Here is a 71,551-nt window from a genome sequence, read left to right on the forward strand (position 1 = left end):
CAGGGCCAGAAATGCACCCACACTTTCCTCCTCCTCTGCCTGAGGAACCCCTGGGTGCCCTGCCCAAGCCCACTCAGGCTGCCCTTCGGGGAAGCCCTCCCCGACCCCCGAGTCTCCAGGGCGAGGCTCCTGAGGCTCTGTGGACCTCAGGCTCTTCTACCACAGTGGACACTGATCCTGGGAATCGCCTTGCAGATTAGGCGAGAAAACTATTATAAAGCTCATTCTGCGTCCCTCACACGCAGAAAGGGCCCAACACATAGAAGTTCTAAAACCATAGTTCAGGTGGATTCCGATATATCTCAGAAACCAAGTCTTTCGCAGGCAGCAGCTGTGTCCAGCTTCTCTTTGGCTCCCCTCCTGATTCAGGTCCAGTCCTGAGGGAAGGGGACTAGTGGGTGGATGGATGGATGGAAAATGGGACGAATAAATGGACACAAGATTTAATGGGAGAGAGGAGGAGGGGAGATGGAGAGAAGGTAGAGGTGGGAGGTGGTCCAGCTCCGTTAACCCCACAGGCTCTGGAGCCAGATGAAGCTCACATCCCAGCTCTGTGACTGGTTGGGGATATCACCTCCCTGCGTCTCATTTTTATTATTTTCATCCAGAAAAGGGAACATAACTGTACCCACCCCGGCGCGCTGTTGTGAAGAGTAAACAAAACGAGCATGCAGGGACCTATCTTCATACATGACACTCGGAAAGTGACACTCAAGTTTCCTTCCTCCCGGACACCCCAGCTCCAGTTCCCAGCGAGGCCAGGTACCTGCCCGGCCATTCCTGCGCTGGGTGTGCCCCGCGTCCTCCCACCCCTGTTAAAATCCCCTGGATCAGCGCCTTTCCCAGGTATGTCCTGGTTATGTAATCACCGCGGAGCAGCTACACACTGGCCAGCTCTTCCCTGGCTCCTGTTTATTCTTTGGCTCAGGGAAGAGCTCCATTCAGAAGAAATTGCGATTGTTTCTCAGCCTTCCCATGGGAAAGCGGCATAGGGGAGGAGCTCAGTGAACCGGCAGGAGAGGTGGGAGTGGTGGCAGAGGAGGAGGAGAGAATGAAGCAGGCCCTGGCACAGCCCAGGGCTTTCTTGATACACACACAGGACTTACCATTCACTTTATCTCTTTAAAAACAAAAGCCTCAAAGAATTTTTTGCAAGACCTGATTTTTTGATAAACCTGAAAAATGGTTAAGAAAAAGGCAGACCATTATTTCACCCACTTCGTTAGTCATGACCTTTTACTTCACTTCTTACCATGTTTTGTTGACTTTACATTCATTCATGAGTGTATGCATGAATCCATCCACACGTCCATCCATCTATCCACACATCCACCAATTCATCCATCCATCCATCCATCTACACACCCACCCCCCATCCATCATCCATCTATCCATTGTCCGTCCATCCATCCATCCATCCGTCCATCCATCCATCCATCCATCCATCCACTTATCCACCCATCCATCATCCATCCATCCATCCTTCCATCCATCCACCCATCCATCATCCATCCATCCATCCATCCATCCATCCATCCATCATCCATCCATCCATCCATCCTTCCATCCATCAATCCATCCACCCATCCACCCACCCACCCACACACCCATCCACCCATCTACCCACTCACCCATCCACCCATCCACCCATCTATCCACCCATCCATCCATCCATCCACGCATCCATCCATCCATGCATCCATCCATCCATCCATCCACGCATCCATCCATCCATCCATCCACCCATCCATCCACCCATTGATCCATCCATCCACCCATCCACCCATCCATCCATCGTCCATCCATCCATCATCCATCTACCCATCCATGCATACATCCCTTCTTTCACCTACCATGTATTGAGTTAGTAGTGGAAGAAATAGTGGACTGGAGTCTTGTGACCTGGCTTCCAGTCTTAGCACGGCCACAGTGTTGAAGCTGAGTGCTCTGTGCAGAAAGCAAGGTATGAGAGTGACACCTACCAAGGTTTGGGTCTTACATCTGCCATTTTCACTCCTGTCTTTGGCTAAACCCTTCCCCTCTTTGAGCGTCAGCTTCCTCATCTATGAAACAGAGCAGTAATGGTACTTGTCTTATTATTTTGAGGGCACGGTAAGAAAATTTACATGGGAGTTCCTGGAATCACGTGAGCTTTCCAGTAGGAGGTACTCAGGTCCTGTGCTTTGGGTTGGGGGGGCTGCCAAGATGGGACAAGAGCTAGCCCTGGTCTTCAGGGCTTTCTGGGCAGTGGAGCAGAAAAAGACCCAGCCAGCATCAGAGGGCTGGAAACGAAGAAGAATGAAAAGATACAAAACCAGAGAGGCATGGTAAGGAAAGGTCTTGATGGCCGTGGTGATCACGGGTTTTGAGCAGGGTAGAACATGGTTGGATTAGTATTTTGGAAGGACCCTTCTGGCTGCTGTGTAGAGAATGGCTTAGAAATGGGGTCCCACAGGGAGGGAAACCAGTTAGGAGACTGGCAGTTGCCTCATGAAAGTAAAGATCATGGTGGGGGGTGGGGAATGTGGCACTAAACTTCACAGATATTTTTTCTTCTAAATGTGAAAACCGTGCAGGCACCAGAATCAATGACCTGGGCCTCGGGTGACCTGGGTCACACCAGTTCCCTTGGTCATTTGGCAACGTAGCACTCGTATCTTCCCTTACCATCCCGCGTCTCTGGTAGACATTGCTAATCAATTGCAGCTCTCCTTCCCCTAGAGCCTAAAACCATGCCGCCCAATATGGTAGCCACCAGCCATCATTTTAAAAATGGTTATTTAAATCTAAATCAAATCAAATGAAATCAAATGAATAATTCTGTTGCTGAAACGCAATAGTCACATTTCAAGGGCTCTACACCTACATGGGGATAGCAGCTTCCTGTTGGCCGGAGCAGATAACAGAACATTTCTGTCATCACAGATGTTCTCTTGGACTGTGCTGCCCTCATTGCTGGGAAGGACAGCAAACCCTCTGCCGTTTGGGGCCAAGAAGGCGTGAATTCTACCAAACACCAGACTTGCCCGGGGGTCACATCTCACTGCAGGTTCTGTTTCCATCTGAATTTTACATATGGCAAGGTCATCCTTGAAAGAGCAAGGTCCTTCTGGGCTGACCCTTCTCAAGTTCACTTTCTTGTCTCTAAGGACAAAAAAAAAAAAAAAAAAAAAAAAGGAAAACCCTTGCCATGCGGCCACACACGTAATCAGTGAGTGTTGTTTCTGCCCTCAGCTCACTTTATTTCTTCAGCCTCCAGAGACCTGATGCTTCTGTTCTGCATCTATTTTTAGCGCCTCTGGGTGAATGTCATTGCTGCCAGAGGCTGACATTTCATACTCTGGGAACCTTGACCTGCTGCTTTCCGGTTGTGAGCTAAACCTGCTTTTTCATGCCCCAGAAGGAAAGAACAATGATCATTAATAATCAGCATCTTCTGGAAAATAGGAAATGGAGCCTCTGTGATCTGAGGCTGCCCTTAACCCCAGCTGTGCTGCCTGCAGCGGCCACCGCATGGCTGATCTAGCGAAGTTTCCGTGGCTGCCAGGCTTACACCCTGAGGTCACCAGCCATGCCAAAGCACGGACAGTGGGCAGCAGGCAGTGGCCTGGCCACGTAACTAGGGGAAGGAGGAGCCTGAGGCAGAGTCATAGAAACTTGATGGAGAAAGCGTTTCCAGCTTGTGTTGGAAACACAAGTTGGTGGGTCTCTGGCCCACCTCCAGAGACCAGCACTGGGAAACCCCCCAGGGCAGGGGGCGTGGAGGCAGGAGTGGGGGGGGGGGAATGCCTTGCTCTAGGTGGGCGGGGGTGTCTTTCTGGGCTGGGGAGGTTGACTGATCCAAAATGCCAGAGCCTCTGACCCTGGGCTGGGTCCTATGCTGGGTCCTGGTGGGGCACAGAGAAATGAAGACCAGGTAAGTGGTGGCAGGATATTGGGATAGGGAAGGAGCACCGGCCAGCTGCTGGCTCAGGGATGGGGGCAGAGGGGCACAGGGCCTCGCACCCGCCGGCAGGAACGAGGGTATAGGTTCCCCTAGCGCCCCTCCTCCCCAGGTGCACAGGTGGTCCCTTCAGCCCCTGTGGCAGTGGGAACCGAAGCTGGCCTGGCCTTTAGGGAAGAGGGGCGGGACTTGCCGAAATCACCTTTGACAAGGAAAGCAAAGGTCACGGGAACAATTCCTCCCTTTCACGCTGGGCGATCCGGCAGGAGCGTGCTGGAGCTGACAGAGGGTGGCAGCCCCTCCCAAGCAGCCCAAGACAAACAGGGTGGCAGGAAGTTCCCACGCTCCCAGGGCTGGCGCCCCGGAGCCTCTGCAGTCACCTGCTGGGGGTTGGGACTGCCAGGAGGGTGGGACCTCAGCTACGCACAGGTGAGCCTGGAGCCCCGCAGCCTGGGGGCGGGGTCAGCTGAGCACATGCGCTGGGCACCCACTCCGTGCCTTGCGCTTTGCAAACACCACCTCCCTGAGTCCCTACAACAATCCTGCTAGGTTAACATTATGGTCTTCAGTTCACAGAATAGGAACCTGAGACCCAGAGAGGTTAAGTGACTTCCCTTGGGTCACACAGCCCCAAAAGGGAAGAGTCAGGATTTGGGCTCAGGCTCCTCTGGTTTCGAAGTCTGTGCTCTTTAGTCATGTATTCACTCAGCAAACCTTTGCTGACCCCCTCCTGTGTTCCCGGCTCTTAGCCAGGGGCCAGGATGGAAATGTAATCAGGGCCATGGTCCCGTGGGCAACCTCATGTCTCATTTCACAGCAGAAGTCCACATGAGCAGTGACCTAGGGTTCCATCTGCAAAGGGTGAGTGGGTCTCTAAACCGACCTCAGTGGAATATGCTAGGTGATAGGACAGCAGACCCAGCTGTGGGGAGAAGGCCCTGGAGGAACACAACAGCCTCAGCTCCTAGATTTTTGTTTCAGTGCTATTTCTGCTGATCTCTGGGCTGGGCTGGGTGGCCTGGGGCGGGCGTCCCCCTACCTTGAAATTGGGGTGACCGAGAGCTAGCTCCTCTAACCCCATGAACATCTGCTTCCAAAGGAGTAGATGAACTGACCAGGGATCCCGGGCCACGGCCACACATGGGTCACCTCTCCCAAGCCACTCAGAGATGCTCCCGGGCTGGAGATCTTGGAGGGCAGGGCTGCTTGAGTGACATTGACCCAGGGCCTGCTGTGTGCAGGCTCGGGGCCCCGAGAGGTGCAGGAGTCCCCGCCTCCTCAGCACCCAGCACAGACCTGGCGTGGAGTCGGTGCACAGGAAGAGCCAGCTGAATGACTGTGGCCACTGCTGGCTCACCAGCTGTCGCTCCTGCCCCTGTGGACAAAGGCTTCCAAGGGTCCCTGGGGCTTTGAGGGTCTTCGGGTCTCAGAGGACCCCACACAGCTGCCTCACAGGGGCCACACAGCTGCCGGTCCTCCCAAACAGGGCACCATCATGCCACCTCAGAGCCCATGTTTATGACGAGGTTAAGTTGGGTCAAGGGGCACCTCTCAGGCTGGAGTTTGGGACAGCAGCAGCTCCCGGAGCCCAGATGAGGGTGGGAGCCGAGAGCCTTGGATGGAGGGTGAAGCGAGGCCCTCCCCACTGTGGGCCCCCAGCCAGGAGACCAGTGGGACCGTATGGCCCCTCTCACCTCTCAGATTCCAGACTCTCAAGGTCAGGAACCATTGACGCTGTGGCCGGACAGCAGGTGCTCGAGAATGACCCGTCCTCTGAGGGCCGGCTTTCCCTTCCCTGCAGGAGTGGGGAGTCAGGCCTGGAGTCAGGGGACAGTCCTGCCCACTCCCCTGCTGCCCATCCACTTAGCCACCATCCTAACAGACACTTACCACCATCCGTCCAAAGGTACGCAGCTATCCCAGCAGGTTACCCACCAGCCAACCAGCCGTTCACACAGGCGTCCATCCCGTCATCTGACCACTGGTCCACCTGTTGACTCACCAGCGTCCTCCACTGACTGTCCATCTACCCACTTAGCCTTCACCTGCCCATTGAGCTGTCCCTCTGCTCACATTTTGATGCACCTGCACGTCCATCCACTCCCTCAAGTGCCTAGTGCCAGGCCTGAGGCCATCAGTGAGCACAGAGCAAGGTTGGCTGGCATTAATTCTGGGTGATGTAGCCAAAAGCAAGTTGGTTCAAAGCAAACACTTTGTCACTGGCTCTGCAGCTTTCCCTCCGGCCACACCTGCCCTTCCTCTCCTGGGAAGAAGTCAAAAGGCATGGCGGGTGGGGAAGCGTGGGCTTCGGGTCCGCCATTTATTAGCTGCATGACCTTGGACTTGGTAACTTGTCCACGTTGTCTGATGTGAAGATTCACACCAGCACGTCTTTGCTGAGCCGCTGTAACAGCGAAATGCCCACAATAAGTAATCTGCATTATTGCCATAATTAATTATCACAGACAGAGGCTGCACTGTCCAGTTTCACCGGATGGTACTAGAAGGAAAGGTTGCTGTGATTCCCGAACGCCAGGTTAATGAAAAAACATCTCTTTCTGCAGCTTTTCCTTCACCCAGGCCTTCCTTTTTCTAGCTGGCCTGGTCTCGTTTTCAATTGCACATTTCTTTTTTATTTAAGCAGCACTGATAACACCTTTTTGATAAAAGGAAAACAAAACTTCCAGTGGAGATAAAGGAATGTCCATGTTCTTTGTCAGCTGTCCTGGGAAGGAGCGTTCCACAGCCCGTGTTATTTTCCCACTGGAATGTGACAAAGGAGGTGTGAAATATTTGTCCAGATCATTTCTCATCAATGGGACATTCCAATAACCACGAGCAGTGTTGGCCCTTTTCTCCTAAGCACTGCCCGGAGGGAGCCACTAGTCTGGCTAATCTGGATTTGCGGGCATAAGAGTCCTGGCTCACTGGCTGCACTGGAGGGACGGGGACTCTTCGTGTTCCATCGGGGCAGTGTGTCTGAGTCAGCTGCTGGCCTGCTGCTGGGTCTGGGCTGTGTCAGAGGCTGAACCTGAGGCTCTGGTATGTGCCACACCCCTGGGCCCATGCAGCTTTATTCTCTTTCCTGCCTGGGAGAAATGATTAATTATGCTATTTTAGAGGAGGAGACTGAGGGTCAGAGTGCACATGGGAGACTTACTCAAGGTCACACCCTTCAGATCTGAAACCAGCATCTAGCTCTGGCTGCCGCAGCCAGAGGTGCTGCCGTTCACCTGATCATCCTCTCCCCAAGGGCCTTCCAAGGAGGCTTGGGTTTGAGAGGGGTGCCTCCTGGGACCAACCATCCATCGTGTTTCCCCCCAAACTGATGACAGCCTGGTGTGGGCTTCTCGCCTCAGCTGAGACACAGGCCCACAACTGCCTCTATGGTACAGGTCCTGTCTCCAATCAGTATGGTACCCGCCCCCGGCACGCCCGCCTCCTCCCAAGCATCCCAAATCCCAGCTGTCTCTGAAACTCCTCTGCCACCAGATACCACCGTACCACTGATCGCTGGTGTTATAGCAGAATGCAGGAGCCCGGCGGGAGAGTCAGACGGGCCTGGGGTGGCAGCCAGTTCACGACAGCCCCTGACGATCCTCGGTCCTGGCCTGGTGGTATTCTCCCCCTGTGTAGCTCCCTCCCACCTTGAGCAGGGCTCACCTGGTAACCAATAGGATGCGGTGGGATGCTGGAGCGTGACTCCCAAGGCCACGTCATAGAAGGCATTGTGGCTTCTGCCTTGTTCTCTTCAACCGCTCACTCTGGGGTAAGAGGTACCCCACGTTGAGAGGACACTCAAGCATCCCTGTAGAGAGGCCCCCGTGGCAGGGTCCTGAGGCGTCCTGCCAGCAGCCAGGTGAGAGAGCTGTCTCGGAGGTGAATCCTCCAGCCTCAGTCAAGCCTTCAGATAACTGCAGCCCCGGCTGCCATCTCGACTGTAGTCTCCTAAGAGATTCTGATCCAGAGCCACCCAGTCTAGCGGCTCCCAGATCCCTGACCCAGAGAAACAGTGGAAGATAATAAATATCTGTGGTTTCCAGCCACTACGTTTTGGGGTAATCTGTGACCCAGCAAGAGATAATTAATACCTGAACTTTGAATTGTGTGGTTCTCCTTGTGAGTTAAGTCACCTGGGTCAGGTGACTCCGCTTTGAGCCCCGGTTTCCTCCTTTACAAGACAGGCTAATCATAAGTCCCTTACAGAACTGTGCTGAGAGCCGAATGGAATGCAGCCTGCCCTGTGCCCGGCATCCCCAGGGGCCACGGGGCTGCTATTATCGTTGCTGCAGCCACGTTTGCCTGTGTGGGGTTCTGACCTCCCTGCCCGGGGTGTCAGCACCTGTGACCAGGGCCACCCTTCTCACATCCCTCTTATCCGCCCCCCCACCCCCACGCTCACCCGGCCCAGTGCCTGGACCAGGGCTGAAGTGGGCTCTCAGGCACTGCTGCAGAACTAATGAATGAAGAAGGGATTTTGTTTTAATGAACATATTTTGTGACAAAATACTAGTAACATGAAATTTACCGTCTCAATCATTTTCACGTGTCCCGTTCTGTAGTATTTAAGTACATTCACATTGTTGTGCAACCAATCTACAGAATTTTGTCCTCTTTTTAAACGGACCCCGTTAAACAGCAACTCCTCATCCCCACCCACAGTCCCCGGCATCACCATCCTACTCTCTGTCTCTGTGACCTTGACTCCTGGAGGGACCTCACGTACGTGGACTCATGTAGCCCGTGTCCTGGCTTGTCTCACGGCACATGGTGCCCTCCAGGCCCCGCCCCCACGTTGGAAAATGTGTCAGAATGTGTCCTTCCTCTTTGAGGCCGAGTAATACTCCACAGTGAATGGTTTCTTGATTTGTGTTGTTGGGGTCAGGCATGAGGTGTTACTTATCTGCTTGTTCCCAGCACATATCTTGGAACTTGGCCCTGAATCAGCCTTACTCAAGATGCATTTATGGAAGAAATGACCAAAGTCCGAACGCCTGGGTTTGTGTCCTGGTTTCAGCCACTTGCGGGCTGGGGGGGCCTCGGCAGGTGGCTTGCCCTCTCTGAACCTCCATTTCCTCGTCTATGGAATGAGGATAGTGACTCACAGGGCAGCAGTTGGGGTCGAATGTGATGACTGGGGTGTGCGGGGGGTGTAGATGCTTCCTGATTCGACCCCTCAGGTCAGAAACGGTGACACTGCTCTCCCTGACCCCAGCCTGACCCAACTGCCTCTCAGCAGGGGGCCAGGCGTGGTGGCCTTTCTGGAGTTTCAGCATGGCAACACAGGATACTTTAATTACCACCTGTCTTCTGAGATAAAGCCGGTGGGTCCCACATTCCATACCCGGTAATTTCATCGATAAGACCCTAGGGCCAAGCTGAGACGTCTTATGCCCAGGAATGCTGGTGAAAACGATAGCAGGGGAAGAATTAGACCCAAATTTGCTTCACACAAGGTGCAATTCCAGATACATGCTGATAACTTCTCTGGGGGCTAAAGGCTCTGGAATTCCAACTGACCCTGGACGAGAGGGCAAAGGACTCAGGAAAGTTGGCTTTGTGTAGGTGAGAGCATGAGCTGTGGGGTCGGACGTCCTGGATTAAACCTCAGGTCAGCCACTGGCTTCTTAGGTGACCTTGGGGATCTCGCTGAACTGCTTTGTTCCTCAGTTTCTCCATCTGTAAAATGGGGATATTAATGGTTCCCATCATTTTCTGGGTGTGGACCAAAGACACTGAGGCTGGGGGTGTGCCTGACACATGCTGAGAGAGCCTGGCTGTGTCCCTCCTGGGCCTTGGTGCCTCTGCCTGTAAAATGGGGAGGGCCTTCCCCCTGCCCTGTACGAATGGTTTGTCGATCCCTTTTCTCCCACCCCCACTGCTTAGATTTGGTAAACTGGCCCAGTCATCTTTCCAGAATGAGGGAGTGCTTCAAAAGTGCTTCTTCCATACTAGGGTCAGTCCATGCCCCTGAGCTCTGTGTATCCGAGCCTCTGCCAGCATCCCCACTAGGGCTGCTCGTGGAGCTGCACACCTGGCGTGTCCCCCTGGGGCTCTGGGTTTCAGCCCCCTGCCCCCCTTTCCTGTCCTTGCTTTTCCTGCTCAGCAAATGTGCCCCCCTCTCTACCTGGGGGCTCAAGGCCAGAGCCTCTTCATCAGTGCTTCCAGCCCACATGGCCCACACCCAGCCCCTCACCCAAGCCCTTCCCTCCTTCACGCCTGCTGGAGGAGACCCACCGAGAAGACCCTCACTGGACCACAAGAAGAGGACAGAATGGATTCAAGGTTGGGGTTTCTATGTTACGGCAGACCAGCCTCGCTAGTCCAGACTGATCCAAGGTCCCACCTCAGCCAGAACTGGCCCCGGGGAGATGGTGCCCTGCGCTGGGTGGGTTCAACACCTCTCCCGGGCTCCCTGAACTTGGACTTCTCCATCACGTCCCACCTGGCTGGAGTCACCAGCTCGCGGGACCCCCTCCTGGCCTGACACCCTGAGGTGGGTGCATGCCACCCTGCCCACGTCTCTGTCCCCGGGCCCAGTTCAGAGTCCACCCTCTCTGGGGCTCAGGCTCTGCCAGCTGAGCCTGTTGGGAGACTGGCCTTGGCAGGGACCCAGCTGTCCCCCGCGTGCACATTCTTCTTTCCCGAGGAATGTCCTGGATCCAGGTTCCCACAGAGGTGCCCGAACCGAGGGGAGTGACTCTGAGCTCTGGCTGTTGTTGTGCTGCAGAAAAAGCCATTCTTTTGAGCTCTGCTAAGTGAGCCCACGAACGGGGCATAACTGAGACGCAGGAATTCCTGGGTCAATGGGCATTCACTCGGGCAGGGCCGCCCTCCCCCTGCGGGTCAGCAGAAACGTCAAGTGAAACCCATTCTAATTAAGGGGAACATTAAGCAGGGGCCTTTAAAACACGGTCATTTCCTAAAATCCTCTCTTGATACCAATTAATTTCCCAGAGGAAGGAGCAGGGGTATGGTGGGGGGAGGCAGAGACCCCTTGGAAAGCGCAGTTTTCCCACCTCAATCACTCATTCTGCATTTATCTAGAGCTTCATCTCAAGAGTAATTTAAAGACTCCAGGAAAACTTCTGCAGGCCCTAATTCATCAACTGCTTAATGGGAGTGCTGTCCCTAGGCCGCCAACACTTCCTGGGGGGAGAGATGGTCATCAGGGAGCTAGGACAAGGAAGTTGAGACATTGATGTGGCCAGGAGACAGAGCTGAGGAGGCCAGGGCTGGTCTGAAGACATCTTGGACCCACAGATGTTCCTTCACTCAACAGGCATTAATTGAGCACGTTCTGTGTACCAGGAACTGTCCTAGACACTGGGACAGAGCCACAGATGGGCCTGACTGGTGCCGTCTGCCATGTGGCTTACATTTCACTCTGCTTCGGAGCATTTGTGATGCACGTGGCCTTGCTCTGCCTATGTTCCTACGTGCATGTGTGTGTGTGTGTGTGTCTGTGTGCATGTGTGTGTGAGAGAGAGACAGAGACAGAGACAGAGAGAGAGAGAGAGAGAGAGAGAGAGAAAGCTGTCTCATTCTCCCTTTGTACTGATTTATTTCTACAATCTTCCAACTGTCTTGGCTAAAAGTGGTCAGAGTGTGGAGAGGAGAGTCAGAACCTAGTGGGCTCATGATAAAGCTGGGTGTCCATCTCACTGAGAACAGTGGCTCAGACCCCAGACATCCCCAAGGATCAGTTGCCTAAGTGGACTGAGAATTCTACCATCGATTAGTTTTGTCTGCCATGAGTGCAGAAACAGAGTGACAGCACGTGTGCTCTTCAGGTGCCGACCTGCTCTAAAATCTAAATTGAAGTAGCATTTGAGGAAAAATCATGAAAGCTCTTGGACAAAGCCATGGAACTTTATCTCAGGGACCTGGAGGACCTTGTGACATGGTCTAAGGTTAAACCCCCACACTGGTCCCGTCCATTGCCCAGGGTCACCTGATGGCCTCAGACACCAATGAGAGCTAAATCTCTACCTGATGAGCCCACAATCACCAGCCTTATGGCCGCTGCTCTCACCCTCTGGGGTCTTCCTTGTGCCCTATTTGGCTGCTGGCTTGCCGTCTGCAAAGCTTCCTGGGAAAGTAGTACATTTGGTTAATTAATCATCTGAGTCAGTCTTGGAAGGAAGAGAAGCAAAGGAATTTCTTTCCAGAAGTGAGGCCCAGGGCTCCTTCCCAGAGGAGACGGTCCACCTCGTGCCCAGCAGCTTGCGGTTCCCTGACAAGTCACGTCCATTCCAGCCTCTGTACCTTTGCTCAGGCTGTTCCCTCTGTCTGGAATGCTTTTCCTCACCTGGTCTGCCTGGAAAGCGCTTCTCGGCTCCACGGGGCTCAGAGAAAGCCTCCTGCCCTACTCGGCCCGCCCTCCCTGAGCTCTGCAGCCTTCCCAGCAGACCTGGGTCTTGCACGGACCACACCGCTTGGTAAACAACATGTGTGCTGGGTCTCTGTCCACTGCTCCATTCCAGGGGCCCAGAACACCGTCCAGCCTGGGGCGTGCCGCATGGCAGTTGCCCTCCGAGAGTCACGGTACGATCACGTCTCCTCTTGGTGGCATGTGTCAGCCATTATTTCTGAGTCTGTCTCTCCGAGAGCTCACAGAACCAGTGACTTGGTTCATTTCAGTCCTAATGGTGCCAGCAAAGGGCCCGTGTCCAATTCATCCTGAGTCTGTGGACACAGGAGAAAGGCCCTTGCAGGTTTTTAAGATTTACTTTTTATTATTGTTTGATAAATACTTTCTTAAACTCCTCCGAAAGGTTCTTGAGTGCGTATGTGGACTTTTCCACTGTACAGGCAGGGTCCCTGTCTGCCCAGGAGCTGGCGAGGGGGCGGGGGGGCCACAAACCGGCCTGTTTTTGGCCCCTTGGGGGTGAGATTCCCACTTGGGGTTCTGACCAGGGAGGCCGAGATGCTAAAGCCTGTTTTACTGCTACAGGACTTGGCTGGGACACCTCTTCCATCTGCATGAAAATCATAATACAATTGTTGTTAATATTAGCATAGTATTACCACCCGTGAGTTCTTAAATACATACTGTGTTCCAGACACGGAGCTAAGCACTTTTCGGTGCATTCCCTTATTTCATCCTGCCGCAACTTGCTGGCATCAATCTGAGAAGTGGGAGGCCCAGAGAGGCGGGGCAAGGTGGGGGTTTGGACCAAGGTCTCCCTCCCTCTCTCTCTTCACAGCCTAGGCCACCTGAATGTCTGTCTGTATCAGCTATCTATGCTGTGTAACAAATCACTGCAAATTTAGCAGCTTCAAACAACACTCATTTACTAGCTCATAGCTCTACAGGTCAGAAGTCAGGCACAGCTTAGCTGGGTCCTCCATCTGGGGTCTTATGTGGCTGCAGTCCAGGTGCTGGGCAGGCTGCATTCCTTCTGGAGGCTCCGGGAAGAATCCACTGCCACATCATTCAGGTTTTTGGCCAGATTCCATTCCTCAAAGCTGTAGGACTGATGTCCCCCTTTCCTTGCTGGAGAAAACCCTCTGCTTCTAAAGGCTCCCATGATTAGATCAGGCCCCCCCTGGCTGAGTGATGTCCCTTTTTCACAGTGAACAAGTTGTGCCGTGTGACACAAGCTATTATGGGAGTGGAATCCATCACATTCACAGCAGCAGGGAGTACATGGGGCATGTAAAGGCTTGGAGGGATCATGGGAGCCATCCTAGAATTCAGCCCGCCACAACGTAACAACGCACTCAGTGACGTCAGCATCACCTTGGTCCTAGCTGCTGCCTTCCCATGGGGGCAACAGGTGCAGGGCTGGGCTGGGTGGGCTGCCTTTGGCTCTAGGCAGCCCCGGGCTGGAATCACCGCTCCCTCTCTAATGGTTGAGAGCCTCAAGGAAGCACCTTAATTGTTCCAGGCCTCAGTTTGCTTATCTGTAAAATGGAATGAGAGCCACTGGTGGGGCAGCTGGACAGCTGAATGAGTCAAGCAGATAAGGGTTTTGGTTCTGTGCGATGAATGAGGCTGCTGTGCCTTGGTTTTTAGAACAGCCCAGCCTTCCATTTCATTTCAAGCAGGATGCGATTGATGATGAAGCACGTTTTCAGGTTCAAACACATCCAAGTACACTTAGGTATCTTTCAAAATCCAAGTGTGGCCAGAGAAGGGCCTGGCTGCCAGATGGGGTCCCTGAGAGGTGTGGCATGTGCTGAGCGGTGCCTGCCCTGGCTGGTGGTTGCAGCCTGGCCCTGCCACTGTCCGGTTGCTACCGAGCCGTGTCCCCTCGGAGCAGGGACCTCGGGTGGGGAGTGACGGCAGCTGGAACATTCACATTCCCACAGCAGTGGGGTGGTGACCCCTCGTTGGCGGTGCCCTGAGGGGCGCCCACACCCTTTGTCCCACCTTGCGGGGACCTCAGCTTCCTCCTCGTGTCTTATTGGGGAAGTTTGGCCAGAATGGTATTGATGGGGATGGGGTTGTCCTTTGGGGGCAGACAAGGAGAATCATATGAGGGGCCACAAGGACAGGCTCTTTCATAACAGAGGTAAGGTAGGTAATGGTTAGTGGGCGGATTCTGGTGCAACCTCCTGGGTGAGCTTCTCAGCTCTGCTACTGACTGGTTATGTGACTGAGCCTCCCTGAGGTCAGCCTCATTTTCCTCCTCTGTAAGATGGAGATAGTAGGGGACCGAGCTCAAAATGTTGTCATGAGGAGGAAACGAAATAGTGTGGGAATGCAGTTGGCGTGTAATGAATGCTCCATGCAAGTTATATCCTCACCAATATCATCTTCATTCCATCCTCATCACTACTGTCATTGTTACCATTATCACTACCATCATCATTGTCTTCACCATCACTATCACCACCACCACCATCACCACAATCATTGCCATCATCACCATATCACCATCTACATCACAACCATCATCACCACCATCATAATCACTATCATCATCACTATTACCATCACTATCACCATCATCACCATCATCATCATCATCAACACCATCACTATCACCACCACCACCACCATCACCACAATTATCATCACCACCACCATCATCACCATCATGATCATCATCATCACCATCACCATCACTATCACCATCATCATCAACACCATCATCATCACCATCATCACCATCATCATCATCATCAACACCATCATCATCACCATCATCACCATCATCACCATCATCACTGTCGTCATCACCATCATCACCATCATCATCATCATCAACATCATCATCATCACCATCATCACCATCATCATCACTATCATCACCACCATCACCACAATCATTACCGTTATCACCATATCACCATCTATATCACAACCATCATCACTACCACTATCACCATCATTATCACCATCATCACTATCACCATCACCATCATCATCTTCACCATCATCACCATCACTATCACCACCATCATCACCATCACCATCATCATCTCATCATTGGTTTAACAGGTGGGCTTGCACCCTGAGTATTGCAGGCCAAGGGAGAGAATCCAGCCGAGACAGGTCACAATTCTGTGGTGCTCTCCACCTCCCAGCAGGGCTCAGATGGGCTTTGGAGGTCGGGTGGTGGTCACAGAAGCAGACGTTGTCCGAAGCGAGGCTCTGGTGGGACTGCGTCTGGGCAGCACTGGGTGCCAGAAGCACTAGGATTGTTGGGGTGCTGGTAGCAAACTACAGTGGGGTGAGGCACCTCCTGGTACCCACCTCAGAAGGGACTCTTTGGAGAGAGGCGGCCTGGCAGGACCCCAGATGTCTCACGCCACCTCCACCTCTCCCTCGCTGGATGGTCTCAGACAGGCCTCTTTGGCCTCAGTTTCCTCTTCTCTAAAAGAGGGACACATTGGGACACCCCTGGGGGCCTGCCCTGAGCAGCCAATAGATGGGGCTGATGGGCATGAAAGCCACCCGGGGGCAGGTGGGAGGGGGGCAATGGGTGTGGACGAGCTGCAGGGGCCCTGGAATTCCCGAGCTGAGGTGCTGGCTGCTGTCAGAAGCTCTTCCCTTGCATTCAGTGGCTGTGCAGACCCTGCTGGGACGTCTCAGCAGCTGTCCATAGGCAGCTCAGTGTAAACCAAAGGACGGGTAACGAAGTCCCTCCTGCGTTACCCCAGCCTCCCCATCTCACCAAATGGCGACTCTGTCCTCCCGGGAGTTGTCTGGACACCCCCTCTCCTTGACCCTCACCTTGACTCTGTCCCTGAGCCCTGTCAGAGTCTCCTTCTGTCCCATCACCATCTCCCACTAGGGACCTGTGTGACCATGGTCACCTCCCCTCCTGCCCCTTCCAACCCCCTTACATGCAGCGTCCAGAAGAAGCTTCTAAAGTGGCAGAAAGGCCCTGTTACTGCCACTTGCAGGGTCCTGGCATCGGGATAAAGTGCAAGGCCCTGACAAGGCCCGAGAGGCCCCGTGAGGTCTGGGGCCGGCTCTTGGCTGGTGGCAGCAGCTCTGTCTCAGGTGGAGGGCCGCCAGGGTCTGGGCAGACTGAACGGACCCTGCGGGGGGCTGGGGCTCTCTCCTCTCTGGGCCTTGCACACTCACTCTCCCCCCTCTTCCCACCCATCTGTCTCATGGGGGGGCCGTGTGTGGTTATGAGTTACTGCGTGTCTGGCTTATGGGATGCCTCATGTATGGGAAATCCTCAAGAATGTTCTGTATCTGCATGCCTATTTTATGAATATTATTAATATTGCCCAGGAAGGGATGATGAAGTGAATGCATAAATGGAAAGTGAACGAATGAAGGAAGGAAGGAAGGAATGGCGCTCGGCTGCATGGTCCCCTGGTCCCCTGGAGGAGTTGGCCGTGTAGATCTCCCACAGGGGGGACCCAGACAAGCCAGAGAGGCCTGACTCACCCAGGGCAGGTCTTGGGTTGAGTGTCGCTCCACCCTGACCTTAACCGCAGGGGAAGGAATCCGTGGGGGTAAGAAAGCCCCGCCCACCCAGGCTGTTCCACCCACCTCACTTCTGAGGTCTTGGTTCTGTTCTTTCTGTTCCTGTCTGGGTCCCATCTACCCGCCCATTCTCTTAGAAAGGAGGAAGGTAAGTCTGGAAGAAGGCAGGTGACTTGGTGCTCCAGGGCTGGGGCTGGGCTAGAAGCCAGGTGCCTGGGGCTCCCTCCCACCTGATACTGTGACTGTCCCCCACCCTCTGCCTCTCCTGTGCCAGGAAACGGAGGGAGGGAACTGCTGTTGTCATCACTTCTGGATCAGGCACGTCCACCAGCTGTATCTCCCCCCACCCCCGGCCCCCATATCCAGGGTCCCAGCTTGCATACCTCTGGGGCCGGGGAGCTCACCACCTCAGAGACAGCATGTTCAGCTGCTGGGCAACTTGTATCCGGGAGTTCCACCAGCCTTTGAGCCATAAGCTACTTTTTCTGGATGTTTCTCCTCGTTGCCAGCGGCCTTGCCTTCTGGGGGGCAGGGTGGGGTGGGGGGACAGCCTAGCTCTGGCCCCACCCCCCGTGGAGATCTGGGAGATCACAGTGCGTGTCTCCCAGACAGAGTGAACGGGGAGCCTCCCTCGGGCTCATACCTTTCGGTGGTGCAGTTGTTGGGTCTGCCTGCCGGCCTGGGAAGCCCTGGAGGACAGACAACTGCCCGCTGTCACGTGGGCTTTCAGGCGAGCGGGAGAGTCTGAGTTGTATTCAGAGAGAGGTGGCCGGGCCCTGGTGGGTGTTAGTGGGGAGAGCGGAGCGTTTGACACATTTTAGGCAAGCCCTCTGGCTGTTGTGAAGAACTGGCTGGAGCGGGCAGAGGACAGCGGGGGACCCACTCTGAGGCTGGAGCGGTCATCCCCGCAGAGCCGGGCACGCTCAGACAGGCAGGTGGGGCTGCAGGTAGAGACGGAGGGGTATGTTGGAAGTGAACCCGACAGATCTTTTGGGAAGGGCCGGGGCCACTGCTGAGCTGTCCAGGTCCTCCTCTGCTGGGCACCTCCCACCCAAGGCAGTGGTGGGGCTAGGCTGCTACGTGGCGCGAGGACTCCAGCTCCCACCCAAGAGAGACCAGCGGCTTCTGTCTGGTCGCTGCCTCGTGAGTGAAGAGGGCAGGATGCCCCAGGGCCGGGGGCCGAGGACCTCAGTGTCCTTGTAACTTTGGGCTGATAAGGCTGCTCACCTGCTGTCTCCCGTGGGTTTGGGCAGGTCGCTCCACCTCTCTGGTCCCGAGCTGGTGAACGCAGATGTGAAGGGACCCAGGCCCGGACCGTCCGCTGGCCCTTGGCTTGACGGAGGCAATGGGAGTGCCCAGCCCCAGGAGGTGACACATTGGTGGCAGGTCTCCTGCAGGGGTCGGATCCGGTGGGGAGCAGGTATGCTCCGCCCCAGGTCGTAAGTCAAGTTCGTCACCGCCTCCAGTGATTTACTTCCCTGGCTCTTAGGACAATGTGTGGTGTCTACTCCACACGCCCGGCAGGGCTGGCCGCACTCTCCCCAGCTGGGCCTTTGCACACGCCGTTCCCTCCGCCTGGAACAGCTTCCCCGCCCCTCCCTGCCTCCTTCTTGACTTTGGTCCTCGGTTTCGAGTCCCCTCCTCGGCCAGCCCTCCTGACCCCCCCGAGCAGGGGTGGCACTTCCCTGACTCGGCCGCGTCTCTCTCCTCCGTGGCAATGAGCACGGCCTGCTGATGGTTGGAGTGTCACTGCCTGTCCTCTTGTCCACTGCTGTCCCCCCTGAGCACGGGGCAGGATGCTCCGTGGGGGGCTCCAAAGCTGGGCTCCCGCAGCCCCATCCTTCCCTCTGCCTTGTGGGGAGAAGGTGTCTCGGGGTGACACCTGTCCCTGGAGCCGGGGGTGGACAGAGACAGAGGAAGGAGGAGGAGAGCCAGGAGGCCGGGACACGGACACGCCTCAGGCAGGCCACGGATGCCACCGTGAGCCCCATGTGGGATGAGATGCAGGGATTCTGGGACACGGCTCTGCGAGGGGGGTGGGCGCCAGGCCCAGCCCTGCTCTCCCTGAGATCGGCCTTTCAAGGGGAAGTTGAAAAGGCCATTAACTCTGGTGCGAGAAGGTCCACAGGAAACGGCTCTGGACGGAAATGACATGGTCCCGCGTGAACACGGCACTCAGCTGTCACCTTGCAGCGTCCTCTGGCCAGAGCCAAGGGTACCCAGTATGACCCCGAGCTGGGAGGGGGCCAGGCAGCAGCCTGTGGCCCGAACGGAGCTGCCTCTGACTGTGACAGGCTTGATAAACCTGCCACGAGCCCTCACAGCTGCAACCCTGGGCCCTGCCCAGCGGGCGCTGGGTGCCTGCTGAGCGCCCCCTGGGTGCCTAGATCCCGGGGCCTGGGGTCTGTGAGCTAGGAGGACTGGCAGGCAGCGCCACCCCACTACCACCTCGCGTCAGGCCCTTCGTGGTGATGGCAAGGGTCCCCGTCGTTGTGACCTTCCTCCTTGCCCCGGGGGCAGGGGGCGCCTCCAAGTGGTCCACAGGCCTAGCCTCGTTTCATCTTTGAGACAACTCCAAGAGCTAGTTACTAAAGCCTCCTTTAAACAGATGAGGAAACTGAGGCCCAGAGAAGCCCAATGACTTGCCCAAGTCCGAGCCCCTGCTGCCCCCCCTCCTTCTGTCCTGCCCCTCCTCTTCTCCTCCCCCTTCCTTTCTCCCATTTCTTTCCCTCCCTCCTTTACTGGACCGTTTTTTATTGTGTGCCCACTGTGTGCAGGCACCAGCCAGGTGTCGGGGAGACAAAGGTGACCGAGGCCCTCCTGGGCCTCTCTCCTCAGCTGCTGGATGACAAGCAGGTCAGTCCCCAGGCTGATTCTGGTGCACTGGTGGTGGCCCCCTGGAGAATTGTGTGCCAGGGGGTTGGGAGGCAGAATCTGGCTCTGGGAAAGTGTGCTGCAATCCATTAGTGATGTCTGCCATGAACAGAGGTGCGGGAGCGAGGGCTACTGTGCTGTCTACCTGTAGACCCCCAATCAGCAGAGCCTCTAATATTCATCCAGGCAGTGCTGGGTGCCTTGCCTGGTCCTCCAAACCAATTCCAAATTCTTCTCTCCCTTTTAAAATGAGAAAGAAGATTCTATGGTCTTACAGCTCATCTGTAGCAGAGCTGGGATCTGAACCTAGGTTCCAAGGATCCCAGTTTTCTGTGGTGTCATGCTGCTATACCCCATTCCCCTCTTTGCTTTGGGTGCTAGGGAGCTCAGAATGGAGCTTTAGGCTTGCTCCCAGGTGCCACATTAGCCTAGGCTTTGGGACATTTTTGTCACCCTCTCCTTTGGGCTCTTTATCCTCCCTGCTGGGCCTCCCGTGGAGCAGGCCGGACATAAGTTATCAACTATAAATAAAACGAAGACTTCCGTTCTGGCTCTCTCTCACTTTAGTTTCCTGGTGCATTTTTTTAAGTCCTTCATGGGGGGGAGCTGGGGAGATTCCTAACGGAAGATGACATCATCATCAGCTGGCCCTGGGGGGCAGGCCCCCAGCCCCACAGGCCCTCGTGGACCCTGAATGCCCCCATTATGAGGGGTAAACTCATTACACAAGCTGCGCCGCACGGTGGAATTTCAAATGGGGTTTTGTGGTTTCTGCCCTTCTCAGCAGAGCGCGCACAGGCAGCTGCGGCCACCCGGCTTCCTCTGCTGCCGCAGCCCTGGCACCTGGCCAGCCCAGTGACCCCCGTCCCATCATGAGTCAGTTTCATTCTTAACTCTCTGACTCAGACCCCTTTAAAGGGACAGCAGAGCTGATTCCTCCGGGCGGGCAGGCGAAGAGGGGGTTAGGAGGAAGCTTGGGGATCTCTGGCAGGCAGCGTCCCTCCGTCCCCCCTCTCTGGAGGTGGAGGGGGTTTCCTGCCCTCTCCTGGGGAGAGGAGCCTGTGATTTCACCCCAGGGCTGACCGACTGCAGGGCGGGAACCCCCGGGCATTTGGCGAGCTTGCTTCTTGCCTGGCCAGAAACCCTGCCCAAGCTCAGAAGGCCAACAGAACTTTGCAAGCCACCCTATTTGTCCTGTATCCTTCTCATCACAGTTCCTAGAACATCCCGAGCTGCCCCCCGGGCAGCCCCTCCGGCCACCTGGAACGCACGTCCCTGCTTTTTGTGGTTCTGTCCCCTCCTTTAGGTCTCCTTCCTGTCCCCTCCTCCGACGTGGCCCTGCCAGGCCCTGTCACAGAGCTGGCCAGCTCTGCCAGCGTGAGTAACAACCCACCGCTCCGTTCAGTGTGTGTTCACTGGCTTCCCCCACCCGAGACTGTCAGCCCCGCGAGGGCAGGGACATTGTGTGTCTTGCTTACAGCACAAGGCCTGGCACCTACTAAGCGTTAATAGGAATCCGCAGATCGAACAGATGGACGGGTGAGCAGTCGCAGGGTCCTCCGCGGCCCCCCCGTCAAGAGCATGGGGGAGCTCCGCCCTGCAGACAGGACACCAGGGGACAGGCCAAGGTTACTTGTGGACCGTCCTGAGCGCAGGGGGCTCCTGCAGGGGCTGGGCGCGTAATTCCAATCCCGGGGCAGGTCTCAGCGTGAGGCTTTGGTGAGCCTTAAGAAGAATTTCCCTCTTTCCTTCCTCTGTCTGACTCACACTTAGGTCTTGAAGTTCCCTTTTTTGTCAGCGTTGCTGCCGAGGTTACAGAGTGGTCAGGCGAGGCCGGCAGGGCCTGGGCGACTGCAAGAGCCAGGCCACCTTTTCATTCACAAAAATAGGGCCCGCCTGCTTCCCACCTGCTGCTGGCTGTGGTGTTTGCAGGTTTGCCGGGGCTGGGGTGCTCCTGGGGGTTTTAGAGGCCCGAGTTCGTGCCTCCACGAGGCTGGCATCTATCCGGGCCTCTCCCTCCAGCCTCCTGGCCCATCTTCCCCGGAGGCTGGGGCAGGGATGAGGGTGGGGGCAGCGATGCGGAGCAAAGACGGGGAAAAGGGAAGGGAGGTCAGGACTGGTCAGAGGCCTCGGTCCTCCCCGGGGGACAATCCGGTCTTTGTCCCAGGCGACTGGGATGCCAGGGCCCCTGTGGGGCAGCCTGCCTCCTGCCCGACGGGCCCGTCCCCTCTGTGGGCACCACCTCCCAGGCTGGGAAGGAGAGAAGGATGAGGGAAGATAAAGGGGTGAGGAGAAAAGGATGCCACTGGAGCACAAACTCCCAAACTCTGCCGTGTGTCCCTCCCCGGGGCAGCGTTTCAGCCACCTGCAGGGAGCCCCGGGGGGCTCGCCGGCGTCACACATTGTTCGTCTTGGGGTCCCTCAGGGCCAGGGTGCTACAGACTCATCCGTGACTCGATGCCATCCTGACGCCCTGAGCTGCCATTCTGACGGCGGAGGCGCGGACGGGCAGCTAGACGGTGAGGACACAGGGTGGGAAGCCCCTTAGCAGGAGACGTGCAGGGAAGGGGGCCGGCCCAGCCAGGGGGTCAGAGAAGCCTTCCAGGGGGAGGGGGCGCCTGGGCAGACCCCTGAAGGGTGAGGCAACATCAGCCGGGGGTGCGGCTGGAGGGGAGGGGGCGGAGAGGGCCCCAGGCAGAGGGACAAAGGCTTGCAGCAGAGACCTGGGGCGGGCTGGAGGCCTTGAGAGCCGTCAGGGCCGCCCAGCGGACTGCCCTGGGACGGGGCCCAGGACGGGGAAGACAGGCTGGGACGGGGCGGGGGCCCAGCTGAACGAGAAGGCCGAACTGAGCAGCTCAGTCGTTTCCCAAGGGTGGCGAAGAGCTGTCGTGGGCTTGCTTTGCTTTGGCAGCTTCTGGATGCCTCCTTGGGCAGGGTGGATGGGGGAGGGGGTACCTGGGGGAGGGGCCAGGCAGGCGAGGCGGTGCTACCCCTCCTGCCAAGCCCCTGCCCGGGCCACGGGGCTGCCCCAGAAGGGCACCAGCAGTACCCCCAGGCCAGGCAGCCAGAGGGAAATCTAAGACCCGACACCTTGGTGGGTTTGGGAAGAGCTGAGGCAGCGGGGAGGTGGGGTGGGCCTCAGCCCTGAGTTTGAAACCAAAGAGAACGTGCTATGAGTGAGAGGCACAGCCAGCCCTGCTCCGGCCACCCGGGGCCTGGGGCCCTCTCTCCGGAGCAGAGCGGTGTCTCTGGGAGTCTCCCCAGAGACGTCTCTGCAGGCTCCAGGGGCTCTGGGACCCAGAGGAGCGGGGGGCAGGGGTGGCCCAGAGCAGCCCTCAGTTGGCCGATGGTGCTGCGTCCACATCAGGCCTTGGCCACGTGGGTTTCCGACTGCCCTGTAGGTCCCATATGTCATCGTGGCCATTGGTTACCTGTAGCGACTAGTCAGGTCCCTTGCTTGTGTCTCACAGTTAATAACAGAGAATGTCAATGTAAGAGGGAAAAGAAAAGAGGTCGGTGGATGCTTAGAATTGACCCACAGGGCGTGGCCGGATGAAGAAGGTGCTGGAGGCTGTCATGGATCTTCAGGTTTGTGGCACCTCTGGACCACTCAAGGGGACAAGCAGTCCCAGCGCCAGGTGGGAGATCCCCATCCCGTGCTGCCACCCTCACCCAGGTGACCACGGCCTCCCGTAAGGAACCCACAGGGCACCGTGTTGGGTTCTCCAGGAGAGGGTTTCATTTTGACCTTGTGCCCCCCTGGCCAGGTGGGAGGAGACTGAGGCTCTGGACGACATTCCAGCCTAGGGTCACAAAGGGCCCTGCGGTCCAGTGGTCTCTCGCCCACTCTCCTGAGCCCCCATGCATGGTTGCTGCTGGCGCTAAATCTAATCCTGGGAGAGAAGCACTTTGAGATGCAAAAGCTGTAAGATACTATTACTTATTATTCAAAACACAACCAATTAAGGTTTTACAGGCTGAGCTGCCCCTCTGGAATTCCGTCTTATCCAGCGATCTCAAAGAGCTGGGCCCATCCAGAATTAATTAGGCCCTGCAGCCAAAGACTGCAGACCGCACCTAGGAGCACGGGGAGGGGCGGGCTGGGGCCAGACAGGAAGCAGCAAGCATTGCCCAGGGTCGCTGCTGCCCCGGAGTCTGGTGCCCCTGGCTTCCTCCGGAGGCCCCAAGCCTGCTGTTCCTGACCGAACTGGCGGGAGGATGGGGAGATTGGAGGCCCGTCCCCCAGCTCCAGCCACATGAAGGGTGAAGGTTCATAGTAGCAGGAGGAGGACCAGGCTCCACAGACAGCAAGGAGAGAAGGCGGGGGCAGTTTTGCCTGGGCTAGAACTTTCTGGGTCCAGATCCCAGAAAACTGGTGACTGTAAGCTCCTGAAGATCATGGGCCACGGCCTGAGTCACAGAGGCTACTGGGATGGAGAGGGTTTGATGGCTGGAGAAGAGGGAGTGGGCCATGGAAGAGTGGGGCGGGGGTAGAAGAAAGGCACAGGACTGGCTGTCTTTTCAAGGCTCACTAAGCTTGGTTCAATGACGAAATAATTGATGGACGGATGGATGGCCAGATGGATTTGTGGAAGGATGAATGGATTGACCAATATCCGCACAGTCTAAGGGAGGATCAATGGATGGGTGGATGGATGGATGGGTGGATGGATGGATGGATGGATGGATGGATGGATGGATGGGTGGATGGATGGATGGGTGGATGGATGGATGGATGGATGGATGGATGGATGGATGGGTGGATGGATGGATGGATGGATGGGTGGATGGGTGGATGGGTGGATGGGTGGATGGATGGATGGGTGGATGGGTGGATGGATGGATGGGTGGATGGGTAGATGGATGGATGGATGGATGGATGAGTGGATGGGTGGATGGATGTGTGGATGGATGGATGGGTGGATGGGTGGATGGATGGATGGATGGGTGGATGGGTAGATGGATGGATGGATGGATGGATGGGTGGATGGGTGGATGGGTGGATGGATGGATGGGTGGATGGGTGGATGGATGTGTGGATGGATGGATGGGTGGATGGATGGGTGGATGGGTGGATGGATGGGTGGATGGATGGATGGATAGATGGGTGGATGGGTGGATGGGTGGATGGGTGGATGGATGGATGGATGGATGGGTGGATGGATGGGTGGATGGGTGGATGGATGGATGGGTGGATGGGTGGATGTGTGGATGGATGGATGGGTGGATGGGTGGATGGGTGGATGGGTGGATGGATGGGTGGATGGATGGATAGTTGGATTGGTGAGTTGGTAGACAGCAGAATAAACGTATGAGTCCATTTCAAAGAGGGAACGTGGGCCATGCAACCTTGCTGGGACCAGCAGGACCTCCTGGAGGGAGCATTGGCGTGTATAGCATGATGCCCACATCCTCCACCAGCTGGGCGATAGCCTGGGGATCAATGATCCAAGCTAGGACCGGGAGGGGGGCTTGGATCCTTTTTCTGATTCAGCTTTATTGGCTCCTTGAGTCTGGTCAGTTGCCTCCCCGCCAGACCTTGGTTTCCCTGTGTGTAACGTGAAGGTGCTGGATAAGACGGGCTTCGGGGTCCTCCGTGTGGGTGGGGGGGCGGGCAGCAGCTCAGCACCCCGCCCCCCACGCTCAGAGGTCCTCCCTTTGCTCCTTTCCCAGACTCTGCCCAGGTACCTGTTGTGCTCTCTCTTTCCCATTGCTCTCCAAGACTCTGGGCTCAAAGCCAGCTGAGAGACAGGCCCTGGGGAAAGGAGCACTGGCCCCTGCCCCGAGGCTGGAGGAGGAGGGGCTGCCAAGGCCACAGAGGAGGGGCCGTTCAGCAGGCCCCTGGCAGGCTCCAGGCTGAGTAACCCTGAGTCACCACTGTCACTTCCTACCACACATTCTTTCATCCCAAAGGCCACCTCCCTGGAATCTCCTGGGGCAGTTGCCAAGGGTGTGGGGGGCACTCAGCCTGCCCTGGCCGGATGGACCAAGGGCTTGGTCCCTGGAACCCTGGCAGGGAGAGAGGACCAGACAGTGTGACTTCCCAGGAAAGGGGCAGACATCCTCTGAGCTTCACTGGCTAGGTCTCTGCTGCTGTGAAGACCTGAATCTGCCACCTTGAGATGTGGGGACCTGGGGACACTGGGCCTCCCCCAGCTCACTGGATTTCATTGGGCAGAGGAGAGGGAAATGGCCCAGCTGCTCCCCTCACCCTTCTCCTGCCCTCCATTCATTCATTCATTCATTCATTCATTCCCTACATATTTCTTGCATGCATTTAATCTACCCAGCGCACAGCCCTGGAGAAACACCGACCACCCCCCTTGACCACTCTCTGCAGATCTTGCCCAAGGAGAGGCTGGTCACGGCCAGAACACCAACCTGCTCTAACATCCTTGCCAACATCCCTCCCCCCGGGAAACCATGTATCCCAACAAGGCTACAGTTGTTTTGTATTTGAAATTCCACTAATTTTTTCGTGTCTTTGCATTCATGATTCCTCTTTAAACATCAAAGGGAACCATAGGACATTTTTACTCTTAAACGTTTTGTACTCGAGGTGGCTGGTCGTTATCCACGGCTCCAATGATAGGCTGCGCTCTGTTCAGATTCCCAAGATTACAAAAAGGAAATTCAGCTAATTATAGTTTGATAGAAATTACAGCCCTGCCGATTCCTGATTGACTTGGTGGGTTGGCTTGAATCACTGTGTTCTTGGATAAGATTTTATTAATCTTTCACAGGAATTTCATGAGGCACCTCCTTCAAGGAGAAATTTCTTTTGTGTTTCTCTCCCGTGAAAAACCGGCTCAGGTTACTCCCAGAAGATATGGATTAGGGCCGTAGAAGCAAGAACAGAGGTCTGGGATTCCTGGTCCAAGAATCCTGGGTTTGTGTGCAGCCAGTAACCAGCTGTGTGACCTTCCGCAGGCCCCTCGCCTCTCTGGACCTTCTCTGCTTCATTGGAAGGGAAGCAGTGTGGTGCAATGGTTAAGAACAGGGCCTCTGGGCTCAGGCTGCCTCCCTTCTAGCTGTGCGTCCTTGGGCAACCTCTTGGAGTCTCTGTTTCTTCATCAGTAAAATGGGGGTGATGGTATTAATAATTCCCTCGCAGGGCTGTTTGAAGAATTGAATGGGCTAATCTATGTAAGCTGCTGTAATATTTGTAAAGCGGCTGGCACCAAGGTACCAGCTCCAAAGGTGCGAGCTGCTTTCCTGTAGAAGTGGCCCCCTTGTATGGGGCAGAGCCGGGGCTGTGGACAGAAGTTGCCGGTGACCTCCACCGTTCCGTCCAGAGCAGAGGTCTGCATGATCAGAGCAGTGAGGGAGGCGGGGCCCCATCTCACCAACGGGGAGACTCGAGGACGGGTTTACAGTTACACGGGTAGCAGGAGGCCCGAAAGAAGTCCTGAATGTTCTCATGTCCAGTGCCATGCCTGGAGGCCTCTAAACATGGAACTTACCCAGAAGGATCTTTGAAATGGGGTTGGGACACCGGGCACCTGGCAGTAGGTATCATCAAGGCCTTCTTGCTCCCGGCATGGTCAGGGAACAGGGACACCAAAGGACATCCTGAGGGCATCTGGGGTTGGAGGGTGGGGTTTAGGCCTAAAAACAGACCCCAGCCAATCAGAGCATGATTTATCCTGAAGCTGATGATGGTCAGATCCTGGCCCCTTCCGTGTACGGACCCTCTCCAAGGCCCGGTCCTGCTCCCGTGTAGCCACAGAATTCGCTAAAGTGAGATATTTTAGCTGCAACTGGAGACAGTCATCGTCTCCATCACATTTTCTCTGTCACCCCTCCCCTTGCGTCGGGGGACGCTGGCATGGCCGTAGACACGTCTGGGATTCGGTTAAGGGGAGATCGAGCTGGCGATCTGTTTAGTTTGGGTTTATTGGATGTATTTGTGTGGTTAGGACACATTTGTGTACAGTTAGGCCGTTGCTGGCCGTCCTGGTGTAGGAAGGGCCTCCAGGGGCACCTGCCAGTCCTGGAACTCACCCAGCACCGAGCCGGGAAGACGCAGGGTCGGGGACGGCACGGTGATATATCAATACCTACGATGTGCTGGGTGCCGGCAGTGTAGACAGAGGTGGAGGGAGGGGGCTTGAGGCCAGGAGGCCTGGGATTGGAATTCTTCCGATCAGTGGGGGATGTTAGATCTCATATATGTTAGTCCATGTGGACCCTTCCTTTCAGGCATATACCCAACAACACAAGCAGGGGACACGGAGGCCTGGAGAGGGAAGGGGATTTGCCCAGGGGCACAGACCCAGTTACTGGGAGGACCCCGGGAGCCTAGGTTCCCCTCTGCTGCTGCCACATGGTAGGCTCGGGACTGGTGTCACCCTGAGACTTCTCGGACAAAGAAACACGTCAAAATTAAAACCGCTGACCGGCAGGAACGCTCTCCACCCACCCCTGCTGTGCATGACTCCAGAATGTTCTTCCTTCCCTTTCAAGGAGCATCTGCATGATGGCAAACGCCACTTCCCTTTGCCACCAGGAAGTTAGCTGCAGGGCCAGGGTCCCCCACGCAGCCAGCTGAGTTAGAAGGTGCTGGCTCGGGAACCAGTGGGCGCCCGGCTCCCCCGCGCCCCGACCCCTGGGCCACGGGCCGTGTCTTCCAGGAGACCTTGGGTCCTGGTGGCTCCTCTCACTCCAAGACCCCGGGGGATACCAGGTCCTGCCCAGCCAGGCCTAGAGGGTGGGGACTGGATGGGGTGGGGGGTAAGCAGGAGTAGGGGAGCCTCCTCTAGTGTCTCCCCTCAGGGATACCTGACCCCAGACCCCCTTGCCAGGCCAGAAGAGCCACCTTCCCCTCCACCGGGCTCCCACACCCTGTGTCTCGGCTTTAGCTGTGCTCATCGTCCCCTGTATATTTGTGTTATTTGCCGACCAACCTCTTCTCGCACCCTGAGTGTATAACTCATGCCAGACACACCGTGAAGCGCCTTCCGCTTCCGGGTCCGCCCCGTCCGTGCTCGGTCACAATCTGCTGGGTCCTACCACTGACCCCTCCCTCCGGCCCCAGCATCCCTGGCCTCCTCAGAGGTCTCCTCTGCCCTCCCTCCAGTGATCTTGTTAGAATCTGAGCCTGGTCGCGCCTCCCACCATTCCATTTCAGAGAGAACGGCAGAGTCCTCCCTGGACCTGCAGCCACACATCCCTGCCCCCACCCCCGCCCCATTCCGGCCCCTTCTCTGGCCTCCTCCCCGCCCCTTCCTGGGCTCCAGCCACAGCGGCCGCCTTGTTGCTCCTCGGACCTCGGGGGCAGCCTTCTACCCCAGGGACTTTGCACTTGCTGTGTCCCCGGCTTGGGACACTTTCCCAGACACTCGCAGGCTCGGTTAGCCTCCCCCGACCCCCTGTTTATAATCGCCACCCCCGGCCCCTGACGCTGTGACACTCACTACCCGACACGCGGGGTAGTTTCTGTGTTTATCGTGTTCATAGCTGTCTCTCTCTGCCGGGAGGTCAGCGGCCTGGCAGCAGGGACGTCGGTGTTTCGTCTACGGCTTTGTCCCTTACACCTAAACCATGCTTGGCACATACTAGATGCTCCATAAAGATTCCCTGAACACATGAGGGAAGGTTCCCGCCGGACAGGTCATGCTGTTGCCTGCGTTTCATACGTGGAGAAGCTGCCTGTCATCACAGAGATGGATGGCCTGCCTGCGGTGTCCCTGTTCTTGCGTGGATTGGAACCTGGCTTTGTCTGACGGCGAGACCCAGCTTTTCACCAAGGCCCCCGCTGCTCCCCGCTCGCACAGAGAGCCCCTCCTGGTGAGGGAGGAGGCCACCGGGCAGCACCCAGAATACAAGCTGCTCCCGGGGGTGCATTCCCGGAGGAGAAGCCCCTGGGCTGAGCCTCGAGGAGGTGACAGGGAGGAGGTATCTGGCTTAGCTGGGGGTGTGGGAAGAGCATGTTAGGAGAGGGAAGAGTGCGTGCAAAGGCAGCAAACAGGAGGACTGGGTGGCCCCATGGGGTCCCGCAGAGGGGGCAGGGGTGGGGACCTCAGGACATGGCTTGGAGGAGGGCTGAGGGGTGGCAAGGTACATGGGCCTTGCATGCCTCTCAGAAGTCCACCTGGAGGCCAGGAGGAGCAGGAGGTGATACTGGTGGGATCCTGCATGAAAGACTCCTGTGACAGGTGCAGGGTGCTTCAGGAAGGGAGCCAGGTGAGGCAGCAGCCTGGGGAAATGCCCCACTGAGCCTCCCTCCTCCGCCGTCAGCGGGGCTCCGTGGAGGGGTCGATGCGCCCCCAGGTTGGTGGCTGGTGACCGGATGCAGGAGGAGAAATCAGGGGACAGGAGGTGAAGGGGTGGGTTTGGCTTGGGGCGTGTTGAGGTTTTGCTGCAAGGGCAAGGGAGAGCCTTGGGCTCCTTCCTGAGCAGCTCTGGACCCAAGGAGAGGTCTTGGCCAGAGAAAACCATCTGGGGGTCCCAGTGCTCATGTGGTGACTTCAGATGGAGGCTTGAGGTTCCTCCAGGAGGGGGCGCCTGGAAGAGAGAGGGCAGTTTAGTTGTTTCAGCGCCACAGGCCCACGAGCCGCTGCCAGGTGCTCCAGCCACAGCACCTGTTGTTCATGGGCGCGGAGATGCTGGCGCCTGGCTCGCTCTGCAGCAGGAGGCCACCAGGGCTGGGGATGTTCTGAGGGTCCTCTGTCTGCTGCCTCCTATTTCACAGTGTGAGTGACCAAGGCAGATTTGCTATTCTTTTTCGCCAGAAAAAAAATGTATAGATTTTGGGCTCTCGCCAATGTTTCAAGAGGAAAGCAGCTGAAAGGATTTGTGTTTTCAGGGGAACATTCCTCTTTGGGCTTTGTCCACCCTGCTTCCTCTTGGGAAGCCACCAGGAGGGCTGGAAAGAGTCTCCAGGCTGGGCTGGAGGGTAACGGAGACCCAGGTCCTGTCCGAGCTCTGCTCGTAGCTCTCTGTGTGATCCGGGGACAAAAACGTGAACAGTAATGGCCATTGCAATCTCTCCTCCAAGCCCCAGATCCTCTCCTTCCATCCATCAAAATGTCGCCCTTGGGTGCTCAAAGGCACCTCCAGACCTATCTTCCAACCACCTAATTCAATGTCATGATCATCTGCACAAAGGCACCCCCAAATCTATCTCCCAACCATCAATTAGGTGTTCAAATCAACACACCCCACACCACACTGGTGACCAGCCCCAACCTGGGCATCCAGGGTGCTCCGCAACTCAGGGAACGGAGCCAAGCCTCACATGCGGCCATCCCTGCCCACAAGTCCTTCCAAAGCCCATTCCATCCGCCGTATCTCTCGGACGCAGCTCTCAGATGCTTCACTTCATTCCGGCGTTCCAACTCCTTCCACGCATCTCAATCTATCTCATTCTCTGCATCTCCAGTACCTCCCCTGTATTTCACTCGGCTGTCATGCCTCACGACAGGCCCCTCCCTCCATCCCCATGGGCCCTCTGATGCCCCATGCGCACTAGAGTGAAAGCTTCTAGGTCCAGGTCCTACCCCAGCCTCCTGTGGCTTCCCACGGCACCCGGGGAGGAGCGGGGAGAAGCAGAGAGTTAGGCAGAGATAAGCCCCCAGTCCCTGCCCTCCAGGACTTGAGTCCAGTGGGACATGAGAATAAGTTTAATACTCCAGGGAGGTATGACGTGCTGAGTGTAGAGTCTGGGGCGAGTGGAGTCTGATCCTGGGGCAGGAGCCTGTGGAAAGCCTCCAAGAGGACGGTGATTGCAGAGTGGGGCCTCAGGACACGGGAGTCCAGCCTGTGGGGATGCAAGAGGTACGCCAGGCAGAGAAAGTGGATCCTGACCTCTGCCCGTGATGATGCTGGGGGAGCTGGCTGGGTCTCCACCAGCTCCGGGACCACGCAGGGCTGACACTGAGCTTGGGGGATGCATAAATAACAGTCACGGATGTTCTGCTAACATTTATTGAGCGCCTACTGTGTGCCAGGCCCTGGGCAACACTTGACATGCATTCACTCATCAAGTATCCCAGTAACCCAGTTAGTACTCCTAGTTGGCAGAGGTAGAGATGGAGGCTCAGAGAGGTTCTGTGACTTACTCAATGCCACACGACAGAGTAAGGGCTGAAGCTGCCTGGCTCCAGGGCCTGGGAGTGGCTGGATAACATGGAGGTCCCAGGTGTTCCCTCGGCAGTGGCTCAACCCCGACAGAAGGTATCTCCTGACCCTGCAGCCTCTCCCCTTCATCACCCCCGGGACTGAGGTCCCCCAGGATCCGCAGCCTTGGAGCGGGAGACCTGCCACTCCCTGTTGAGGTCTTCACGCCCATTGCCTGCCTCAAACCTTGTAAGAAGCCCAGGCCGTGCTCACACCTGTTTCACAGCGGGGATGCGGAAGGTGCGGGAACTCAGGTGACTTTCCCAGGTACCTGTACATCCTGGGCTGGAACCCACGTCGGTCTGATTCCAAAGCTCACCGGCCACCTCCAGAGTGAGCCATGGGGGTCATTGCCAATATCAGCTGAGCTTTCCTCTGCATCTCGCCCTTTACGAGGCTAAAGTCACATAGGCCTCAGGACGACTCAGTGATGTAGACACCGTAAGGTTCGCTCTTACAGACCTGGAAACCAAGCCCCAGAGAAAGCAAGACACTCTCCCAGGGCCTCACTGCTCTGCTACTGAGAGGCCAAGCTGGTGTGTGAACCAGGCAACCCGATCTTAACCTCTGTCTATACTACAAACATAGAGAAAATAGCTGGGAGAATCCTGTTTTTATATGCTGCGTTTCCTCCCGGAAGCTGGAAGAGTCTAACATTTACCAACACCTACTATGTGCTGGCTGATTTCCTACCATTACTTTGCAAATGAATATTCTTTTTTTTTTTTTTTTTTTTTGTGGTACGCAGGCCTCTCACTGCTGTGGCCTCTCCCTTTGCAGAGCACAGGCTCTGGACGCTCAGGCTCAGTGGCCATGGCTCACGGGCCCAGCCGCTCCACGGCATGTGGGATCTTCCCGGACCGGGGCACGAACCCGTGTCCCCTGCATCGGCAGGAGGACTCTCAACCACTGCACCACCAGGAAAGCCCCAAACGAATATTCTTAATTTTACAGACAAGGAAATGATACTGAGCTTCCTTGCTCTCCAGATCAGCTAGAGATGGGGGACAGGAGGCAGGGAGGAAAGATTCACTGCCCAGAACCCTGGGGTCCCCACGGAAGATGCCCGAGCATCCTGGCCCATGAGGCCGGCCACTGGTGGGGGGCAGGGCTGTCTCCTACTGCAGCAGCCTCTTCCCTCCCCCTTTCCGCCTGGGGAGAATTAAGTGGTGAATGTTTTCAAAGTCGACTGTCAAAAGAAAATGGTTGGAGGAAGGAAATGTGCAATTAGGAGCTTCAGAGGAATTTCCATCGTGTGGTTTGAGCTCGACTGTAAACACTCAGGATGGAGAGGACTCGGCTTTCCCCCCCTGGGGTTCCTGCCGGCTCTGCGGGGCCCCAGAATCGGGTGGGCCAGACTGGGGCGGTGGGCAGCCAGCCTCGGACCAGGGAGGTGCTGGGGGCCGCGGGGAGCCCCCATTCCCAAGAGAGGCTTTTTCCAGCAGAAGGTGTTGGCATTACAGAAAGGAAATATTAACATTATCATTATAATTCTGTTTATTTAATTATTAAATAGGCCCAGCCTGCGAGAGAGACAGAAAAAAAAAAAAAAAAAAAACCACACCTTTAGTTTCGTTCTAATTGCTTCTCCCAGTATGAAATTAGAGGCTTTGAGAAGGAATCAGAGCCAGAAAATGCACAGGCGGGCCTGGGGTCTGGGCCTCGGGTCCGGGCCAGTGCGTGGGCAGCGCCGGCCCCAAGCAGACGGGGTGCCAAGCCAGGGGAACACAGGCTCCATGAGGGCAGGGGTGCGGGCCTGTGGTGTCCCCATGCCTGGTACGCAGTAGGGGCTCAAGAAATAGCTGTGGAGTCAAGTTGAAGGGCTGGGGAGTGACAGTCTCAGCTGCCCCGAAGACACTTGGCTGATGGTTTTTCCAGAAGAGCCACAGCAGCTCCTTTGCTGGGGCCAGACTCTGCCAGAACACGGAGCTCTGTTCCCGTGGTGGTCAACACCAGTGTCCATCCCAGCAGCGGGGGACCTTCCTGCATGGCCTGGTGTGTATACTGACCTTCACTTCTTCCTGCAGCCTCGGCCCCAGTCACTGGAGGCTGATGGCCAAGGAGGCCAGCATCACCATGGGGAGGGGCCAGCAGATCCTGCCAGCACCCAGAGCCCAGGGCAGCTCCTGACCCCCGTGCCTCCTAAAGTGGCACATTTCCTGAGGCTCTGGACATGGGGTCTCAGAGGGTTCCAGCAGCTGAAGCCCCCCTCCCCAGCCCCCTCAACTCCAGCCCTCCACTCTGTGGAGCCAGTTCAGGGCCCCGAAGCCAGACCAGGCCCGGTGGAGACTCCGCTGAGGCCCGGGAGGGGGCCAGCCCCCAGGAGGCCCCAGATCCTGTCCTGCGCCCCCCAAGCTGACAGCTGCCCCCAGGCTCCGTGTAGAACCTCCCGTTGGACGGGAAGTGGCTCATTCCAGCTGGCACAGCCTTATCGAACAGTCGGGCTTTGTAAGTGTGGACAGCTGCAGCCACGGGGGCGGCTCTGTGTTGGGGGTGGGGGTCGGCGGAGGGGTTGGATTTGGGAAGATGCGGGGGGAGGCCAAGGCCAGCAGCATCTGCAGTGAGTGGTTCATGGAGGGGATCATGGCGATTCGGTTCTGGCGGAGCTTCCTGGAAAGCTGAGCCCCTCAAAGGGGTGTCAGAGTACTAGGCCTAACTGGGGAAGGACCATGAAGAGAAGAGGAATGTGTGGGAGGAAGGTGGGAGGGCCTGGGCCTCACCTCCAGGCCTCCAAGGCTTGGCCCTGGCACCCATTCTTCAATGGGTGACCCTGAGACAGCCACAAAGCTAATCATTTTGGAGGAAAGGGAGAGTGTGAGGACCCTTTCTATACACAACCATCCGTTCCACCCATCCACCCATCCATCCATCCATCCACCCACCTATGCACCCACTCATCTACCCATCACCCATCCACCCATCCATCCATCCATCCACCCATCAATCTATACAAAATCCATACAAAATTTGCACTCAATTACCTCCTCTGCTGGGCTCCAGGGACCTAGAAAATGATCAGACTGTTCCTGCCCTGGTGGCACTCCCAGTGTGTGTGTGTGTGTGTGTGTGTGTGTGTGTGCGTGTATGGGGGCGGGGGCAAGGGAAACAGACAGAAAACAAATAAATCCCTATGGTGACTCAGGGAAGTTCTGTAGCAGAGAAGGTATACTTCAGTTGTCAGGGAAAGACTTGATGAGGAAGTAACACTGAACTGAGATCTGACAAGGAGTCAGCTATGTGAAGACCTGAAGAAGACATAAGAACAAACATGCAAAGATCCTGAGGCAGGAACGAAGTTAAGTTTTTCAAGAATTGTAAAAAGCTGGTATAATTGGACCAGAATAAGAATAATGGAGCTTATGAGGGTGTGAACCTGGGAGGGGCAAGTCATGCAGGGCCTTGGAGGTAAGAGCTATGGATTTTGTTCTGAGCAGCATGTGAAACCAAGGGAGGGTGTTAAGAGGAGAATGACTGGTCTAAGTTTTTCAACGGATGTCTCTGGCTCCCACGTGGGGGTATACAGAATGATGCAGGGGTGGAAACAAGGAAGGTGGTGAGAAGGGTATCACAGTCGACCAGGCTAGAGAGGACAGTGGAGACACAGCTGGAGAGGTGGGGCAGGTTCAGGACATATTTTGTAGGTAGAGATGACAGAGTTGGTTTGTGAATTGTCTGGGGAGAGAAGGGAAGTGGTGTGATTCTCAGGTGTTTGGACCAAGAAACTGGGAAGATGATGAGCCATTTTCAGAGACCAAGATGTCTCTAAGAAATAGGTCTAAAAAACAGGTGGGCACACACCTCAGTCAGTCTAAACATACAGGCTCTGGAAACAGAGAGACCTATGTTCAAATCCTAGCCCTACCACTGTCTACGGGTTAGTTGCTGAACTTCTCTGAACCTCTGTGACCTCACGTGGAAAATGGGGATGTCATGACAGTTAATGTAACATGCGGGGCACACTGCCTGCACAAGGGAAAAGCTCAGATAAAGACTAATTTTAATCATTACCTCTCCACTGGAGGGGGAGTTCCTCACCCCCATCTCAGCAGCCCTTTTCCTATTTTTTTGTTTCAACAAACCCTAGAAACTGGGTCGCCAAGAGCAGCTCCTAACAGCTGCCACACACACCCCCCACCGCCACTCCTCTTCTCTGGTTCCAGAGCCTAAGGGTATGGGGTGTCCAGGGGGACGCTGTTGGTTCCAGGATCAAGCAAATCACAGAGCACATTTTGCAAGAGTGGGAGGGAGCAGGAGAGCTGGTCTGCTAGGCACCCAGCAAGGAGCCCCATTCACAGCAATTTCCCCAAAGCGGCTCTCATTGGCAGAGAAGGATCCCCAAGGCCCCTCTCTGCTCCAATTCATAAGGAACGTGTAATCACGTTGGGCATCAAAAGGTGCAAGGTTAGTTGAGGCTCTTCTTGGGGGGCAGGGTCCTCTGAGATGTGGGACTGAAAGGGTGGGTGTTATTTGCTGTCACCTAAGCTCTCTAGAGCTCAGTGTTTGTGTTTTTGCTTATTTGGTTTTTTTCACTTCCCAATGTGATTGAAGACTTTGGCTGAATTGAGGATTACACCACTCTCCACAGCCTTAGATGTGAGCTCATCCATTTTTCTCTCCATGCTGATGACTTTCAAATATCTATCTCCCAGTCTGGTTTCCCTCCTGAATGTCACACCCATATCTCCAATTGTATATATTAATGTCTCCACTTGGGTATCCTACAGGCATCGTGGTATGTTTCAAACCGAGTAACTCATGATTCTTACCAGTGTATTTATTTCACTTTTTGTTCTTTTCAGTTCTAGAATGTCCATTTGTTTCTTTATTACAGTTTCCATTCCTCTGCCTAGATTCCTAACTGCTCCCTTATAATGAAGATATTTTCTATTAATTCTTTGAGTAAATTTTTCTTTAAATATTTGAACATATTTATAATAACTGCTTTGAAAGATCTGTTTGTTAAATCTGTATTCCAGGCCGTTTCAGGATTGATTCTATTGACTGTTGTTTTCCCCTCTTGACTATAAGTCACATTTCTGTTTCTTTGTGTACTTGGTAATTCTTGATTAGATACTGGGCATTGTGCATGATATATTGTAGAAACTCTGGATTTGGATATCTCCCTCTGAAAAGGGTTGATTTTTGTTCTAGCAGGCATTTCAATTACTGGTTGATTACTTGAATGTGTGTGGTCTTGGTTTATTATTTGTTATGGCAGATCTGTGGAAAGCCTAAGGCATCTCCCAAACTTCTCTAACTTGGTGAGAATCAAGCTCCAAGCAAATCTTATTGAGGCTTCTTGTTATAGAAGGTCTACAATAGGCTTTACTCCAAGGTGTGAACCTTATTACTAAGATGAGGCCTTTCTGGTGTCACAGCTAGATGCCCTAGTGTTAATGAGGTTATTCCACTGTGGTTGGGAAAGAACCCCCAAATCCCCAAGTGTTGCTTGACATCTAGTATCTCTGTTCCACTCTCAAAATTTTAGGGCTTGAGACCACCTCAGGTGGGGACTTCCCTGGTGTTGCAGTGGTTAAGAGTCTGCCTGCCAATGCCGGGGACATGGGTTCGAGCCCTGGTCCTGGAAGATCCCACATGCCGCGGAGCAACTAAGTCCGTGCGCCACAACTACTGAGCCTGCGCTCTAGAGTCCGTGAGCCACAACTATTGAGCCCGCACGCCACAACTACTGAAGCCCGCGTGCCTAGAGCCCATGCTCTGCAACAAGAAAACCCACCACAATGAGAAGGCCGTGCACCGCAATGAAGAGCAGCCCCCGCTCGCTGCAACTAGAGAAAGCCCGCACACAGCAACGAAGACCCAACTCAGCCAAAAATGAATAAATAAATAAAATAAATTCATCAAAAAACAAGACTCAGGTGGTCTCATCAGAACCCAGGGACCCTCACGTGGACTTTCTCCCCTCTCCCCATACAGCTTCCAGCTCTGAAGATTCTATAGCTGCTTCAACAATACCAAACTCTCATCTCTGCACCATCTGTTCAGTGGGACTTCTGAATTCTACATGGATGTCCACTTGCTGCATCACGGTCCAGGAAGTATCCCCAAGTACAGATCCAGGGACATCTCAAGGCTCACTTCATGTTATTTTCTTCTCTTGGGGTTCACAGTCTTGCCCCGCCTTTGATACAATGTTGAAAACAGTGGCCCCATATACTCTGTGCAGTTTTATGATTGTCCATGACAGAGGGGCTGATCCAGTTCCAGTTACTGTGCTGTGACCAGAAATGAGGAACTTAGCATCTTACCCCAAACATTCCTCCCCCACGTTCTCCATCTGAAGACTTACTACAATCTACCCATTTCTCCAAAACGGAATCCTGGGACTCATCTTTGGTGCCACCCTCTTAATCATTCCCTGTGGGGGATATGGTCCTCTCTGACATTCGTGGGAGCTCTTGGATCTGATGAAATTTCCTTCTCCACTCCCACTGCCCTAGTCTGTCCTCCCTGGGAGCGCTCTGACAGCCTCTTTCCTGGCCTCCTGACCTCCAGTCTCGCTCCGTTCCAATCCATTCCCCACCCAGCAGCAGAGGGCTCCTTCTCAACCTGACCATCTGGGCTTGGCACTGCTACTGTTGTCTCGGGCGGCAACTCTTGAGATCTGTCCCCACCTATCTCCACACCCCCTTTGGTTGCCACCTTCTGCATTCCCACCACACAGGCCTATTTGCAGCTTCCAGGTGACATCACCTCTTATCTCAGAGCCCTCACTTGGTGGGTAAGCGGGATGCCATGCCCTGGGTATTTTGCATAACAACTGTTCAGATCTTAGCTCATGTGACCTTCCCTGGTCTTCCAAGCCTGAGTTAGATGCTTTTTCTATGTATAGAAGCAATGTCTGCATTTCCTCCATTATAGTAGTCTCTCGGATCTTTAAAAACCAGAGGAATGGTACTTGCACTGTGTCTCCCCAAAGCCTGGCTGGGAGACCTGCCCCATCACCGTGTGATGAAAGAGTCAGTGCCCAGGTCTATGGAGGGACCAGTGGGTGGAGGTGGAGGTGCATCCTAAGGCTGGAGGTGGAGCCTGGGGGTTTCCCCAGGGGGATGCAAGCCCCGGGGGGGGGGAGGGGGGGGAGGATATTTCCACGGGCTGACTGCCCCTGGCAATGATTCTGGGGGTTCTGGTCCCTGAGGGTCTCCCACAGGGAAAGAGATAGTGAGAGCTCATTGTAGGAATTGTGGACATACAGAATAAGAGGGTACTGCAGACAGGGGTGTGTGCACACTTGTCCCCAGCTGATGCATCCGAGGCCACCGCAGCCCCCAGCGGACCTGCAGACACACGGGAAGACCTGACAGTGGATGGATTGTCCTGTTCCTCCTGCGTGCTTCACAGAGGGGAAATTCCCTTCGGCCGCCTATCTCCCCTTCCCAATGTCCCCCCATTTTTGGTAGGGAAACTCCAAAGGATACCTCTACTTCCTGTGACATTTCAGCCTCTGGCCTCAGACACATCCTAAGATTCCCCAGGCTGAGGACATTTTCTCTTCGTCACAGGAGACACAAGACCAGATGCTCGCACTCTGCCCCAGGGGCTGAGCCTGATGGACCCCTTTCTTGGGCTCCCATACTCTCTGGCCTCCCATTGGGTTTGGCCCTGGGCCTGTGGCTGCAGGTAAGAGAGGGGAGGAGGGTGAGGTGTGAATGTCCATGTCACAGCATCTCCCCTGGGCTGTCACCTTGGGCAGGCTGTGTCCCTGGCTTGAAGGTCACGTCTCCCTCAGCAGCTAGCTCTCTCTCCGGGAGTTCCTCCTCCCGGGCTCTGGCAGTGAGTGGTACTTTCCCCTTATCCCTTCGGCCTAAGGGTGACAGCAGCCTGGGGTGCGGTAGGCGGCCGACCTTGCACGGTCTCCCTCCACTCTGCAGTTTTCTCAGCGTGAGTCCTCTCTTTCCTGGTGGAACCCAGACTCACAGTCACCCCAACCTGTGGCAGCCCGGGAGGCCACTCTGCACCCCAAAGAGGCTCTCCCACTACTCAGTGCGGGGAGATGGGGCACACACCCTCGGCCTCCCCCAGCACCAACCACCCAGCCACCCTCCCCCAAAGTTGGGTGAGAGCCACAGAGAGCCCATCGCAGAGCGGAGCGAACGGGAGAGCCAAAGGGCCAGCCCAGTGACGGTACGGGGCAATGATGTCTGGGGGCTCTGCCGTCTCAGAGATTGGGGCTCGAGCTCTGCCTCTTCCTGTTACTGTGCAGCCTTGGGGTGCACTGCTTCGTCTCTCGGAACCTAATTTCCATCCCACGTTCCACAAAGGAGGCAACCAGAGCCTGAAAGCACAGCCCCCAGGCTCCACCCCAGCCTCCTGCAGCCCCAGCGCGACTAACGAGGAGGGTGTGCTCCCAACCTCACCGCCTGTGCCTGCTGGTGAAGCACTGCTGAGTCAACGAAGCAGGTTCCCAAAGTGGAAACCCTGTCAGATCCCAAAGAATGTCAGCCTCGGTGACTCACGTGTGTTGATCCCGAAACACCATCCCAGGCCTTTGGGATCAGGCCAGTCATCTGGGAGAAGCATCGCAACGCTGTGAGTGCAATGCTGGGGTCCGGCCATGCCGAGAGAGGAGTTCCCACTAGGAAAATCTGATTCAATCAACTTCTCCTTTTCGGTTGAGGTTCACAGTTCCTTGGCGGGGCCTAGAGCTGTGAACCAGGGCTCTGTGACGGATTGCCTGGTGGATGGTGCTTTCGTTATGGTGATGGTGATGGTGTTGTTGATGGTGGCGGTGGGGGCGATGATGGGGGTGGTTGTGACGGGGCTGAGATGCCTCACAGCCTGAACCTGAGAGCAGAGAAGTACGGGGACATCTGACATCAGAGCACACCTAACTGTTGGTCTGAGGTCTGCCACTTACCCCCTGGTGAGCTGGACCATTTACCCGGTTTCCCTGAGCTTCTCTTTCCTCATCAGTGAAGGGAGAATGATCCCATCTGCCTTTCTGGACTGTCTGGGGATCAGAGGGACCAAGGCCTATGAGTGCTCATAGTCACGTGGAAAACCCAGAAGCTGTACAGCTGTAGAGCTCTGAGCACGTGCCCGCTCGGACAAGTACTAGAATCTGTAGAATGCGGCTACAGTGGATCTTGGCTTCTGCAATTTTTGTGTGTGTGGAGAAGGATTCTCCTCCTTCTTTAGGCAGCAGCACCCTCTTTCCTTTGGAAACTTTTGTACAATTTCTCTCCCCCTCAATATGGCTTGGAGGGAGCTGGCAGTCATCATACCCCACTTCCCCTGGTCACAGGGAGGGGCTTGGGGTTCAGGCTGGGCAAACCGAGTTCTTCCTGGGGCTTGCTAAGTGCAGGAGAGATGAGAAGAACTGAAAGTAGAAGATAGGGAGAAAGGGGAAGCGGAAGAGAACCCCAGGGGCTTTGTTTAAGCACCTGGATCCAGCTGTACCTGAAGATAGCCTGATCTGGCCCTGAACCTCCAGGTTATACAGGTCATGTTAACCACCTCCGGGAGTTTGAGTTGGATGTCTGTACTCTGCAAACCAAAGGGTCCTTCCCTATACCTCTAATGTCCTCAGTCTCCTAGAATCCCCAGAACCTTCCCAAGCAAGCAAAATTCATGACAGTCTGCCTTCCAAGTTTGACGACAAAAGACTATTGTCTTGCCAGACCCAATCTGGCTCCTTTGCCCCCTCTTTTCAGGGAACAGGTTGGGACTGATCCAGCTTCCAGATATCAGGGCACAAAGGTTGAGATCTGTTGCTATCCCCCGCCACTTCCCCAGGGGATACCTTGATAGGGCAACCCTGTTATAAACTGTGAAATGCCATGACTACTTTTGCTGATTATATAAACAAAGTCTCATCTAAACAATTCAAACAATATGGAAAAGCACAAGTGAAAAAGTAAAAAAACCACACGATGGAGCCCCCTGCCTCCAGACATAACCTCGGGACACCTGCAGACCTCTCTCCAAGTCTCCTCAGGTGCAAACTCTCCATTTCCTGTCGGTGGGTCAAATACTTGCTGCTCTGGAACTTTATCCAGGTACCAGAACACTGTGGCCACTTCTGGCCACTGAACACAGCTTCCTGCTTTGTCAGAGTTCGGCTGCTCAGCAGAATCCCAAGGACGTATTGTTCAATTCCCCAGTGAGGCATATCTGGGTCGTTGCCAATTTTTTTTTTTTTTTTTTTTTTTTTTACTATTTTAAACATCACTGCAGTGAACATATGTATATGTTCAGATTTCCCATGTCTGAGCATTTCAGTGGGGGAATTTCCTAGAAAAGGAATTTCAGAGTCAAAGAATACGAATCATTGAAAAGCATTTGGGACATTCTGCCCAAGGGTTCCCAAGGCGTCTATGTTTCAGGTGGAGGAAGGGACCTAACCCCGTGATCGTGACAATGCTGGGGTTTTGGTCGTCCCGTAAGAAATCATTTTCGAGGTAGGAGAGAAAATTTGGTGAGAGGGTCCCACTTTGAAGAGCAGTGGTTTCCTCTGTGCTCAGTACAGGCTACTCTGCTCTTGGGGAAGGGGAGGTGACGCCGTGGGTGGTGGCTCTGTGACACTTTCCTGGTCGGCTTTACCACTGAAAGCCCCCCTGGCCTGAAAGTTCACTCTACTAGGGGCTGGCAGCACAGACTGGCCCCGGGTCCTCTGAATCCTGGACCCCGGTGGATGCTGTGCCCATTCCCACGCAGAAGGCTCTTTGCTTTAGTTCTCCTGGTGAGGGTACCAAGGCCTGGAGGCTCACTGGGTCTCACCTGTCCCAGCACCATCCTGCACAGAGGAAGAAACAGCACAGAGAGGGGGAGTGACTTGGCAAAAGTCACACAGCTCTGAGTGGCCAAGCAGGAACTGGAACCCAGCACTCCCTGCGCCAAATGGGTTGTTTCCTCTGCCTTGGACGCGGGATGATGTGTACTACTTTGAGGAAACGCTAACCTGCTTTCTGTCTCTCTAGACTGTATTTTCTAGAATTTTATATAAAGAGGATCATACAGTATGTACCCTTATTTTGCCTGAAATTTTTTCTCAGCATAATTATTTTGAGATTCATCTATGTTGTTGTTGTACCAAGAGTTTATTTTTTGCTGAGTAGGATTCCACTGTGTGGATGGATGGTCCATGGTTTCTTTTTGTTCATTCACCTGTTGAGGGACATTTGGGTCATTTACAGTTTGGGACTGTTACAAATAATGTTTGAATATTTATGTTTGAATGCTATGAACATTTGTATACAAGTCTTTGGACGTGTGCATTCATTTCTCTTAGGTACATGCCTAAGAGTGAAATGGTAGGTGAATGTTTGTTTAACTTTTGAGGCAACAGCCATGTTCCATTCCCACCAGCAAAAGTACAAGGGAGTTCCAGTTTCTCCACATCCTTGCCAACACTTGGCATATCATGAATCTTTTTAATTTTCGACATCCTAATGGGTACATAATGATATCTTATTGGGGTTTTAACTTGCATTTCCTAATGACAAATGATATTGAGCATCTTTTCATGTGCTAATTCTCCATCTTTCTAAATCTTCTGTCCATTTTTATTGGATTGTTTCCTTCCTTATTACTGGCTTTGTATATTCTGGATGCAAGTCCTTTATCAGATATTGTGACTTCCAAATATTTTCTCCCAATCTGTGACTTGACTTTTCATTCTCTTAACAGCATCATTCAAAGAGCAGAGATTCTTAATTTTGATGAAATCTAATTTATCAGTTTTTTTAATGGATCATGCTTTTGGTGTTGTGTCTTACAAATCTTGGCCTAACCCAAGGTCACAAAGATTTTCTCCTATGTTTTCTTCTAAAAATTTCACAGTTCTAAGTTTTGCTTTTAGAGCTATGATCCACTTTGAGTTAGTTGTGATATATGGCATAAGGGGTCAATTGAAATTTTTTTTTTTTTGGCATATGGGTATTCAGTAGTTTCAGAACCAGTGAAAAGATTATCTTTTCATACTGATTTATTTTTGCACTTTTGTCAAAAAACAACTGAGCCTATGTGTGTGGGTCTGTTTCTGGACTCTATGCTGTTCCATTGATCTGTGTATCTCCATTTAGGCCAATAAATCTGCTGTCATCTTGGATATTTTATTTTCAAGATTCCATCTTTGTAGCAGCAGCTTCCAAGATGGTCCCATCAATCCCCACAGTGAGTAGCTGAGGCCTCCTGCCAACAGCCTTGTGAGTGGGCTTGGATCTCCCAGGCATCAGATACTGCAGTCCTGGTCGACATCTTGACTAGAGTCTCACGAGAGACCATGAGCCAGAAACACCCAGCAAAGCCCTTCCCAGATTCCTGACCCTCAGAAACACTGTGATATAATCAATGTCTGCTCTTCTCAATCTGCTAAGATTTGGGGTAATTTGTTATACAGTATTAGATTACTAAAGCTCTCTGTTGTTTTAAACAATTTGATGATGATGGACTTTGGTACATTTTTCTTCATGTTTTTTTGTGCTTGAGTTTCATTGAGCTTCTTGGACTGGTAGGCTGATAGTTTTCCTCAAATTGAGAAACTTTTTATCCATTATTTCTTCAAATATTATTTTCTGCCTCCCCTCCTTCCTCCAGGGATTCCAATGATGCATGTATTTGGGCATTTGAAGTTTTCTCACAGTTTATTGTCACCATGCATTTCTTTGTCAGTCTTTTTGCTCCGTGTTTCATTTTGAATAATTTCTGTTTTTCTGTGTTCAAGTTCACTTCTCCTTCCTTCTGCGATGTCTAATATACTATTAACCCCACCAGTGTGTAATTTGATCTGAGACATTTTCGTTTTCATCTCTAGAAATTCAAATTGGGTCTTTTTATATCTTTTATGTTTCTACTTAACACATTCAGTATTTCCTCTAGCTTTAAAAACAATAAACTTTAATTTGGGAATAACTTTAGATTTATAGAATATGTGCAAAGGTAGTACAGGTGTACAAAGGTACACCTCTCACCCAGTTTCAGATTCCTGCTCATGCTGTCACATGATATTACTGAGGTGTAGGAATATAGTTTTAGTATCTGTTTTAATGTTCTTGTCTATTAATCCTATCATATTTGTCATTTCTTTGTCAGTTTGGTAGATAGGTTTTTCTCCTCATATTAGGTTGTATTTTCCTGTTGATTTGCATACTGATAATTTTGTTTTTTGTTTTTCTCTTCCAATTTATTGAGATATAATCAACATACAACACTGTAAAAGTTTTAGGTGTACAGCATAATGATTTGACTTACATATATCATGAAATGATAATCACAATAAGTGTAGTGAACATCCATCATCTTATATAGATACAAAGTTAGAGAAATTTTAAAAAAAGTTTTCCCTTGTGATGAGAACTCAGGATTTACTCAACAACTTTCATACAGCAGTGTTAATTATATTTGTCATGTTGTACATTACATCTCTGGTACTTATATCTTACAACCACCTTATCTAATTCCCCCTAACCCTACCCCTACCCCCTACCCCCACCTCTGGTAACTACCAATCTGATCTGTTTTTCTATGAGTTTTTTTCATTTCTTTGTTTCTGAGGTATAATTGACCTGTAATACTATGTTAGTTCCTGTTACACTGCAGAGTGATTCATTATTATTACTATACATTTGAAAACGATCACCACGATAAGTCTAGTTACCATCGGTCACCGTACAGAGATATTAACATAGTTATTAACCATATTCCCTGCACCGCGTTTCATACCCACGACCCATTTGTCTCCATCACCTATTTCTTTCCTCCCCCCACACCCTCTGGCAACTACCTGCTTGTTCTCTGTGTCTATAACTCTTTTTCTGTTTTGTTATGTTTGTTCATCTGTTTTGTTGTCTAGATTCCACATACAAATGAAATCATCCAGTATTTGTCTTTCTCTGTCTGACTTATTTCACTTAGCATAATGCCCTCTAGGTCCATACAAGTTGTTACAAATGACAAGATTTCATTCTTTTTTATGGGTCAGTAATATTCCATTGTGTGTGTGTGTGTGTGTGTGTGTGTGTGTGTGTGTATACATACATACATATATATATATATATATACCACATCTTTATCCATCCATCTATTGATGAGAACTTAGGTTGCTTCAATATCTTGGCTATTGTAAATAATGCTGCAATAAACATAGGAATGCATATATCTTTTCAAATCAGTGTTTTTGTCTTCTTTGGGTAAATACTCACGAGTGGAATTGCTGGATCATATGCTAATTCTATCAGGTCAGGTCCTAGGGGTCTCTGGCTGCAGGGCCATGGGGATCCTGGAGCTTTGGTTGGCCTGCTGGTGAGTGGGACTCAGAAGGTCCTGGAGCTGGTGCTGGCCTGCTGTACTAACATGGCAGAGGCTGCAGTGGTCCTAGGGCCGATGTCTGCCAGCGGGTGGGTGGGGCCAAGGCCCAGGGGATCCCAGGGTTGGTACCTGCCCATTGGCGGGCAGAGTTGCATCCTGGGGTCCCTGGCAGTGGGGCCCTGGGGGTCCTGGGGCTCGTGCCAGCTCACTGGTATGCTGGAGGACAGGGCCGGGTCTGGGGGATTGGCTGTGGGCTCAGCGGATCTTAAGGTACCTGGGCTGCTGGTGGCTGGGGCTGTGTCTCTGCCTGGCTATAGCTGTTTGGCTTGAGACGTCCCAGTACTGGGGACCACAGACTGGTAGGCGAGATGGGTCCCGGTGCTAATGAGCCACAGGGAGGGTTCCAAGATGGCGCTCACCAGCGCCAGTGTCCACGTGGTAGGAGGAGCTCCCCAAAGAGCAGCTTCCAGTGCCTGTGTCCTCAGGTGGAGCTCCAGTTGTCTCCTGCCTCTCTGGGAGGCTCTCCAAGATCAGCAAGTGGGTCTGACCCTGGCTCCTTTCAAATGACTTCTTCTGCCTGGGTCTTGGAGCCTGTGAGGTTGTGTGTGTCCTTTAAGAGTGGAGGCTTTATTCCCCACAACCCTTTGGTTCTCCCTAAAGTAAGCCCTGCCAGCCTTCAAAGCCAAATATTCCGGGGTCTTGTCTTCCTGGTGCAGGACCTTTGGCCTGGGGAGTCCAATGTAGGGTGCAGAGCCCTTGGTCCTTGGGGAGAACCTCTGCAATTGTGATGATCCTCTGTGGGCCGCCTACCTGGGGGTGTGGGTATTGACTAGACTGTGTCTCTGCCCCTCCTACCCATCTTGTGTTTTTTTCTTTATATCTTTCGTTGTAGAAGATCTTTCCTGTTAGTCTTCTGGTCTTTCTCATCAGGAGTTGCTCTGTAAATAGTTGTAGCTCTGGTGTGCTCATGGGAGAAGGTGAGCTCAGGGTCCTCCTGCTCCATCATCTTGGCCACTCCCCCCGTGTGTTGATAATTTCGGATTGAATGGTTGACATTTTTACAAATTTTACTTTGCTGGGGGCCATATATTTTTTGGTATCCCCAAAAAAGTATTCTTGACCTTGTTCTTGGGTGCAGTTAGGTTCCCTGGAGACGGTCTGATTTTTTTTTTGGTCTTGCTTTTAAGATTTGTCAGGTGAGATCAGCGCAATGTCCTGTCTGGGGTTGGTTTTACCCCACGACTGAGGCAAAATTATTCTCAGTATTCTAATGAATGCCCCATGAATGGTGAGATTTTCTGCTCTGGCTGTTGGGGTCCGGCACAGTCCCCAGTCCTGTGTGCTCTGGGCTCTGTCCCCTCTCATCCCTTTGGGTGGTTCTTTCCCCACCCTTAGGTTGTTTTCTCACATGGGTCACTAAAAGCTAGCAGCCTGCCTTGTTTGGTGAACCTCAGCCAGCCTGCCTCCCATGCCTTTGAAAAGTTTGGTTGCCCAGAAATGGGAGACACCTGCCGTCTGCTTCCATTCCCACATTAACCCAACAGATGTGGGCGGCCACCATGGACAGATGTGCGGGTCGCATACTGCACAGTGCTGATGGATGTTCTTCACTGAGAATGGAACCAACCTTAAGGAAGCAGAGTTAAGAGATAAAGAGAAAGAAGACCCAATTCCTGGCCCTATGGTTTGACCTGGATCAAGCTGTGCCTGAAGCCATGAAGTCCCTGTGTTTTTAAATCCAGTTTGAGCCAGGAGTTCTGTTCCTTGTAATGAAAGCATCTTCCATGACACACTGACTGGTCAATGTGGAGGGTCACAAAGGAGAGTCAGAGATGCAACCCAGGTCTCCAGCCTGGGGGACGGGGGACTGGAGGGCCGCCACTAAGTAAGGAGGGTCTGGGGAAAACGGGTCAGGTCAAGGGTTGGACAATGGTTAGAGCTTACAGTGGGCTTTCCCGTCCCAGGTCACCCTTCACCTTTAAGTCACTGACTTCATCAGATGGGACTGTGGCTATGAAAAGGCTTTGCAAAGTGTGAAGCTCTGTGCCAGGGTCTTGTGAATGTCTGTGTGTGTGTTGACTGGAAGACACAGTAGATGGTGGTTTTGTTCCCAGCTGTTGTGTCCCCTTCCCGTATGAGGACAGGACATCCCCAGAGTCACCTCGTGACATGGCAGTGGCCCATGCAGAAAAGGCCTGCGTTCCTGCCTCAGTGCTGCTGGGCGAGGCCATCTGCTTGCTGGCGCCAATGGAATGCGACAGGACGCCCGTCCCGGGAAGAGTCTGAAGTATCGTTGAGTGGTGTCACGAGAATAGCGTGTCCCTCGCCGCCGGGACTGTGCCTGCAGCTTGGACCCTGGCACGAAGAATGTGGACAGACTCGTGGCTGCTGCACGTAAAGTACGTGGCACACAAACCTTTGCTGCTGTAGACCTTTGAGGTGGAGGGGGTGGGGGTAGGTTGTTGCCACGAGAAACCTGCCGGGGGGCGTGGCTTTCCCATGCCGGGTTGCCATTGGGTTAATGCTCTGCCCCTTCCACCTGCTCCCGGGAATCAAGCCCTCGCCAAGCCCACCGACAGGACACCTGGATCTGGACACACGGGACCCATCAGTTACCCTGCCTAGTCTGGGGCAGAGAAGGAAGGCAAACGCCAATGCCTCAGACTTTTTTTTTTTTTAATCAGCTTTACGGAGGTATAACGTATACACAATGAAACCCACCAATCTAAGCGTTCAGTTCAATGAGTGGACACATGCACATAGCTGGGCAACCAGCGCCCTTACTGGAATACAGAATGCTTCTAGGTGGTTCTCTTGTGCCGCTTTGTAATCAGTCAGACCTTCCTTGTCTACAGGTGACCATCTGGTGCTACAGTTCAGATTTGCCAGGGATGAGGGTGGTATATGTGGCAGGCAGTCTTGTGGGTCCATCTTTCTTTTGCTCAGCAGAGCAATAACGAGGTTTCAGGAGCCTGTGTGTATCTATACTTCGTTCCTTCCACTCCGAACATACCCCGGATCATTATCATTCACGTGTTGATGAACAGTGAGCTGCCCCGGTTCCTGTCGCTGCGAACTCAGTGTCTGAGCCTTTTGTGGGTGTAGGTTATCCTTTCCCCTGGGTGAATCCCTGGGAGTGGGGCAGCTGTGTTGTATAGTGACAGTATATTTAATTTAAAAGAAACTGCCAAATTTCCAGACATTCGCAGTTTCCCCTGGAAAGGTTTTTCCTTATGTCGGCCAGTTCTTCCTTGGATGCCTGAGTGAACATCTTTACATTAAAAAAAATAATAATAAACTGCCCAATTCTTCCAAAGTGGATGGACAACTTCACATGCTGCCCTACCAAAGTATGAGGATACCAGATGCCCTGTATCCTAGCTGACACGGGGGAACTCCCATCTTTAACGCAAACCGTTTAGTGGATGTGAAGTGTCGCCCCACTGTGCTTTTAGCTTGCACTCCCATGATTACTAATAACGGTGAGCAGCATTTCACGTATTTATTGGCCAGTTAGACGTCTCCTTTGGGGAGTGTAAGTTCATAACCTGTGCCCACATTTTCATTGGATTGTTTATTGTATGATTGAGTTTAAGAGTCCTTTATATCTTCTGAATAAAAATCCTGTGGTAGGGCTTCCCTGGTGGCGCAATGGTTGAGAGTCCGCCTGCCGATGCAGGGGACGCGGGTTCGTGCCCCGGTCTGGGAAGATCCCACATGCCGCGGAGCGGCTGGGCCCGTGAGCCGTGGCTGCTGAGCCTGCGCGTCTGGAGCCTGTGCTCCGCAACGGGAGAGGCCACCACAGTAAGAGGCCCGCGTGCCGCAAAAAAAAAAAAAAAAAAAAATCCTGTGGCAGAGATGTGCATTGCAAATCTTCTCTCTCGGTCTGTGATCTGGCTTTCAGTGTTCTTTACCATGTTTTTGGAAGCCCAGAATATTTTAATTTTGGTGAAGTCAATTCATCAAATTTTTATTTTCATGGTTAATCCCTTAGTGCCCTCGCAGTTATTTTACGGGCCCAGGAGTCATCTCGTGGTTCATTTTAATTGACTGATTTCTTCTTGACTATGGTTCACATTTTCCTGTTTGTTTTTTTTTGTATCTACCTATTTTTTGGTCGTGCACTGAAACTTACGAAGGGTATATCATGGGGACATTCTATCCTCTTTTCTCCCTCTGGAGAGGGTTGGTATTTGTTCTAGTGGGTAGCTCCATTTCCTTCTGCTCCCCCGAACTTGTACGTCCTTGACTTCCTACTTTGTCGGTGGGTATTGGGGGAGCCCAGGTGTTCCCACGACCCTCTAACTCAGGGAGATCCTCCTCCCACACTGTCTCCTGTAGATCCTATCAGGGCTGATTTAAGTTTGTTCGGGGGAGTCTAAAGTGGGTCTTGCCTCACGATGGTATCCTTATTCCTAAGGCAAGACTTTCTTGTACTCAGCTGGATGTCCAGGGGTCAATGACTCTTTGCACCCTGGCTGGACCATGTGCCCCAGCAACGTCCAACCTCTGGAATCACGTCCCACCCCCAACTCTGGGGCCTGTCTCTTGCCCTGCCCCGCAGCTTCCAGAAGCATCGCTGTCCCGAACTCTGATCTTTGTCTCCTCAGCTTGGTGGGCCCAGCATGCTTTCCGAGGACCCCCACCAGCCAGCTTGCTGAGCCATGGTGGGAATTGTCCCAGTGGATCTTGTGGCTCCTTTCCCGAGCTTCCTTCTCTGGGAGCTGCAGTCTCACGTGTCTGGCTATCCGGCAGTGGTCAAGAGCTGCCTCAGACGTACCGTCCAGGCATGTGGCCACCCCTCGGGGGGGGAGGGTCAGCCCGGTGCCAGGTACATCAACAGAGCTGGAAGCAGAATTTGCCTCGAGGTTTTTTAATAGATTCACTGGATGTTATCGAGAACTCCAAGCCAAAGGCAGACACCCGGGGACAGGTAAGGCACTCCTCTCCACGGGGTGCAAGGGGGACAGGTGGGAGAGTGGCCCGGGCGTGGCTCCAGGAGGGCACCAGGCAAGGGCGCGTGTCCCCCAGATTGAGGAAGAGCCAAGCTCGGTGCTGTCACACAGGAGGAGTGTCACAACAGGGTCCCCAGCTGAGAGACCGCCAGAGTGGTTCTGGCTAGAGCTGCCCCTCTCCCCTGCCCCGCCCAGGGCCTTTTCTTTCACTGTTTTTGGGGAAACCTCTGTATTTCCTATTCTCTCCCCAGAGAAGCGCAGCACCCTGGCTGGGCTTCCCCTGCTGCTCAGAGCCTGTCCTGGAGGCCTCAAGCCTCTGTGTCTGGGCTGCAAGGGGCTCCTGGTGACAGTGCACCTGCCCCTCCCAACAGGTGGGACACTGATGCATGTACAGGGGACACAGAGACACCACCCAGGAGGAAGGCGTGACCTGGACAATCACTCTGTCCTCCGATAAGGAGACAGAGACCCAGAAAAGGGCTGACTCCTGGCCTTGACACCAACTGCTCACATGTCCACTGCCCCACGTGGCCTTTTTATCACCTGTGTACACTATTTGAGATGCACAGGTAGCATCATTCATTCATTCATTCGTGTTGGGGCAAAACTGGTTGTGAGTGTCCCACTGCCCTCTGCCTGCCCTGCTGCATTTCTTCCTCTCTCTCCTGCCCCTGGGGAGGAAGTTTCCATCCTTGCAGCTCTGAGTGTTGGGCCTTGTGGATGCAGATTCGGGAAGGAGAGGGAGGCGAGCAGGAGGCAGGAGCCTGGGGGCCTTCCAGCAAGGGGCTCTAGGGGAGCTGAGGCTCGCTGGTGCAGGCTCTGGTAGCCCTTCCTGGGGTTCGGGACGTGCAAAGAAACAACCAGAGACATTCTGAAATTCAAAATTCGTTGTGGACTTCTGCCTGGGGGACGAACACTGCTGGTGTGCTGACCCAACCGCACTCTAAACACTTTCTGTCTCACCGCCTCCCATTACAGAGGACAGGAGAACTAATCACTCTTGCTCCCAGCCTCCTCAGCCATGGAGGTGGCTGTGTGGCCCATTTCTGGCCATTGAGAAACAAACGGAAGTCTTCTAGGAACTTTGGAGAAAGGTGTCGTTTTTGGTTTTGGTTTTCACTTTCTTGATTAAGAAGAAAAGGCAAGACAAACACATGTGGCACAGTCCTTCCTGTTTCTTCATACTTTGAAGATGGAGGTGATGCCCAGCACCATGGCAGCCACCTTGTAGTCATGAGGCAACAAGCAGGAATGGCAAGCCAAGAGAACAGCAGAGATGCCAGCCACAGAGCCAACCACAGCTGCGTCCTACTGCTAGACCTCTTGTGTGAGGAAAAAAAAAAAAAACCTATTTGCTTAAGTCAAGGTTAGTTGGGTTCTCTGTTATTTGTTACTGATGTCACTCCTCAGTGATGCATAGACTGTGTGTGCATGTGTGTGATTGTGTGTGTTTGTGTGCATGTACTCCACAGCACTAAGCCTGGACCACATGGGGCATGGCTTCAAAAGGGTTGCTTGGCTTTTGACAAGTCCTTGCTGAGCATCTGCTCTGTGAGAGGCATTAGGTGGGTGGTGGTTATAAGGCAGGTGGACACCTGTCCTCTAGGAGTCTGGAGGGGGATGAGTAGATATTGAACAAGCAATTTCATGGGATGTGTGGGCCATGAAGGGGAAGCAAAGGAGGTCATCAGTGTATCTGATCTGTTCTGGAAGAGGGGGTCAGAGAAAGGTTCCCCGGGAAACCTGTTATGGGCAGAACTGTGTCTCCCAAATTGGTATGTTGAAGTCCTAACCTTCAAGATATCAGAACGTGACCTTATTCGGAGAGAGGGTTTTACAGAGGTCATCAAGTTAAAGTGACATTCTTAGGGTGGGCCCTAATCCAGTGTGACTGGTGTCCTTATAAAAAGGGGAAATTTGGATATAGAGACAGACATAGAGAGAGAAGGACGCATGAAATTGAAGATGGCCTTCCACAAGCTTTAGGAGGAACCAACCCTGCTGACTCCTAGATCTTGGACTTCCAGCCTCTGGGGCCTGTGAGACAATACATCATTTCTGTTGTTTCAGCCCCGCCCCCCCACAGTCCATGGTACTTTTTTATGGCTGCGGAAGCAGACCCACGCATACCTGGAGGGTGGATGGAAATTAACCAGAAGGGGGAGGGGAAGCATTCCAGGAAGAGGGAACAGCATGTCCAAAGCCAAGGCCAGACAGAGTGTGGGGTCTCCAGAGGGACAGGAGGTGGGGCATATGCAGCTGCAGCAGAGTGCACCATGGGACAAGGGCGGCCCGTGAGGCCGGGGACAGGCAAGACGTGGGTCCAGCAGGCCTGGATGTCCTGTCGGCCTATGTGGTGGGGGACATGGGAAGCAGTGAAGCGGGAATACGAACTGCTCCAACGTTCCCAGGCTTCGGTCTTCATACGATGGGGGTCAGGGGCTAAGCCTAGGGCAGAGGGTGCAGGAAGGAGCGCACGAGGTGGGCTGAGGCCGTGTGGCACACACCGCCCAAATGCAGTTTCACGGGAGGGAGGTTGGGAACGACTTGCAGGAGGGCATCCAGCCCAAGGGCCGGGCCTCACGCTGGGGGCTGAGAGGCTGAGCCCTGTGGGGGCCGGGGCTGCCGGCCTCACTGTGCGACCGGGCGGTGGTCCACGGGCCCCTTTGAAGAAGCCGCCCTCGTTCTGGGCTAAGCCTAACAGGGAGAAAAGCACCTAACAACCAGCCCCACCTGACATGTTGCATTTGAATTTAATAAGAAGGCCTATTTCTCTCCTGGAGGTGGGATGAAACATGCCAGCCAAAAAATTTTAATCACTCACATAAATGGTACACAGTCTACATTTTTCCTTGGCCACCTTTTATGTATTTATTTGACTTTCACCTTGGACGAAGAGTGGGAGTCTGTGTGTGGACACAGCTCCCCAACCCTCGGGTCTCTGCAGGTTGGCCGTGGATGAGGGCCTGAGGCACCCACCAATGACCCAGAGCCGGACGGGTCCCCATGCCCTTCTGTGGACCAGCCTCGTGCCTGAGAGAGGAGAGACCCAGTGCCGGGCTTGGTGCCGGCTGGTCCACGTCGTATTCAGACCTCGTGGCAGCCCTGGGCCTTGGGACCACGATCACCCCCTGTGTTACAGGTGGAAGAACTGAGGCTTCAGGAAGACAAGTATCCTGCCAGGTTCACACAGCTTCTACACTGGGCCGACGCCGGGGTCCGGGCCGTCTCCAGACTCTGGGGCCGTTTCCTGTGCGACTCCACGTTTGTCGTGTGGAAAAGGGCCGAGGTGTCAGCCAACCGTGATTAGGTGCCAGCCGTGCGGTGGCCACACCAGCCCTCAGACCCGGGCAAGGGCGCCCCTCCCCATGCCCTGTATCGGGGATTCCGTGCCTTCTGGAAGTTTCCTCAAGTTCCCTCCAGTGGGTCGCCCAGGCTCAACCACAGGAGCCCCAACTCCTGCTTCTCCCCTTCTGGGTTCTCCTACTCTCCTTGCCCCGAGCCGCCCCACACGTGCGGTGTAGAAGGATGAATGGTGACCTCCCAAAAAGATACGTCCACATCCTAATCCCCGAAACCTATCCCCGACCTCCTATGGGAAAAGGGCTTTTGCGGATGTGATTAAGTGAAGGATCTTGAGATGAGGTCACCGTGGATTAGCCTAAATCCAATGACAATTGTCCTTCTAAGAGGGAGGCAGAAGGAAACTAGACAGACAGAGGAGAGGAGGCCATGTGGAGACAGAGGCAGAGACTGGAAGGTTGGAGCCACAAGCCCAGGGATGTCTGGAGCGCCCAGAAGCTGGAAGAGGCAGGAAGGACCCTCCCCTGGGGCTCAGGAAGGAGCGCAGTCCTGCCTACACCTTGATTTTGGACTTCTGGCCTCCAGACTGTGAGTGGATATGTTTGTGTTGTTTAAATCACCCGGTCTGTTGTGGTGGCCCCAGGAAATGCACATGTGGGGTCATCTAGGTGCTGTGATGACATGGGGGTCATCCGGGTGGCGTCATCCAAAGCCTTGGGCCCAGGGTGGAGGGTGCAGCTTGACAAGCCAATGGCTCCCCCTGGCTGGCCTGGGGGTTCTCTTGTGGGATGGAGCGGGCCTGGGTCAGAACAAGTCTACCATGCCGATTTAGGATGACTCAGATTGTCACCCCTCAAAGATATATATGCCCTCAGGGCGCTGCCCAGCCTGGGGGCAGCCACGTGCCAGGCCCTTCAATGCTCTCTTACTGATGGTGCATTTTGCTCCATGATCCCTTGGGGTGGGACCTTTATCATCTCATTGTACCAACCAGGCAATACGGTGCAGCAGGATCGTGAGGTTGGGGTCCTGGTCACACGTGCGTCCCCCTGGCGGTGGCTCGGACTGCAGAGGGCGGCCTTATACCAAGCTACCCACTGCTCCCTGCGGCCGGGGAAGGCCTGAGGCTGGAGCAGGAGGGCGCGGGGCCGGCTGGCTTGTACTCTGCAGACAGTAAGGACCCCACATGCCGCCACTGACCCACACTGGGACAGGGCGTCATCGTCCGAATCCCGCCACCCATATACCCTCTGCCACCTGGGCCTGCCCTCATGTCCCCAAACGCCCGCCGGTCACCCGTCCAAGGAAGGGTTCCCTGAGCAGATCCTGAGAGGGGTTCCTGTGAAGGGGGTTTATTAGGAAGTGACCCAGAGAAGACAGAGGGCTGGTGGGGCAGCAGGGCAGAGCGGCGGGGGGAGCCCAGATGGGGTGATTTTATGCAGAGTCCCATGGAGGGCGGCTTGGCCCCGTCCTGAAAGGGGCCCTGAGACGTGTGGGTGACACCTCAAGGTGCCCCAGTCAAGGGCGGGAAGCTGGCACACCTGTGCCTTTCCCCACCTGTCTATCACTCCTCCCCCGGGGTTGGATTTCCTAGGCCGGTCCACCGAGTGGGTTCTGGTGCCAGCAGCTGGAGGGTGGCCCTCTGATGAAGAGAACACAGGAGCTGCTGTCGGACACAGGGGTCAGAGCAGGACAGCGGCTGTGTGGCCACTCCGCCTCCATCGCAGGTCTCCGTGTCCACCAGGCCTGCAGAACCCCGGGGCTAAGGACCCCAGCCTTCAGGTCACGTGGCACTCACCTCGCTTACGGCAGTACCCCTGGGAGGGGGCTATGGTGAGGAACCTGAGGCTTGGCAATGTCAAGATGGCTTCCCGGAGCCCCCAGCCGACATGGGGTTGAGCAGGGCACAAACCCAGCTCTCTAGGGCTCTGCCCCACCAGGGCCAGGCGGTACCTGCTGACCCCGGGAAGCACCCACAAACATGATGCACCCCAGCCCCCGGGGATCCCCGGAAAGCGGGGGCTGCCACCCCATTTTACAGTCAAGTTCTGCCCCCTCCTGTCCTAGCACTCAGGAGTCGGGCCTCAGGGCTCCTGCCCGCACAGCATATGGCTCTGAGGCACCACAGCCGTCCTGCCCACCCAGAGGGCCTGGCAGGGAAAAGTGGGTCAGGGCGGCTGCAGGGAGGGCTGGGGAAGCATGAAGGCTGGTCGCCAGGAACCCAGAACTCAGGCCCATCTATCTGGCAGTGGCCTCTAGCCAGCCTTGTTGCTAAACATAAGTCTGTTTGATCACCTTCCAGACCAAGAAGGTAAAAAACAGCAATTTCAGGCTTCCAGAGGCTTCCCTGGGGGCCTGGGAGAAGCTTGCTAAAATGCCACAGGCCACAGAGATCTCAGTGCCCTCTGCGTCTGGGGGAGGTGGAGGAGCAGCGAGGCCAGGCCGACTCACTCACTCACTCATTCATTCATTCATCCATCCATCCATCCATCATGCAGCAAATGCAGCAAATACCCACTGAGCACAGCTGGGTCCTGGTGCTTCACCAGGACCTGGATTAGCCCAGACACCAGCCTCGGAGGCCAAGGGGAGTCCAGAGGTGAGAACAAGACTCATGTCCTCCACCAGGGGCTGCCCTGGCCTGGGGGTCCTGGAAATGCCTCCTGGTGAAAGAGTGAGTGAGCTGAGAAGTATGGTGGGAAAGGAAGAGACGGTTCTAGAAGGAGGGCGAGTAATGAGCTGAATTACGTCCCCCTCCTAGATTCGTATGTTGGAGTCCTAACCCCCATTGGAGAAAGGGTCTTCGTAGATGTAATCCGGTTAAAATGAGGTTCTTAGGGTGAGTCTGATCCAATAGGACTGGGGTCCTTATAAGAAGAGGCAGTTTGGACACGGAGACACCCAGAGGGGAGACCCTGTGAAGACAGTTGCGGACGCAGGTCTCAGAAGGAACCAGCCTTGTCGACACCTTAATCTTGGACTTCCAGTCTCCAGAACTGAGACAAAACATTTCTGTGGTTTAAGCCACTCTGTCTGTAGGATTTTGTTACAACGGAAGCCCTAACACACTAATACACTGGGGTCCCATGTGTTTAAATGAGAAGGGCCTGGAGTCGGGAAAGGACACAGCGTTTTGAGGAAATGGAAGCCCCCCAGTGAGAACGGTGAAGTGTGGATATCATCCCAAATGCAATAGGAGTCATTGGAGGGTTACCTGGGGGGGCAGCAGAGAGAGCCCAGGGGGACGGGCATTACATGGTCACATACGCATTTTAAATTTTTATTTGCTTTTTGATTGAAGTATACATTAAATTTAAGTGTCCCGCTCAATGAATTTCAAATTTAATTTTATTGAAGCATAATAAATGTACAACAAACGGTCCATATTCGAAGTGTACAATTTCATGAGCGTGACATACGTAAACTCACGTGAAACCACTGACACAAGCAAGGTTTTATGAATATATATCCACTGACCCCAAAGCGTCCTCGTCCTCCTGTAATCTACCCTTCTCCCCACCATCGTCCCCAGGCAACCGCTGATCTGCGGTCCTTCACTATAGATTCCCTGGCATTTTCTACAATTTTATGCAAATAGAATCACAAAGTCCATACTCTTTTTGGGGCCTGGCTTCTTTCACTTAGCATAATTATTTGGAAATTCATCCATGTGGTAGCATGTCTCAACAATTCACTCCTTTTGTGTTGCTGAGTAAAGTTCCGTTTCGTGGGCACTGCACACATTTTTTATGCATTCACCCACTAATAGACCTTCTCGTTGTTTCCACTTTCAGTCTATTCCATATAAAGTTGCTCTGAGCATTCATGTACAAATCTCGGTGTGAACGTAGCTTTCCATTTCTCTTGAGTGAATATCTAGGAGTGGAATAATTGGGTCACGTGATAGATATCTGTTTAACTTTTTAAGGAACTGCCAAACATTTTTTCCGAACGGGTTACACCATTTTAAACTCCCGCCAGCATAAGTGAGAGTGTATGCCTAGACTTGGAATGCCTAATCTTTAATCTTAGTCATCCTGATGGGTGTGTAGCGGTATCTCACCATAGCTTTGATCCACATTTCTATAATAGCTAATGAGGTCAAAGTCTTTTTTTCCTGGAGCCCTTTATATAGCTTATTTAATAAAATATTTATTCAAATCTTTATTAGCCTGCCTTCTTATTGAGTTGTAAGAAATATTTATATATACTGGATATGAATCCTCTCTCTGATATATGTGTTGTAAATATTATCCCCTAGACTATTGCTTGCCTTTTTATTTTCTTACTTATGTCTTTCAGAGAGCAAACTTTTTTGATTTTGATAAAGACCAACTTACCAATTTTTTCCTTTTGTGGTTTGTGCATTTTGTGTTCTATCTAGGAAATCTTGGCTTACCCCAAGGTCACAAAGATTTTCTCATCTCTTTCCACCCAGGAAGTCTTATAGTTTTAAGTAAGGGTTGATGTTCATTCTTTTTTCCATTTGAAAATCCAGTTGATCCAAACATATTTTGAGAAGAATTGTTTTCTCCCTCTGTTGAATTGCCATGGCAGCTTTGTCAAAAATCAATTGACCATAGAATGTATGGGTAAGTTTCTGGACCCTCAATTCTGTGTCCTTGATCTGTGTGTCCTTACACCAATACTAACTGTCTCAAATTATGTAGCTTTTCAAGTATGTCTTGCAATTAAAGTACTCCAACTTTGTTATTCTTTTTATAAAATATTTCCTGGGCTTCCCTGGTGGCGCAGTGGTTGAGAGTCCGCCTGCTGATGCAGGGGACGCGGGTTTGTGCCCCGGTCCGGGAAGATCCCACATGCCGCGGAGCGGCTAGGCCCGTGAGCCATGGCTGCTGAGGCTGTGCATCCGGAGCCTGTGCTCCGCAACGGGAGAGGCCACAACAGTGAGAGGCCTGCGTACTGCAAAAAAAAAAAAAAAAAAAAATTTCCTCACTTTAAGTCTTTGCATTTCTATATAAATTTTAGATGTATAGCTTGTCAATTCTTATTGAGATTGTGTTGAATATATAGGTAAATTTGAGAACAATTGCCAATCTATGAACATGGTATATCTCCTCATTATTTAGGTCTTAAATCTTTCTCAACAATGTTTTGTAATTTTCAGTGTGGAGTCTTGTTTGCCTTTCATTAGGTTATTCCTAAGGGTTTTTTGTTTGTTTGTTTTTGGTGCTGTTCTAAACAGAATTTTTTTTTTCTTTTCCAACTGTTTGCCCCTGTTTGTATAAGAATATGATTAGTTTGGGTTTATTAACTTTGTATCCTGTGACCTTGCTAAGTTCACTTATTATTTCTAGTGGTTGCTTTGTAGGTTCCCTGGGATTTTTTATGTAAATAATTATATCAGCTGCAAATAGGAACAGTTTTATTTCTTCAATTCTAATTTTTAGCCCCTTTAGAGCTTTTGTTTGTTTGTTTCTACTTTATTACAATGGCTAGGATTTCCAGTACAGTGTTGAGTAGACATGGTGAAAAGCAGAAATCTTTACTTTTCCTTGATCTTAAGGAAAAGAAATTTCAGAGTCACCATTAATTATAATGCTGCCTGTAGGTTTATTGTAGATGCTTTTTATCAGTTCGAGGATGTTCCCTCCTATCCTAGTTTGCTGAAATTGTTTTATTAAGAATGGGTATCAAATTTGATGCAATGCTTTCTCTATATTTATTTTAAAATTCATGAGGTTTAACTCCTTTATTTTGTTAATATTTTTAGTTATATTGATTGATTTTCAAATGTTTAGCCAAGTTTACATTCCTGGTTTAAGCCTTACTTAGTCCTGACATGTTATTATTATTTTAGATTGTGGGATTTGACTTGCTAATATATTTAAAGGATTGTTCTGTCTATATTCATGAGGAATGTTAGTCCACAATTTTCTTTTTTTTAATGTCTTTGTCAGGTTTTTATATTAAGGTTGTGCTGGCCTTAAAATGAGTTGAAAATATTTCCTCCTCCTTCATTTTCTGAAAAAAAATTGCATATGATTATTTTATTTCTTCCTCAAATGTTTGATAAAATTAACCAGTGAAACCATCTATCTCTGGATTTTCCTTTCTGGAATTTTTAAAAAATATAATGAATTAAATTTTGTTTACAGATGTACAGCTATTCAGATTTTCTGTTTCTTCTCGTACCAATTTGTTAATTTTGATTTTTCCTCAAATTTATCCATTTCATTGAAATGTTCTACTTTATTGGTATAAAAATGTTCACAATATCCTTTAATAGTCTGTAGGATCTGTGATACTAGTATTCTTCCACTTTCTGATATTGGTACTGGTACTTGTATCCCTGCCATCACTGCCTCTTTTTCACTTTAACAGTCTAGCTAGGAGTTTATCAATTTTGTAGATCTTCTCAAAAACTCAGCTTTTGGCTTTTTTTCTCTGTTGCCTGTTCTTTATTTCATTGGTTTCTGCTCTTTTCGTTATTTCCTTCTTTTTTCTTCATTCGGCTTTACTTTGGTCTTCTTTGTCTAGCTTCCCAAGGTGGATCCATGTGTAATTGATTTTAGATTGCTTTTTTTTTCTAATAAAAGTATTTAAAGTTTTGAGCTCCCCTGTAAGCACTGCTTTTGCTGCATCCCACAGATTTTGATATGATAGATTTCCATTATGATTCAATTTGAATTATTTTCTAATTTCCCTTGTGATTTCATCTTTAATTCATGAATCATTTGTAGATTCATGAATCATTTATAGATATTTGGGGTTTTCCTAGATGTTTTGTTATTAATTTCTAATTAGATTCAATTGTTAGAGACTACACCCTACATGATTTCCATCCTTTAAGATTTACTGAGACTTGTTTTATGGCCCAGCATACAGTCTATCTTGGTGAATGTGCATATGAAAAGAATGAGTGCCCTGCAGTTGCTGGGTGTAGTGTTCTATAAATATCAATTAGATCAAAGTGACTAATACAGCTGTTTGTATCTTTCATGTCTTTACTGATTTTTCTGTATATTTGTTCTGTTCATTGCTGAGAGAAGGGTGTTAAAATCTCCCTTTATGATTGTGAAATTGTCTATTTCTTTCCTTTACCCTGTCAATTTTGCTTCACTTGTTTTGAGGCTCTATTACAAGACACATAAAAATGTATAATTGTTCTAGCTTCCTGATTAATCATCCCTGCTATTATAATAAAATGTCTCTATCTCTTTTGTCTTGAAGTTTACTGTTTAGTATAAATCTTAATTGATATTAATATGTCACCTGGCCACCTTATGCTTATTGTTTTTTAATTTATTTACTTTCAACTTATCTGTGTCATAATATTTAAATGAATCTCTCATAGGCAGCACATACTTGGGTCTCACTTTTTTTTTTTTAATCTATTCGGTCAGTTTCTTAGTTTTAATTAGAGTGTTTAGAATTACAACTTACTATTGGTCCTTTCTAATTTTTGTTCCTCAGTTCTCTCTTCCCTGAAAGCTTCTGGATTATTTGAATATTTTAAGTATCCCCTTTCAATTCACCTACTGGCTTTTTGGCTATATTTCTTTGCGTGTGTGGTGATTCTAGGAATTGTAGTGTGTCTACCTAGCCTTTCTCAGCCTAATTAGAATTAATATTGTGCTACTTCATGCGACATATAGAAGCTTTTCAACGCTATAGGTTCCTTTCAACTTTTCCATTTTTAAATGTTTGTGGTTGTCTTACCCAAAGAGACCCCACCAGTGTTATAATTTTTGCTTTAAACGTTCACCTGTATTTTAAAGAACTTAAGAGAAAAAAGATATCTTCAGGGGATAAAGAATTCTGTATGTACAGAGCTTTCCCCCCTTTCAGCATTTCAGATGTATTGTTCCACGGTCTTCTGGCCCCCACGGCTTCCAATAAGAAATCTGAGGTCATTGAAATGGTTCACCCCTGGCTGAAATGTGTCAGTTTTCTCTAGCTGCATTCAGGATTTTTTCTTCAGCTTTGTGTTTTATCGGTCTGTTTATGATGTGTCTACATACGATTTCTTTGGATTTATCTTGTGTGGGGTTCTCTGAGCTCTTGAATCCATAAATGTAGAACTTTTACTAAATATGGGAGGTTTGGGGATATTATTTCTTCAAAGATTTTTCTACTCCATCTCTTTCTTCTTTCCTTCTGGACTGTAGTTAGCATGTGTTCAATCTTTGTATGTTGTCCTGTGGATTCCTGAGAATCTGTTCATCTTCTTTCTTGTTCTTTCTTCTCTGTATTCTTCAGACTGGGCAGTTTTTACTGGTCTGCAAGTTTACTGACTTTTACCTCTGTCATCTCCATTCTGCTATTGCGTCTATCCAGTGATTTTCTAAAATTTCACATATTTTATTTGTTAGGTCTAACATTTCACTATTCTCTTGCAATACTTTCTCTGCTAAGATTTCCTATCTTCTCATTCATCTCAGATGTGTTTTCCTTTACCTCATGGAGCAGCATTGTAGTAACTGCTTTGAATTCTTTGTCTGATCATTGTTGTTTCCATCTGCTGATTGTTTCAGCCCTTGATCATGGGCTGAACTTTCCTCTTCCTTTGCATGTGATTTGGATTATACCACGGGTAATGTGAATGCTATGTTGTGTAGACTCTGGGTTCTGTCAGAATCCTCTGAGGAATGCTGATGTGTTTGTTTTAGTGGCAACGAACCCAATGGGCTTCAGACCCTGAGATCTGTTTCACCTTCTCTGGGGGGAGGGGGTCATGTCTCATTTCAGTGCTCGGTTTGGTGGTCGCCTTGGCTGCTTTGGGTCCACCCTGCACACACGGCTCAGGTGAGGCTGGGACTTGTGGGGAGTCCTGTACACAGTTGGACGAGCCTGTCCTCAGCTCTCTCCTTCCAGGATTTCTCCCTCGTGCTCCAGCCAGTCTGGGTTCTTCTTCTCCAGCCAGGAAGACAGGGGGGTTTCTATCATAGGTTTAGCTCCCCACACAGCACTGATTAGGGACTAGAGTCCACCCTTGGGGCAAAGTTATAAGACAAAATAAAAGGAGGAAAACTCACCCTTTATGCAGGTCTCTGCTCTAAGTTTTGAGCACCTTCACAATGTGTGTTTTGTCCAGAGTATATAATTGTAGTCCATGTGGGGCTGAGCTGTAGGGGGCTTACACCACTACAGCGGACCAGGATCCTTGAGTTTTTACCTATGTGTGCATCCATGTCACCATCATCTGATCAGCATAAGAAACATTTCTAATTCCTCCCAAAGTCTCACTCCCCAGCAGTACCTACTCCCCCAAGGTAATCATTATTCTGACTTATTTAACCATTGGTTAGCTCTGCCCGATCTCAAATGTCACATAAACGGAACCATACTGTATGTACTTTTAAGGGCCCAGCTCTTTTTTAACATAATGACTGTAAGGGGGATCCACTCTGTTCCATGTAGAGCAGGTTCATTATGCTCATTGCCGGGTGACAGCACATCGTGTGATATGAACATACCACATTTATCTGTCTCCTTCCCTGTTGATGGATACCTGCAGTTTCTGGTTCAGGGGCACCAGGCTGAGCCTTTTAGGAGGCAGAGTGGCTGCAAGCATGTCTCCTGGAGTCACACAGTCCTAATAGCTCAAATCCTGGCTCTGCCACAAACCAGCTGTGTGACCTTGGGCAGGTCGCTTGCCCTCTCTGAGCTGCAGTTTCCTCATCTGTGAAGTGGGGACCGCATTAACAGAACCTACAGGGTTGTCGTGACAATCAGATAAGATGAGGCACATGAAATCATTTCACCTGCTGCCTGCCAGCAGCTGATCAATAAATGGCAGCTGTTGAATTATTATTGGCGGGAGGAGAGAACAATTACGAAGGTCGGCTCTGGAATCTGATCTGGATTCAAATTTCAGCGTGAATGAGGCAATTGTTATCAAACACAGTTTAAGGCTAAGCAAATGGCTCACAATTTATGATCATTATTGATATCTGCTACTTTAAATGTTAATGTCCTTTATAACATTCCTGTCAGGAGGTTTGCAGTTTCATAAAGAAAAGAATTGTGTCTCAGAGCTCAGAGACACAAGGGGGAATCCCCAGGCCACACAGTGGGAACAAGGGGCAGCTGGGATCAGGGTCCAGGCTGGAGCCCTGCCCAGTCCACACTGCTTTCCTAATGGGGGATTCAGCTCCCCTGGGTTGAGGGCTCTGTCCCACGCATCCACAGCCTTACCTGGATATCCAAGAAGGGTGTCGTAGAGGTCACCTCACCACTTGCCTGTGCCCACCTGGCTTCTGTCTCCTGGGTAACCCAATGCAGGTGTGAAAGTGTCCCCCAGCCCATTTGCCCTCAGGTCGGCCCTGGGTCTGCTCCAGGCCACTGCACGGTGTGCATGTCATGCACTGCACAGCTCTCGGGGCAACGTTGCTCTTGACATCTTGGGGGCCCCACTGCCCTGGAGCTCCTTGGACCTTTTCCTCTGTGCTCGGACATCCAGCTTGCCCTGTGGTTTGCCCGGCACAGGGCGGTGCCAGAGTGCCAGAGCCTGAGGCTGAAGCCGCAGGCACTGCCCAGATGCCCAGGTGCTGGCTGGGTTCTGTGGGGCTCTGCCCTCCCTCCCCCTGCCCAGGGCATCCGGGGTGGGGGTGGTGGGGTGATCAGCTGGTCTGCAGGTGCCCAGAACCTCGTGAAGGGCCCACCCCGGCTATGGGGCCCCAAGGGTACATGGGGTGCTGGTCCCAGGAGGTGCTCTGAGTGGTGAAGGCCAGCCTGGGGTCTTTGAGTGAGAACAACATCTGGGGCTGTGTTTGGATCCTCCCACAAGGGACCTAGGGAGGATTTCTTCCCTCTCTGTGCCTCAGTTTGCTCATCTTCAAAGTGGGGTTGAGGATAGTACCTGCCTCATGGGGTCCAGGTGGGGACTGAGTCAGACTAACCAGGCGAGTGCTGCTTGGTCAGTGCTGGCTGTGTTTATGCTCGAGGTGGCCAGGTCAGGGCAGGGCCACCAGTGGTGTCCAGGGGCCACGCGGGCCTTTGAGAGGTGCCGAAGGCCTTGGGCCCACATACCAGCCGCCGCCCACACAGGCTGACGTCCCTTCCAACATCGCAGCGGGGCTAAGGTCACTTGGAATCGCAGAGAAGGGCTGGTGCACTGGGGGTGGAGGCAGGACAGAGTCCCTGATGAGTGAGTGAGGCTCAGCCACTCCCCTCGGTGAGGACCCCAGGCGGCAGCAGTCCCTCTTGAGGACCCTGAGCTGCTCCAGGTCAGGCCCGGCCTCCGTCACAGGTGCGGGAGAGAGCAGAGGTCTTTGTGGCCCCCAACAATCAACCTGGGGCCACAGGATGAGGCTCGGGATCGAGATGGGGGAAGCAGGGGCTGGTGGGCAGAGCTGCACATGCCCAGGCTCGCCACCTGCCCCCCCCCCCCACCATCTTGGTGCAAATATAAACCTAATTGCTTAAAAAGAGTTGCCTGCAATTCCACCCCTAGGTGTGGACCCAAGAGAAAGGAAACCATGAGTCCACACAAAAACGTGTACACGCATGTGATAGCAGCATGGTTCATAACAGGCAAAAAATAAAAACAACCTAAATGTCCACTACTGGTAAATAAAATGTGCTCTATTCATGCAAGGGTATATGGTTCAGCCCTAAAAAGGAATGAAGCACTGACACTTGCTACAACGTGGATGAATGTTGAGGACATTATGTTCAGTGAAAGAAGCCAGACACAAAAGTCCATATACTGGACGAGTCCATTGATGTGAAACGTTCAGAACAGGGAAATCTGTAGAGATGAAAAGTAGATTAGTGGTTGCCAGGGGGTAGATATGGCAGATAATTGGGTTGAGGGGATTTGGGGGGTGGCAGCTAAGGGGCATGGGTTTCTTTAGGGGCATGAAAATGTACTAACATTAATTATGATGATGGATGCGCAACCCTGAATATATTAAAAACCATTGAATTGCACACTTTCAAAAGGCTAAATTGCAGGGTTTGTGAATTATGTCTCAATAAAGTTGTTAAAGATAAAGGAACCTAGACCATGTGGAAAGTGCCTAGCCCACTGTTCTACTCCTTGTAGGCAAAAAAGAAATGAATCAATAATAGAGAATAAATAATAAGAAGAAATGAATCAGGACCACACAGAGAAGAGCCCGCCCAGCATCCTGCCCCTGTCAGCACCCAGTAAATGCTGTTCTCTCCTCATTCTGTGCTTCCCAAAGCACCCCCACCAGGTCCAGGCTCTGGGCTCCCAGGCCATGCCAGTCACCTCTGGGACCAGGTCCTAGGGGGGTACACAGTGCCCAGTGTCCCTCACACCATGGTGGCTCACTTTGATGGTAAGACAGCTCAGGGTCCATCTGCCAAAGCAACATATCCAGAGGTGGACTGCACAGTGATGGAAGGTGTGAGCGCCCCAGTTTGAAGCTGTGGGCAATCCTGTATTAGTCAGTACACAGCTGTGTAACAAAAGACCTGAAGACACAATGGCTCCATTGTGAAATTAACGTCTCAGAAAAAGGTCAGGCAGGCCTCCAGACTCCTTCCACATTTCTGCTCAGCCGTCTTCAGCAAGTAGCTTCCATCTCGGGTCCCAGATGGGGAAGGAGGAGGAGAGACATGCCATTTCACCTAGCCTTGGTCGGAACTTATGGCTCATTGCAAGGGAGTCTGGGAAATGTAGTGTTTAGCCAGGAAGCCACGCGCCCAGCTCAGCATTGGTTACTTGGCAGTGGAACTGGAGGAAAGGAAGGACTATCGGGCCCCAAGAACGTAGCCAATAAGCATTGGGAACCTCAGTTTCCTCATTTGTAAAGTGAGGGTAATCGTAGTGAGGGTTGCCTAGAAGAGAAAATGCCTGGGGACACAGTACACACCCTCAAGAAATGGGAAGTACCTTACTGTTCTCTCTGCCCCCAGGACCACCATGCTGGGGGTTGGTGGGGGGGTGGGTGGAGTGAGGAGTTCTGCCCAGGAGAGCCCCGGCGGGCGGAGTGCAGACAGGGCAAAGACCGAGCCATCACTGGTCTCATAGCAATGGCCCCGGGGTGAGTGGAACCCACTGGGAGCCCAGGAAACTTGGCTGGGAGTGGACCAGGCCTGGGAGGCTCAGAGCTGCCAGCCGCCCATGATCCGGCCAAGCTCCTGCGGGCACTGCCCCGTCCGTGATGTCAACTCAGCGCACGCAGTGGTCACAGCTCTTCCCTCTGCTCTGGCCTCAGACTCCCTGGTCAGCTGGACGCTCAATACACTCTGTTTTGAAAGAAAACAAACTCTTTTGAAACTGCTCCTGGGAGCACAGACTGAGAGTCTCGCCCCTTCCCTGGGGGGCTGGTGGACATCGAAGTTTCAGGGAAACCCGACAGGCGAGGCCGCGTCTGGGATGATTGCCTGGCACCAACCCTCTGGGGCGGCAGAGGCCTCAGAGTTTAGACTGAGGGCTGTAGGCAGCCATTGAAGGACGGAGAGGGAGGGTCCCTGGATCGGAGGGATGTTTCCGGAAGTTTGGGCAGCATGTCCTGCATTAGAAAGACAACGCAGTGGGTAACAGATGAATCAGGGGCAAGATGTGGGTGATGAATGTGACATTTTAAATAGGAATCCATGGATTTAGCGGCACTCAGGCCCAAAGGGGTCCCAGGTCATCCTCAAGGCCCCGGAAAGGGAGTTCAGTTGGGGTTTTGAAGACAGGGATCAGGGGTCCCTATGGGAGGCTCTGGGGGCGCCAGCAGGGCGGAGGGCTTGGGCAGGGCCTTTGCCGCTTCCAAGGCGCCAGCGGCGGAAGGTCAGGAGCTGCCTTTGTTGGTTCTCGCCCTCAGCGATGCTGAGCCCGGGGCAAGGGACCCCTGCAGGCAGAAGCGCCCTCCTCATCCTCCACCAGCGGGAACGGGCTTTCCCTGGAGTTCTGGCATGATCTTGTCCTGCGGCTCGAAGGATGCAGGTGGCCAGGAAGCCAAGCCTCTGTGGTCCCCTCTCCTAGCTTGCTCAGCCTCCAGGGGGACGAGGAACTGGGGGCAGGGGAGCCGTGTCCTCAACCCGCTTCCTCTGGCGGGTCCAGGACAGCTGGGCACAGTGCCCCCTGACAGGCTTGGAGGGGCACTGACCCCATGGGGGCTGGGCCAAGGTCACAGGGCAGGGTGACAACTTTAAGTGACCTCCTCCTGAGCTGTCCCTGGGCCAGGGGCCTGGCTCCAAGAACTCCTCCTGTGTCATCTTGTGTCCTCCTTAGGGAACCCCAGGCGTTGGGGGCCGTTGGGGCATCGCAGTGCAGATGAGGAAACTGGGCACCCTGCAGAAGGGGGGTGCTGGCTGGAAGGGATGCAGCAGGAGGGGAGCTGAACCAGGATTCAGCCCCTCCCCAAGACTGTCTGCTCATAGCCCCTTGCCAACCAGGAGGCCGTAAGGGCACCGCCATACGTTGTGTGTGTGTGTGTGTGTGTGTGTGTGTGTGTGTGTGTGTGTGTATGCATCTGTGCGTGTCTGTTTGTGTATCTGTATCTGTGTGTATCTGTGTGTGTGTTGTCTATATGTGTCTGTGTTTATGTCTGTGTGAGTCTGTGTGTGTACGTATCTGTGTGTGTGTCTGTGTGAATGTGTGTGTCCGTGTGTGTCTGTGTATTTTAATGAAGTGAAAACTGAGAGGCAGGGCCGGGCTGGAGGTCTCCCTCTGACTTGGGGCAGTCCTGGCCCCAGGATCTGGGCAACTGGCCACATAGCGGGCAGGGTGACTTCTCATCCTGGGGCCGCAGCCCCAAGCCAGCCCCTTGTTCTCCCAGGAACCTTAGTTTTTTCACTTTGGAAAATGGGTACTCTGTCTGCTTCTCATGGAGTTTGGGGCCTAAGCGGGAGAGCCGGAGAGCCGAGAGGGCTGATGACCCAGCCCCCATCTGGAAGGCACCGAGGGTGGTGGAGACGCTCAGTGGGTGGGAGGATGGGGGGCTGATCTTCTGGATCCTCCGTCCCTCCTTCTTTGCAGGTGGCCCCAGGTGGGAAGCCAGAGACAGGCTTGTGACCTCCAGCCTCAGGGGAGAATGTAGGATTGTCTGTCTCATGGGTGGGGGTCGGGGGGGGGCAGGGCTGTGCCGGGCATCTAACGAGCAGACGTATGGGTGCGCCTGGAGCTCTTCCTGTCACAGGGCCTTTGCACACTCCACTCCTTCCAGTTAATGGATCTCTCCTTCCCACCCCCTTCACTCAGGTAACTCCTGTTCTTGCCTCAGGTCCCAGGTCATGTGTCACTTCCCAGAGCAGGCCTTCTCTGATTTCCTTGACCGGGGTCACCCTCACAGCCCCCCTGAACCCTCTTCTATAGGAATTGCCACATCACACTGATTTATAGGACTATTTATTTAATGATCATCTTCCCCAGTAGACTGGGTATCCAGGGCTCATGGCTTCTTGCTCACCATTGCCTCTGAGGGCCCAGCCAAGAGCCAGGCCCAGGGTGGGCACTCAAACTTACCTGTTGGATGAGAGCAGAGCAGACAAAGCCTGCAAAGTCTCGATCCCCAGCTCCTCAGCCCGGTGGGCACAGCAAAGGCCCAAGTCGAGGCACCTTCCAGGTAAGAGCCTTAGATGGTGGAAAAGGAGAAGGTAAGGGGTGGGGGCAGGGTAGCCTCTGAGGCTGGAGCACCCCAGGGAGGCAGGCAGAGTAGTGTTGAAGGTCATGGATTCCGTGGCCGGGCTTCCTGCCCACTGTCATGGATTAGCTGAGTGACCGTGGACAACTCACCTGATCCGTGCCTCGGTTCCCCCTTCTGTAAAGTGGGGATAGTGACATGCCCCACAGGGACGTTGCAAGGACTAAAGAAGATAGTTTATGTAAAGTTTTCAGAATGCTGCTTGGCATTCATAGATGCTGTATATGTATCAGCTTCGTATTTGCTTCAAAATTAAAAGTTTTCTAAAAATCACATAAATGATATGCAAATGTCCAAGGCACAAACTTAAAAGAACCAAAACAACAATTTAAAAATAAAATTTAAATCCCCAGAAATCTCACCAGCCAAAATAACTACCTGGATTAGTCAGGGTGAGTAACGGACTAATCATTAGTTCAGCTGTGAGTAACAGAGAGCTTCCCAAATAGCAGTGGCTTAAATTAAGATAGAAATTGATTTCTTTTTCATGTAAAGGTCTAGAAATGGATGGGAGGTGGATCTTCCCTACAAAGCCTTCAGAGAGTGAGGCCCTTTCCTGTTTCCTGAGCCATCACCCTGGAGGTGTGGCCCTCACCTTTTGGTCCAGGATGGCAGCTGGAGCTCCAGCCATTGCATCCATGTTCCAGCCAGCAGGCTGGAAGAAGGGACAGAGAAGGTGCGTGCCACTTGCCTTATAAAAAATTCAACCCTCTTATAGGAAGTTTGGGCATTTCTCTTTTTTTTTTTTTGCGGTACGTGGGCCTCTCACTGCTGTGGCCTCTCCTGCTGCGGAGCACAGGCTCCAGATGCGCAGGCTCAGTGGCCATGGCTCACGGGCTGCGCTCCACAGCATGTGGGATCTTCCCGGACCGAGGCACGAACCCGTGTCCCCTGCATCGGCAGGTGGACTCTCAACCACTGCGCCTCCAGGGAAGCCCACCACTCGCCTTTTAAGAAAGATTTCTTGAAGCTGCAGTATGTTACTTCTTTCTTTCTTTTTTTTATCTCGCATTGGTAACATGGCCACACTTAGCTACAAGAGAATCTAGGGTCAAGGCCTTCATTATAGGTGAGCCATCTGCTCAGCTAAAAAGTGCAGGTTCCATTACCAAAGAAGAAGAAAGTGAGGGTGGATATTGGGGGCAGCCAGCAGCCCCGCCAATACTACATTTGCCATCTCAGGGAACATGCTTCCTTCACCCTCTTGCAGCGTTAGTGTACATACACTCACACACAGGCAAACAATCTCACAATGTAGGGAAGCAGGATGTTTGCTCTGTGTTGCTCACCTTTTTCATTCAAAAGCACATCACAGGTATCATCCCATGTCCATTGAGATTCACAAGATCATTTTTAAAGATGGCATCACACAGACGTTTGATGGTTCCTCCAGGATCGACAGACGCTTAGACGGTTGCTGGTCTCCCGGTATAAAAACCCATGCTGGGGGGCTTCCCTGGTGGCGCAGTGGTTGAGAGTCCGCCTGCTGATGCAGGGGACGCGGGTTCGTGCCCCGGTGCGGGAGGATCCCACGTGCCGCAGAGTCGCTGGGCCCGTGAGCCATGGCCGCTGCGCCTGCGCGTCCGGAGCCTGTGCTCCGCAACGGGAGAGGCCACAG

This window comes from Kogia breviceps, chromosome 7, assembly GCF_026419965.1.
Source record: "Kogia breviceps isolate mKogBre1 chromosome 7, mKogBre1 haplotype 1, whole genome shotgun sequence".
NCBI lineage: Eukaryota > Metazoa > Chordata > Mammalia > Artiodactyla > Physeteridae > Kogia > Kogia breviceps.